The sequence below is a fragment of the Capsicum annuum genome, chromosome 12, assembly GCF_002878395.1.
Source record: "Capsicum annuum cultivar UCD-10X-F1 chromosome 12, UCD10Xv1.1, whole genome shotgun sequence".
Lineage (NCBI taxonomy): Eukaryota > Viridiplantae > Streptophyta > Magnoliopsida > Solanales > Solanaceae > Capsicum > Capsicum annuum.
The window spans coordinates 26,056,037-26,119,821 of NC_061122.1; the positions used below are offsets into that span (position 1 = coordinate 26,056,037).

The 63,785-nt window shown below is 33.2% G+C and overlaps 1 protein-coding gene across 1 annotated transcript; it reads left to right on the forward strand.

The window, feature by feature from the left end:
* Positions 1-31,505: 31,505 nt before the first annotated feature.
* On the forward strand, positions 31,506-58,527 carry LOC107850572 (ubiquitin C-terminal hydrolase 12). The gene is made up of 32 exons (XM_016695185.2): positions 31,506-31,702; positions 32,622-32,688; positions 32,917-33,064; positions 33,145-33,302; positions 42,184-42,449; positions 42,523-42,741; positions 42,851-42,959; positions 43,049-43,164; positions 43,698-43,796; positions 44,828-44,937; positions 46,608-46,682; positions 46,981-47,059; positions 47,164-47,310; positions 47,395-47,475; positions 47,564-47,683; positions 48,856-48,978; positions 50,981-51,058; positions 51,188-51,276; positions 51,990-52,098; positions 52,192-52,260; positions 52,382-52,492; positions 52,755-52,810; positions 52,888-53,065; positions 53,192-53,293; positions 53,398-53,469; positions 54,073-54,138; positions 54,513-54,578; positions 56,713-56,799; positions 56,920-57,036; positions 57,174-57,248; positions 57,350-57,439; positions 57,885-58,527. The coding sequence occupies exons 1-32, from the start codon at positions 31,673-31,675 to the stop codon at positions 57,924-57,926; spliced, it is 3,354 nt and encodes a 1,117-aa protein (XP_016550671.1). The 5' UTR covers positions 31,506-31,672; the 3' UTR covers positions 57,927-58,527.
* Positions 58,528-63,785: the final 5,258 nt, after the last annotated feature.

Sequence of the window (63,785 nt, forward strand, 5' to 3'; positions counted from 1 at the left end):
TTCAGTTATGTTCAAGTCATTCAGTCAGTATTGTTTATGCATATGAACCCATGCTTTCAGCCTACTCACTTAGCATACCAGTATATTCAAAGTACCGATGTATACTTTTCTCTTGCGCTATGATGTTTTATATCATAGATTCAGATGCACGACCTCCTGACCGCACTTAGCAGCCCAATCTATCAGCAGCAGAATTAGTGGCGAGTCCTCATAGTTCGAGGATAGATTTATCATTTCAGTTATATCAGTACTTGATTTACTTCAGTAACCAGAGTTAGTTGGGGACTTATCCCATCAACTCCTTATTTCAGATAGTTAAAGGCTTTCAGACTAGAGTATTTCAGACAAATGTTCAGTTTCAGCATTGTTATTCTATATTTATTTCAGATTTGAACTTTATGGTAGATTTTTGCCTAATTTCTACATAATTACATTATTTAGTTATTGCAGAAGGTACCAGTCAGGAATTAGCTTGTGGTCCTTCGAGGTCACTAGCACCGTGTAGCGTCTGGGGTACAGACTCGGGGCATTATAAAAGTTCACAGATTTATGCCTAAGATACCTTTATATGGGTAATATGTTGAGTTTGAATCTCAATACACCATATTGATGATATATGATGGCTAAGGCAAAATAATATGCATTTGGTGAAAAGTCATGACACTTGTCCCATTAAATATGCTCCATTGCATAAATTAAATATGGTAGAAATATATGATAAGTCTGAAAGATGACAATTTGCTCCATTCTTGAAGTGAATGTGGTAGCAATATATGATATACTTCAAAAGACATGTATGCCTCGATGTGCTCCTGAAGTAGCAATATCATGAAAGAGGTTATAAGCTATCAGAATTCGATACACTTAAGGCACAATTATATTCCATTCTTGGGGAATGAGAAGTTTATTAATGCAAACGTGTACTTGATTTTGATGGTATCATAACTCACCTCTGAATGAGGCAGAATAACTGAGAAGAGTTATTTTAAAATCTACTTCTAAAGTAGTAAAGCTAAAATTTATTTATGTAATAGTAAATCTGAAATTTACTAAAGAAAAAAGTTCATGTCATAGTAAACTTGGAGTTTATTAGAATAAAAGTTCAATTGATATGAATGATTGTGACATCTCGAAGATGTGCATATTGAGTATTAGACTTGTCTTGAAGAACTAGAAGATTCTTTAAGAATTATTTATGTCACTTGTTCTCATGATAAGTTGGTTGGACCAACTACTATTGTTTATGTCGCTTGTTCTCATGATAAGTTGGTTGGACCAGCTACTATTGTTTATGTCATTTGTTCTCATGATAGGTTGGTTGGACTAACTACAATTGGAATTAGATCCCTTATAATTTGAAAAATATAAAAGGTGAATAAGGGTCCGTTTACCTATCATGTGATATGTTGAAAAGATACATCAATGAGATGATCACATGTACATTCGCCATCAACCTGCGGTTGACATTCATAAAGTTGCTTGATCAATAAAATTAAATTAAGAGCATAACTTTCAGACTATGTGATCAAGAAAATTCATCTTGATGATGATGGTTTGACATTGAATGCCTTCTATAAATAGCTAAACAATTACTAATGAGAACAAAGCTTCGTGTGTTTGTCTAAAATATGATATGTTGCATACAATAGCACTTGTATGCATAAAACCAATAAATTATAATTATTTCTTTCCTCTCAATTGATTCAAGGTCAGGAACCAACTATTCTATCTAATAGTTTTGATGTGCAGTATACGATTAATAAATATACTATGATGCACAAAGATGGATTCCCTAAAGAAGATGGAGGATGTATATTAGTTTTCCTAATATAAGGGGGAGATTATAAGAGGCTATGAAATGTGTTAGGAATTATCACCAGATCCTCATTCAAAAGATAATTCAAGTCAAATACCGAAAGCATCTCATATTAAGCTGGAAGTGCTCCTATTTTGTGTTCCTAAAGGATAAAGTCTATGTATGCGTGAAGCGTGGTAGACCAATCAGTTCCAAATAAAATAATCGTTGAAAAGGATAAGGAGTAAATAATCATAATAAGAAGGGCAATATGCTCTTGAAGAGCCTACGACATAACACTTCATAAAACCTTATGAGAGATTTAGGTACCTAAAAATAATAAAGTAGTGAGATCTCAAAATGTTATGTCGCATTATGAACCGATACAAAATGATATATCATATCTTTGATACGATATTAGCGCAATATTATAAAAGATTACGAGGATCTAAATTCTACGTTTATTTAAGCATTCTGACATAAAAATATTTATCAAGTGACATGAAATGATGCATCTTGGTAAGCATAACACTTATTTGATTTGCAATCTAGACACTTGAAGATGTCACACTTGACATGTTGGATATTGTCACTTGACAAAAATCCATATGAAAATCCCTAAAAGATTTAAAATGCCTGAAGCATATAAAGTTTCTAAAAAACTTTTTATTATCCTCATAAGAGATTATTTTGATGATTTGAGTATCATTGGAACTCTTGGAGAGTTTTCAAAAGCAATAAGATTATTTGCTGAAATGCGAAACATACCAAATTGAATTGGTCTTGAAGTACCATATCTTAGTCCAATTGATGTACTAATGTATCTTGCAAATACTACAAGGCCTGATATAACCTTTGCAGTTAATTTGTTAGCAAGATATAGTTCTGCTCCTATTAGGAGACATCAAAATGGGATCAAACACATGATCTTATATTATTCTAAAGATTGTAGTCTCGATCTTATTGATTATGCTGATGTTGGGTATTTAATTAACTTGCATAAATCTCGATCCCAAACAAGCTATGTGTTCATATGTGGTGATACTGTCATATCTTGGAGATATACAAAGCAGTCTATCGTAGCCACTTCATTAAACCATGATGAGATAATAGTTATTCATGAAGCTAGCTGAGAATGTGTATGGTTGAGGTCCATAATACATCTCATTCGAGAAAAATATGGTTTGAAATGTAACAATGTACCCACAATTTTATATAGAGATAATGCAACATGCATAGCACATCTTAATGAAGGATTCATAAAAGGAGATAGAACGAAGCATATTTTGCTAAAGCTTTTCTATACACATGATCTACAAAAGAATGGTGATATTTACGTGTAACGGCTTCGTTCAAGTGATAATGTGATTGATTTATTCACCAAGTCTTTTCCAACTGCAACTTTCAAGAAGATGATGCAAATGATTGGGATGTAAAAGCTCATTGATGTTCTCATCGGGGGGGGGGGGGGGGGGGGGGCAAATACGCGTTGTACTCTTTTTCCCTTTCAAGGTTTTGTCCCACTGGGTTTTCCTTGTAAGATTTTTAATGAGGCAGCCGAAATGTATCATTCGAAATGTGTACTCTTTTTTCTTTACTAGATTTTTTCTTCCACTGAGTTTTTTCTAGTAAGGTTCTAATGAGGCACATTTTCTATCAATTAGACATTCAAAGGGGAGTGTTATGAATGTATATACATTATAGTGATAAGATCTATCAAGATCTAATGAGACCTATCAAGATCTAGTTAATATCTATTAGGATTTGAAGTATCTATCTTTTAATCAGAAACTAGGAATAAATTTTTCCTAAAAATAGAAGAGCTTACTTCATTATATATCATCCTCAAGGATCTCAATAGAATCCTCCATGGGAAATAAAGAAGTTTCCTCTCTTCTCTCTCTATTCTTCTTCTTTGTTTTATATTTTATAACAGGATTAATGTTAGCTGATAAGATGTTAGTCATTTGTTTGTAATAAATTATCTTGAATGTTGTTGCAAAGAGTTTTATTTATTAATATGCATATTTGAGTTGTTTAATTCAAAATTCTAAAATATTTATGATAAAAAGTAGATATTTATTCTTTCTTTTCTTTTATTTAAATTTTGTACCTTTTATTTTTTTTACGGTCTTCACTATTGTTTTAAGTGAAATCAAAATCATAAATTTATTATTAAAATTTTTTGGGGCCTCAAATTTTCGAAGGCGTATAAAAATTATTAATATATATTATTTTGAATACGACAAATCGAATACTCAATAAAAAATAATTTCAACATACAAATCCTGAAATACTTTATCTCAGCATGACCTGTCATCAAGCCAAACGACCCATTGGTGATAAATTTGAAGAAGAAGAAAAACCATACTAGGATTACAAGACAATAACTATTGAAAGATACGTGAAACTGTTGTAAAATTAAGATAAAAGAGTAATAATATCAACAAGAAATATTGAGACCAAGAACAATAAAGAGAGCCCTCTTATTCTTTCACGTATAGGGTTTAAGGCCGGCTTACTTATACTATTTGTAACCGCCAAGCCAGCTAGTGATACCATTCATTGTGGGCCCAGATCCACATGCTTTAAAACACATAAAATCTATTTATTTATATATCCAACATCTTTTTTATGTCTTATCAATATGAGACTTTCATATCCTAAAATGCAGTATCACAATAAGCATGATATTAATCCTTAAAAAGGTAAAGAAAATTATGAAATTGTGGGAAACATAGAGATAATAACTCATAAAGATGGAAATTACACCCCAAAAGTCATGAGCATCCGCAATCAAAACATAATAGTACTAATATTTACAACAAAAACACATTTCCCTTAAGTATGTACTTTATAGATTTGGATATAATAATTCAGTCTTCTTGATTAAGACAAATGTGGGGCAGCAGCCTTGAAAGCTTCTACTGTAAAGGACACTTAAATGAACGAAAAGTGCAGGGAAATTAACGTAATTATAAACGTGCACGGAACCTATAACCATTACAACAACTAGAGTTCTTGTGATATGTTACATATTACTTGTCTTACTATAAATATTTACTCCTATTTCTATTTACTTGTTATTTTTTGTAACTTTCATATTCCTTAAGAAAAATATCATTCTCTTCATTTCTTTTTAATTGCTCAATTTATTTTTTTCTGATTTAAATAATATAAATTTTGATCCACATTTTAAATTGTACTTCTTAATCAATCAAAAGTGAAAAATTATAATTTGTAATACTTTTCATGTAGTTTTTGAATATCTAAATTTTAATTTTTTTTTAAAAAAAATAAATCACTCTAATTTAACTTAACTTTGAAACTTAGTCAAATGACTCATGAAAAATGAGAGGAGCAATTAAAAAGGAATGAAGGGAGTAACTAAAAGGTGATTAAACTAAGTTACTCTTATTTATTATTCATCTTTACTTAATAACTTTTTTGCACTATATTAATATCTCTCCATATTTATGACTAAAGATAAAGAAAAAAATAAATAATTAATTACGTTTAAATTTTCTAAAATAACAAGTACTATGGAACATCTATTTTTAATAAGTACAACAAGTATTTAGGAACATGCGAAGTATCTTAAATTGCTTGTCCATTCACTAAATTAAGATAGAACTAATTATTTTCACTTTACCCCGACAATTAATGTTTCTTGAAAGTGAAAGAAAGTTATTCTTAAATTTTCAAAAAGGTTTCTTAAGGGGTAAATTAATAAAACCATGAGGGAGAATTTTGCAATTAACCATAAAGTTATCTTTCTTATTAATGATTTTTTAAGTAATGTATAAAAAGTAAAGTGGACAACTAATATAATAATATAATATGAGACAAAGGAGTAGTAACGATTTACCTCTCAAATTTCAGATTTAACAAACAACATAATTCACTTAGTATTGATCAAAACAACATTAAGCATTTACAGTCGTCAAGGTTCGCAATTGTAGCTTCCATATGACAGCTTGTTGTTTCGATCAAAATAAGTGTCTTCAGCCAATTATATCTCATAACTTTCACCATTATCAACCTCTCACACCTTCTCATTAAGTGTATCACAGATCCCATTTTCACGTCTAAACCGTTTCAACCCCACTTCATTCACTTGTACAACACTCTCATTTTATCCTGAATATTTTCATTCATGATCTTAACACTCCTAGAATGCCAACACATTCATATCAAAATTCTTATTTCTGCAACTTTCATGTATTTTTTAAACATGAGAGTTTTTAACTAACCAATACTTCACCTCGTACAACATAGCATTCTAACCACTATTCTATACCATTTGTCTTTAAGTTTTGATGGTACTTTCTTATCATATAAGACTCCAGAGGAAATCTCTCTATAGGTGACAAAAAAATTTTAAAATGAGGTGTAGGTGACACAAGTCTTAATAATTGAGTGGAGGTGACAATTACTTAATTATGAATTAAGAAAGTTTGAGAAATTTCAAAATAACCCACAAGTTTTTGAATTTATACTTTGATCTAAATGTTAGTTAATATAATGGGGAAAAAAGGAAAAAAAAAACGTGTTTTTTTCTCTTCTCATCCATTGTTATTTTCTCTCTCTTCGCGATATATGTTACTTATTGTTGCTACTACTTTATTCATCATATTCTGATTCATTATCATCATTTTATACTTTATTATCATCTTCATATTCTTCTTGTTGGCCATTGTTGTTATTGTTGTTACCGCAACTGCTACTTTTGACCAATTTTTTAGGTCAAATTTTATTTCGTACATCACTTTGAACTTTGACATTTACTTGAGATGAGACTTTGGTAAGACAAATTATGTTTTTAGTTGAATTTGTCATCTGTGTAACTGCTAGTGTGTTGTTTTTTCAACAATAGCAAGCACGCGAACATGAATGCAACATAAGAGCAATCTGTTTAAACAGATCCATCATCTGTGACACCAGATAAATATTTTGTTGCAACAGAAGTTTTATGTTGGATTCATGTTTATGGTTCTGGGTGCCCGTAATATGAATCGAATAAATGGGTGTTCTGTTGCAACAGATTAGTTATCTGTTCAAACAAACGATTAATTTATTGCAACAGATTAGTAATCTGTTCAAACAAACAATTAATCTGTTACACCAGATTAGCTATCTGTTCCAATAGATAAGTAATTTATTGCAATAGAATATATATCTGTTGCAAAAGAATATTTATCTGTTGCAATAGATAATTATTCTTTTGCAACGGATGAATAATCCATTTCAAACAACACAACACAGCTCCTCTCACAAACCCAATAGATAACTCATATGTTGATTTCTTGCTATTGATACTGGATTCAAATTATTCATTAATTTGTAGACATGTCATTTGTTGAGAAGAAGAAATAGACAGCATGAAAATTAAATAAGAATTAAAACGTCAAAGTGGATCAAACATAAATTTTTTACTAAACAAAAAAAAATACATAGGTAAAAGAAAAAAAAAATCTTAAGTAGTATTATCATTATTATTATTATTATTTGTACGGCCAGACGGTCAATCTTCAACCGGCAACAGCAACGCCCTCCTCAGCCTACAGATCTCCTGCAAAATCCTTACTCTGACGGCGGCCAACTCCCACTGCAGGTCATGAACCTCCTTCTGCAGATCTCTCATGGCGTCTCGAAAAATAGCTACATCTCGGATCATCCATATCTAGAACACGCATAAATTGACAAAACACGTAAAAACAAAAGTAAAGAAAAGAAAGAATTCAAATGTAACACAATATATATTTACACAAAAAACAATAAAATAACTTACCAGGGAAAAGCTATCAAGTCCTTGAAGAGAAAGTAGTTGTAGGTGTAATAAGAGCAAGGAATAAATAGAATGTAGTAGAATGAACGATATGATTGAGTAAGGAGGGACCTATTTATAGACGATTGAACTTGAATGTGTTAGGCAAGAAGTCGCAACTGTTCACCTCTATTTATTAATGACATTCTTGCTTACTGTGAAAAGTTATGACTTAATTAAATTACGCAATATTGTGATAAGTCATGATTTTTCGGCTTATTATTATTAATAATAATAATTAGTTCTTTCCAGGAACCATTTTTATATTGAGTTGTGACAACAGATTCTATATCTGTTGCATCAGATAACTCATATGTGACAACAAATATATCATCTGTTGCAACAGATAGATAACCTGTTGCATCAGATAATTTATCTGTTGCAACATATAATCTATTTTAAAAAAAATTATCATCATATCATGTCATTAATTCAAATTTTCTGACCTTTTTATTATATCAATTAATAAAACAGATTTAAAGGCGCAACTGTTCACCTCCATTTATTAATGACATTCTTGATTACTGTAAAAAGTTATGACTTAAATAAATTAAGCAATATTGTGATAAGGCATGACTTTTCAGCTTTATTATTATTAACAATTAGTTCTTTCCAGAAACCATTTTTATTGAGTTGTGACAACAGATTCTATATTTGTTGTATCAGATTACTCATCTGTGACAATAGATATATCATCCGTTGCAATAAATAGATAACCTGTTGCATCAGATTATCTATCAGTTGCAACATATAATCTATTTTTTAAAAGTTATCATCATATCATTAATCCAAATTTGGTGACTTATTTATTATACAAATTAATAAAATAGATTTTAAAAAAAATTGTGAAAAGAAATGGCGCCTATTTAATATTAACGTCAATTATTCAAATTAAATAACCATTTTTTGTGGTTTAAATTGTGTTTATAATTTATTTCTTTATTGTTGTCTGTGGAAAGAAATGACTTAATTAAATCAAGCTGGTGAGTTTTTTATTATTGTGACAAGTCATGACTTTTCGGTCTATTATTATTAATTAGTTCTTAAATTTAAATAACCTTTTTCTTAATTTAAAAATCGGAGAAATCTTTTTAATAATCGTTTTTTAATAAAATAATAATCATTTTTATTGAGTTATGGCGGCAAATTGTATATCCGTTGCATCAAATAACACATATGTTGCAACAGATATTGCAACAGATATACCATTTGTTGCAACAAATCGACCATCTATTTTAGAAGCTTTTTTTATTTTTTCTAACAGCTGATTCATCAGTCGCAACAGGTGGAGAATTTGATGAGTCGGCAACATTTTTTATTTGTTTAATGTGTTTAGATAAAAAGTCACAGTCACGACTGTTCACCTTTTTCTTAACAAACAATCATCATATAACTTTTAATCAATCCAATGTTGTGACTTTTTAAAATTAAATAATCCTTCTTTTACGGTTATAAATTGTGTATATCATTTAGTTCCTTATTATTTATTTATGAACTATTTTTTATATTAAATAATAACAATCATGACTTTTCACCACCCTCTCAACAATAATTTTTTTTATTAATAACCGCCTGTTGCAATATATGATCCATCTGTCGCATCACAAATGCTCAATCCCTACCTCCAACTGTCGACATGTTGAGAATAAGGAATAAATAGAATGATAATTAACTATTAAATAAGAAATAAAAATTTAAAGTCGACCAAACAAACATAGATTTTTGAATCCCTTAGGTAGATCCGATATAAAAAGGGAAAATACATATGCTAAAAGAAAGAAAAAAAATATAACCAAATTATTATTAGTACTGTTATTATTATCATTACTATTATAATTATTATTATTATTATTATTATTATTATTATTATTACTATTATTATTGTCAACCGAATAATTTTCATCCGGCAGCAGCAGGGCCCACCTCAGCCTTACTCCGAAGACGGCCAAATGCCTCTGGAGTTCATCAAACTTCCTTTGAAGTTCCCGCAAGGACTCGATATGAATCTTCTTGTACGAATCTGGATCAACCATATTTGTATTATAAGTGTAGTAGAATGAACGAGTAAGTGAGGGTGAGTAGTGAGTAAGGAGACCGGAGGGACCTATTTATAAATGATTGAATTGGAAGAGGTTAGTCAAACAAAAAGTCACGACTGTTTATATCCCTTAAATAAATAAAATTGGGGACTTTTAGAATATGTAAATTAAAAAAATGGACCTAAATACAACATTTTATCTTTTATTGTATTTCAAAAAGAAAAAAAAATTGCTTTAAAATAAATCTAACAGATGGGTAAGCTGTTGCAAAATATATTCCATCATCCAGATAACTTATAACATATTGACATTCTGTTGCAACAGATGGATATATCTGTTTGCTTTTCCAACAGATATGGCGTCTATTGCAACTTGCTAGTCATCTGTTTATTCAATTTAATCCATAGATGTGCTAGGAAGAATAAGGTGTGTGAAGATGGATCCACTATCATATGTGTGGAAGTTAAGTAAGTATTACATATAAGGTTACCGGGACAATACACACAAAGTATAATATTTTTGTGAATACAGTTTTTAACCCAGTAGGCACTATTCATTCAAACAAGATCCTGCATCGTACAGTTAATTTGATGCGTTTGAATTGATAAGGCTGAGGGCCCCATGAAGATAGTGTAGATACCCTTCTATGAATTACTGACGGTTGTTGCTCGTGTTTATGCGTGTCAAGTTTTGAGAAGGGATCAATATTTGGTGTCATTGCAGAGATCCAATAGCGATTGGACTTAACTTTAAGTGTGCATTGGACTCTGAGAACGCCTTTGAAGCCTCGCACTGCATAAAACAAGAACAAAAAACCAATAGAAATTTATATGGCCCAAATTTATATGGAAGGGTTGATCAAGAAGATGATTATACTCCAGAAGAAGCCGAAGGAGAATGTCTGCAAGGGAAAGGGGAGTTTAAAAGACTATATCATCTTAGAGCTAATAGAAGAAGAGACACAGGGTAAAAAGGTAAGTTCCAGAGAATCTGGACGATGAAATTATCTTAAAACATGAGAAATTTGAATCAAGTGCAAATATAAAAGTGTATTCGATAATGTAAATTCGTCTGTTGTCTCTCTGAAAGAAAAATAATGTAGACGGACACTTTGCTACGAAGCTACGACTAGATAGCATGGTCGGGATTGTCACGTGGATAGAAAATAACAGAAGACCAGGAAAGCAGCCTTACGGACATCGAGGGTTGATATGATGTACAGTAAGTCTAGAAAACTTTCACCAACAGCAACTGCAATTAAAGTAAGGAATCTAAGCAAAGACAGCAATTTCTGAATTTTAAATTGCATCCCATACCTTCTTATTTGTGATTTTGATTAGGTCCACTGCTGCTGATCTGATCGGAACCACAAACGAGATTGAATTGAAAACTAAGTATCATTACTTTCTTAGCAATATGGATTAATTGATTGTGTTTTCTTGCCTTAGTATGCTTTCAACATTCCTTGGATAAGATCAGAGGCTTGTTGTAGTGTGCGAATCCCGATAATTTTCAAGCTTACCTCCAGCTTGCCGATTTGGTCTTTAAGTTTGTCATTGTCGTCTTTAAATTTGGTATAGAATTCCTGGTCTCTTGTGAGAACGATCAGGAACACTACCATCAAAGTTGTGGCATTGAAGAAGGCCTTCAGAACATTTTCTTCAAAATCCTTAAAGGATACATGGAGGGTCGCTGTATTTGTTTTAGGTCAAAATATGTTGTTGCACACTCAAGACGTTGTCCCAACCGTTGAACATCTCACTTTAATAAAAAAAATATAGTGTACATCAACACATTTTGACCTAAAAGTGAGTTGTTCAACGGTTGGGACCACATCTTGAGTGTGCATCAACATATTTTGACCTAAAAACATACACAGCTACCCTACATGCATCCTTTAAGGCTTCTGAAGAAAGTGTTTTGAAGGGCTTCTAGAATGCCATAACTTCAAAAATAGTATTTCTAATCGAGCTCACAAAAGATCAGGAACTCTATACCAAATTCAAAGACGACAACGACAAACTTGAAGACCGAATCAGCAAGCCGGAGGCAAGCCTGAAAATTATCGGGATTCGCATACTGCGGCAAACCTGTGATCTTCTCCAAGGAATGTTGAGAACATTCTAAGGCAAGAAAACAAAATCAATTAATCCATATTTCTAAGAAAGTAATGATACTCAGTTTGCCTTTCAATCTCGTTTGTGGTTCTGATCAAGTCAACATCAGTGGACCTAATCGAAACTACAAACAAGAAGGTATGGGATGTAATTTAAAATTCAAAAATTGTTTCCTTCGCTTAGATTCCTTACATTAACTGCAGTTTCTGTTGGCGGAAGTTTTCTAGACTTAAGGTACATCATTTCAACCCTTGAAGCTCGTAAGGCGGCTTTCTTGGTCTTCTGTTATTTTCTATCTAGGTGATAATCCCAACCACGCTACCTAGTCATAGCTCCCTAGCAAATTGACCACCTACACTATTTTTCTCTTAGAGAAATAAGAGACGAATTTTTTATTACCAGATACACTTTTATATTTGTACTTTATATAGATTTCTCGTGTTTTAAGATAATTTCATCAGTCAAATTCGCTAGAAGTTACTTTCTGCCCTATGTATCCTCTTTAATTAGCTCTCAGATGATATACTCTTTCATCAACCACCTATTTTCCTGCGAATGCATTCCTACCGCACCTTCTAGTGTATAATCATTACCCAAAGCAACCCAACCATATAAATTTGGGCGAGGGAAATAACTATATTGGTTTTCCATTCTTGTTGGATGCATTGCTAGGCTTCGAAGGCCTCCTCAGAGTCGAATGTACCCTAAAAGTTAGTCCAATTGCTATTTAATCTCTTTACAATGACACAAAAACTAGATCCCTTCACAATACTTGACAAATAAACATGAGCAACAACCGACATTAAATCTTAATAAGGTATCAGAATCATATTCATGGTCCCTCGACCTTATCAGTTCGGACCTACCAAATTTGACTATAAAATTGCAAATATCTTGTTTGAATGATCTATGACTAATCGGTAAAAATATCATTCACAAAATCAATGTACTCTATGTGTGTTTCACGATAACATTATTAGTAATACATACCTCCCACATATGAAGTGGTTCCATCTGCATGCAGCTTATTTCTTCGAACCCATCTTTACTGCACCCTCTTATTATAGTCAGTCAAAAGTTGATCAACTTTCAATTCCTTATATCTATAAAAAAAAAAAAAGGAAAAAATTAATGTCACAGAAAGAATATTATTCATCTATTACATCAGATGTGGAGTCTGCTGCATCAGATTGGAATCTGTTGCAACAGATGTGGAGTCTGATGCAACAGATGTGGAGTCTGATGCAACAGATATGGAGTCTGTTGCAACAGATTTGGAGTCTATTGGAATACATCAAACTAGCCTTGTTGGAGGTTTTATTTATTTCAACAGTTGCTCCGTCTGTTGTAACATGAACAACAGCATAAACTACAAAGAAACAACAAATAAAAAACAGCAACAACAAAGAAACAACATTTGTTCCAACACCATCAACAATAAAGAAGCAACATCCTTTGTTCCAACACCATCAACAACACCACACCACAAGTTCCAACAACACCAACCCCACCAACAATATCAATAACATCATAAACAACAACGAGAAAAATAAAATACATACAAAAAAATGATACTGCCAACAAGGCTTTTAAACTTCTTCCAACATAATACTCTTTTCGCATATTGTAATAAAAATTCTCAGTTCTTTTATTCAACACTAAAAAAGTCCTTCAATTTTTTTTAAATAAATATGATATGGGTAAATGGTAATTAAATAAAAAATAGATGTAAATAACTTGCAAAGAAGAAGATGAGAATGAAAAAGAAATAGTGAACCATACCTTAATGTCAAAAGGGGATTAAAACAGCAATTTCAGAAAAGTTATGGGGGTGCATCAATACCCCTAGATTGTTTCCAGTCCTCGTACCAATATATAGCCTCCCCTTTGAATCTATACGCTGCTAACTCCACTGTCTCTCTACCCGTTACATGCATAACATCTAAGGCCCTTTGAATTTGATCAATAAAGTCCAGTGGGTCCTCGTTAAGATCTGATCCAATAAAAGTGGGAGGATCCATCTTAAGAAAATCCTGTGTTCGAAGACTAGCCGCCCTATCTGTACCATTAGGACCCGTGATAGGAATGGCTTGCCCTTGAGCTTGCCCAGTACTATACGAGTCAAAAGTTGCACTGCATTTCTAAGATCTTGATCAGCAGCATTAATAGGTGGCTCTGGGGATATAGTTCTCCTCCCCCTTATTTCTTCTGAAGTGGAAGAAGTTTCTGATGCATGATCAATTGGAGCCTCACTTTGATTAGCTGGTAAAGTGGGTGACCTACTAGTCCCCTCTTCGGCAGCCATATCTACTTGCTTATTGGTATTCTTGCTTCTGGTAACCGGCATCATTACTATAATAAGAGAAACAAATGGATTCAGTGGTCAACTATGGCTTCATATACAATATAGGATTTATCGCACGATCTAAGACATGAAGAAAAGAGACAATTCCTAAATGTCCATAGCCTCCTGTTTATAGATGCGGTGCATGACACACCGATAAACAAGACTCTACGTAGACACGGCTTTGTAAACTCACTAGGACGAACTTCTGTGATACCACTTTTGTCACGCCTCAAATCCTATTGGGGCAGACTGGCACCTGTAACCGAGGAGGCCCGAGAGAACCAACTCATAACCTTATACTTCCCATGCATACCTCTATGACAACCCGAAATTCGAACAGCATCATGTCGCATATAAAAGAAAATAATCACCTGTATAAGCTTGAGCACACATATATATGTATATACAATACTTGGCCGCTGGAGCCATCACGTCTACTAACAAAATACCACCTTGACTGTACATTAGGTCTACAAAGCCTCTAGACAATACACAGATTTTAACTAAGGTTGGGACACACCCCGCTATATAACTAACTTCTATACAATACCAAAAGTGACTGGATATGACACAGAAAGCCCTGAAGCAAACTGGAGTTCACCAAAAGCAGCTGGATATCCTAGCTCCTACTTGTGTGGAGTATGAGCTGAGGTACCTATGCCTGCAGCATGAAATGCAGGTCCCCCGTGGGGGACGTCATTATGAAATATGTACTGAGTATGTAAAGCTGTAGATAATCACATATGATATGGGAGCTCACTAGAAATCAGAAACAAGTGAATAAATCGTAATAAGAGTGGACCACACTTACTAGAACTTGTGACAACCTGTACATTGTATTTATTCAATCACTTTACCTTTGTTCTTATCATCTTTGTAATCATTATTGTACTATACTGTGACCATTAGGCTGCCTCCAGTACATATCAACTGGGATCGACCCATGATAGGCTTATGCCCCTGGGATACTACCCACAAACACATAAATAGGGATCGACTCATGATAGGCTTATGCCCCTGGGATACCACCCGATAAGAGAGAACTTCCATCACTTAGTTCAATTAATCTTTGAGATTGTTATTTCGGTCGCCACCGCATTTTTGATACTTTGAAACAATGATACATCAATAAGAGACATATAAATAGATCATCAATGCAATAACAATGAAGTAAGAACTCATTGGCACATCAATGAAGTATTTTGGAGTCATAAATGTCATAACAATGAAGTAGGAACTTATTGGTATATCAATGAAACGTTTTGGAGTCATTAATAGCACATGGATCTTGTTTGAGTAACCGGATACCTTCTGACATTCATTAGTGCAATAAACATGTAAGATTTGGAAAATAAGTAAGTATTGGAATGTCTTGACATCTTGTAGGGTGGAAACAAGTTCATTGGTAACGTAGGACATCACACAAAACCATTATGGATCACATGTTATTGAATAACTTTGGAAACTTTCTTAATAGAACAATTGTTCACTTTCATGCCAAATATATGGTATAGAGTATGCTTTACATACCTGACTGTCAACCTTCAATACTAGTCCCAAATAGACTTCCCGTCTTTTCGGATTACTTATCTACAATGAACATATATAGCAATCTAGTATTAGCAACCAAACGTCACAATTCAATTATTTGAATTCACCAAACTAGTGGTTAAGTAGTAAGCCTTAATTACACCATAAAGGGTGTCACCTTAACCCTCTTATACTCCAATTACATTCACATGCCATGCATATTCATACAACATCCTCCAATATTAAGTTTGGATTCATTTATCCTTCCAATCAATCAATTAAACCAAATTGAGCCATAGACATAAATAATCATCAATTCAATAGTATATCACCATATCCACCTTTCATAACTCAATTACCATATCCACCTTCCACAATTCGATACAACCAAACCATGCAAAATAGTCCATAACCCTATTTCCATCACCTTTCAATAACATCTAATACATATAATCCTCTATCGCACATATACATATGGAAAAGAAAAAAGGAAAACAACATTCATACCTTAGAATTCACCTCTTGATTATGCAATCCTGTTTGCACAAATAATAGGTGCCGTTCGAAGCTCTCGAGATGACAAAAGCAGTTATCGGATTACGTTGAAATTTCTACGGTTGAATCAAAAGTAATTTAAAGGTCAAATTTGGCTAGGGTTTGTTCTTTCTCAATGATTGATGATGAAAATGAGTTTTTGAACTCATAGACATGTATATATACACATATTCCCGTCCATAATATAGACATGTATATATACACATATTCCCGTCCATAAATGATGAAATCATTTAAAATAATCATTAATTAAAACAAAAGCTTGATTAGAATTGGACTTACTGTTTCCTTCAGGAGATTGAAAAGATTAAGAAATTTTACATTTTTATCAGTTTTGATCGACAACCATCTCAGGATTCTTGGACAGAAAATTTCTTCCTGGTAGTTCACTTGTTGTCTCAAATAAGGAATGGCTACAAATGCCCAAGCCTATAACATAACGCCAATACATCAAAAGAATTATTGAATAAAAAATGATGAATCATATATGATAAAAGAAATATTTACCGTGAAGGCCCATGGAAAGCCATATAAGTTGACTGACTTTGGCGTTAACGGAGTCAACAAATATTGGCCAGTCATTTTGAAGCTTTCATAACCCCAAGGATAGCTGTTAAATGTCTCAAGATCCTCGGAGAGATTTATTAAATTGTTGTTAAATACCTCAAGATCCTCGGAGAGATTTATTAAATTGAGGCTTATATTGTTGTTAACGTCTCTCGCCCAAAGAATATTATGTACAAACCAAATCAAGCACAATGATTACTTGTGCTTCTTTGAGAGTCCTTTACCTTTCAACACATCTATCAAATTTTTGGTTTTGAAGCTTGGACCAACAATGGACACCAGGTCTTCACGATTACTCGACTTGCTTTTACCTTTTTTGAGTGTGCAGGGTGCTTTTTTGGGTCAGAGTAGGTATAACTTGAGAAGGAGAAGGAGGATAACATTTTAGTGCAGTAACGATGACAAAATCCTTTCAACCAAAACAAACAGGCATGCCACAGTAATTTATCCACACCTCATCCATCTTGTCTTTGTTTTTATATATAAATCTACGCTTGAGAAGATTGTATATCATTTTCATCTAGAAACGAGCATTGTTGTTCTCCGGTAAATCAAGATATTGCCTAAAGCAGCTTTCCCTAAAATAAGCATCCAATTTTTATTCTTAAAGTATTTTCCTGAAGGCGTCGAAAGATTTTCCCATGACTGACTTAACCATGAAATCACTCGTTAAACCTGTGGCACCATCGCACTGCATTCTCACAGGATAACGATCAATCTGAAAGGTTTGACCAACTCTTCGGTGGAAAGGCTATTAGCATTTGGATCATCTCTTTTGAGACATTCCTCCTCCCCGTGTTCATTAGTTTCTGCTCCTGATTGAGATAACGCTTATAAAGCAAGCTCATAGAGTGGTGGATGTAGCTGAACTGCTGCACTCGTTCCTTTAATTGGACTTGATTCGGTTTTTTTTTCTTTTGGGAGCCATATTATCTTAAATTAACAGGAACATAAAATAGATTATAATTGATTAATGCATCATTAAAAAGGATAACACTAAATCTAACTTGCACAATGGTAGAATAATTATACCAGGTATGTTATCTGTTGCAACATATAACCAACATGTTGCAACGGATGAGTAAACCATTAAAAACAATAAAAATAGATCTCTAATCTGTTATACCAGGTATTGTATCTGATGCAACATATAACCAACCTGTTGTAAGGATGAGTATATGTTGGAAACAGTAAAAACAGATCACTAATCTGTTGCACCAGATATTTTATCTAATGCAATATATAATAGACCCGTTGTAATGGATGAGTAAACCCTTGAAAACCATAAAAACATATCACTAATCTATTGCACCAGGTAGTTTATCTGTTACAACATATAACCAACCTGTTGCAAGGATGAGTATACATTGAAAACAGTAAAAATAGATCACTAATCTGTTGCACCAGGTAGTTTATCTGTTGTAATGTATAACCAATCCAGATGCAACGAATGAGTAAACCTTGGAAACCATAAAAATAGATCACTAATCTGTTGCACCAGGTAGTTTATCTGTTGTAACATATAATCGACCTGTTACAATGGTGAGTAATCTATTGGAAATAATAAAAACAGATTTGTAATTTATTGCACCAGGTATGTTATCTGTTGTAACATATAACCTACCTGTTGCAACGGATGAGTAAATCGTTGGAAACTATAAAAATAGATCACTAATCTGTTGCACCAGGTATTTTATCTTATGTAACATATAACCAATCGTTGCAACGGATAAGTAAACCATTGGAAACCATAAAAATAGATTACTAATCTGCTGCACTAGGTAGTTTATCTGTTGCAACATATAACCAACGTGTTGCAACGGATGAGTAATCCGTTGGAAACAATAAAAACAGATCACTAATCTGTTGCACCAAGTATATTATCTATTGCAACATATAACCAACCTGCTACAACGGATGAGTAAATCGTTGGAAATAATAAAAATAGATCACTGATCTGTTGAAACATATCACCCATCTATTGCAAAATGAGTTATCTGTTGGATCAATATTGTTTAGATTTCTTTCAAATAGAAGAGTCGTCTGTCGCAACAGATGAATGATCTGTTAGATTATTCATCTGTTGCATCAGGTTTTCATAGTTGCATCAGATTTTAATCTGTTGCATCAGATGTTTTCATCTGTTACATCAGATGTTTTCATCTGTCGCATCAGATATTTCATCTGTTGCAACATCATTTTTACCAAGACAAATAATAAATCAGCCCAACAACACCAACACATCACACACACAGAACATCAATTGTGACAAAAAATCACCAACAAATCTGAATCAACATTAAGACAACAAGAAGAAGAAATGCCAGAAATTAGGATTTTATTTAGTCCACATTTCTATACTAGAAGAGTAGTTAGCTCAAGTTCCTCTGCTTTTTCATAATTTTTTACCTGTAAAAAAAGAAATGGGACGACTAAGAACTCGAAGTTGTTGTCGCCGGAGAAGTCTTCACGTCAATTGACGATTGAAAGTCGAAAGGGAACTCGCCTGACTATTTTTCGTCGGAGGTTGAAGTCGCCGGGGATTGAAGGGAGAATTTTGCAGAACTGTTGGTTGGGAGAGAGTTGAGAGAAGCTGTCTCGAGAGAGACTGGTTGATTTGGATTGAAGAGAGATATGGGTTGATTTGTATTATTGAAAAGATTAAAATATTTTGAAAATATTAATCAAGTCCATAATTAACTTAATCAAGTTTTCTAATGATGTTTGACCCTTTAAATTGATCAATGTCACTAATCCTTCATTCAACACTTAAAAGTCTTTCCTTCAATTTTCTCAGGAGTCTCACCAATCAATTTTATGTTATTTGTGAATAACTTACATCATGACACCGGTTATACGACATCAATTTATTAGTCACCAAAACAATTAGTCACTGTAATTTACAATAAAAAAAAAACACTTCTAGAAGTAATCAATTTTAAATCTTGGCCAAGAAGTATAATTAGTTGATTGATAATTTAACCTAGTTAACTTTTGGGAGAATATGACATGACTTGTCCTGAAAACAAAACGCATTTAGTCACTTTAACACGGACAACAATTATTCCTTAAATAGTACAAATTCCCAACAACACCAAAGTAAAAAAGTCAAAAAGAGAATAAAATCTGAAAAATATAATATCCAAAATCTTCTTAAATTACTACTTCCATTGTTTTTTGTACTTGCCGAGATACTAAAAAATAATTACTCCATTTTATTAACTTGTTTATTTTAATAAATTAAGAGAGAGCTAATTATCATTTTAATTATAATTTTATTATTAATTAACCATTTCCGAAATGTATTAAAGTACTTATAGTCAAAAGAAATTTTATAAGACATTATTAATATTTAATAAGGATAACTTTGTAACTAAATACTTAATTAATTCTTTTATGGATGCGCAGAATACAAACCAACAAAATAAAATGCCGGTCAACACTATCATTTGTGTTGTCGTACAACTTTTTGAGTAATTACTCGACTCTATAGCAAATGCACTGTTTATAATTCTAAATAAAAATATTATAAGAAAATGCTACAAAATAGTATGTTATATAATATGGATGTTATGAGACATGTATATGTGAGAAATATTAGCTATAATAGTTAATAGTTAAGTTGGATTTGAAAATCAAAACATTCCTGGTTCAATTTGAATTTGAATGCGTACGGCGTACCTTAATAGTTGGTCAACTTGCTAACTTGAAGTAAAGTGTCGCAAGTTTAGAGGCTAAATTAGGTGTCTATAAATAGTCATCATTTGTACATTTTATGGATATATCCAAGTAGTAACAAATGTACTATTAAATTCTCTAAAGTTTTCCCATTTCTTCAAGTTTGATATTGATAATTTATCTTTATTTTACAACGATATTTTTTCAAAATTAAACACTTTTCAACTTTATACGGTAGAAATCATTCATGATCAAACATATTCCTGAATTTAACTCCAAAAATAAAAACTTTTTACTATGGTCAAACATCATTCCTGAATTCAACTTCAAAAAATAAAAACTTTTTACTATGATTAAATATGATTCCTGAATTCAAATCTGAAAAATAAAATAATTATGACCAAACGATCACTAACTACTTCAATATTATCAAAAGTTATTGTTCAAGCTAATATATTTATACTAAATTTAATTGTGAGTTAAAGCGTATCAATATAGGAACCGTACCTCATCTATGGATGTGTTTGGTACGAAGGAAAATATTTTTCCCAGAAAATGTTTTTATGAAAAAGAAGTTGACTTTTTACTTATTTTCTTATGTTTGGTTGGTGAGTGAAAAATATTTTATAGTGTTTGGTCAATGAATGAAAAATACTTTTAAGAAAATATATTTAGTGTTTAGCTAAAGAGTAGAAATTACTTTTTATAAAAATAACTTTTGACTTCGAAAAATACCTCTTTTTAAAGTGTGTTCAATATGAAGGAGGAAAATAATTTCTTAGAAAATAAGTTGTTTCTTACTTTTATTCTTGTGTTTGTTGTGCAGGTAGAAAAAAATCTTCTAAAAGTATATGTATATATTTAATAAAAAACAATGAAAACGAATAGAGTAAAAAGGGTGGTGCAAAAAAAAAATTTTCAAACTTTTGATTTTTGGGGGGGGGGGGGGGGTGGGTGGGGGGGGGGGGGGGGGGTAGAGGAGGAGTCAGAATAGGTGGTAGGGGCGAGGCAAGAAAAAGATTGAGTTTTTCTTTTAAATTTAAAAAAAAAAAATTGTAGAGGGGTCGGGGGTGGGGGTGGGGGCGACGACTAGTAAGGGGTGGGGGTCAGGGTATGGTGTGAAGGTGGGGTCAGAAAAAATTTGATTTCTTTTAGAAATAAATTTTTAAAATTTATCTTTTTCTGGGAAGAAGTGGGGCTGGTAGGGGTGGGGTTGGGTAAAAAAGTTTTATTTTTTTTTTCAAAAAAATTGAATATATTTTTTCGAGGGGGAATGGTAGGTGGGAGGGAGGTTGGGGTAGGAGATGAGGTAAGAAAAAAATTTAAAATATTTTTAAAAAACTAAATATATATTTTTTTGGATTGGAGGTGGTGGGGGTGGTAAGGGATTAGGTGTCGGGGTAGCGGTGAGTGATTTTGGAAGTTGTATGAATATTTCAACTTGAGAGTGAGATTGAAAGAAAGTTTTGAAAAATATTTTTCTTACTTTTTGAATGAAAGTCATTTTCCTTAGATTTGAGAAAAATAAGTTAATTTAAAAAATATTTTTCAAAATGTTTAAACCAACCAAATATAACAAAATTGAAAAACATTTTCTACAAAAGAGTTTCCTTCCTACCAAACAAACTCTATGTAAAAAGGGATTGTGTCTGCACCAAAATTATATTACAAATGTATTTTATTATTACTTGTCTGGCCGTGCCTTCTTTTATTAAATTAAACTTAAATGACCTGTATATGGTAGCAAATCACAATGTACTTGGTTTAATAATTTTCACATTTGTTAATGTTGGAAGTAAAGCACAAATTACGTTGCAAATATTTATAAGGTAAGTAAATCCCAAATTACGGATAAGTTAAAGGAAATTGATTTTCTAAGTCATTTATAATTTTCTTCAACTTTATGGTCTTTTTATAAAATTACTTAAAATCATGTTACAAATATATTTTAGTTTAACTTGCCTTAACCCTTTTCCTCAAAACTAAAATGACCTATGCATGGTAGCGACACTGTAATAAGCTTAATAATCAATATATATATATATACTGATGTGGCGCTCTCTAAGGTCTAGAGTCATATATATCTTTTTTTGTCTTTTTCTTAATTTTATAAAGCTAAAAATTTCACTATAAAATTTTATAAAATATTAAAGATAGACATATTTAATTGATTTGTTATCCATGCTATTAATTAAATTGATTGCATAATTCATCAAACAGTCAAGGTTTAATTTATTAATCAGTGAAGAAAAAGACAAAACACCGTTTAACTTATCAATGTTATTAATTAAATTAATTGCACAATTCATCCAAGCAATCAAAGTTTAATTTATTAATCAATGAAGAAAAAGACAAAACTGTTATAAATGTATTTACATTATAGTGAATGTCTGTCAAGATCTAATAAGATCTATCAAGATCTAGTTGGTATCTATCAAGATTTGAAGTATCAGTCTTTTAGTCAGAAACTAGGAGTATTTTTCCCTATAAATAGAGGGGTTTTGTTCCTTGTATTCTGGACAATCTTATGATTTCTCATCTCTCAAGAGAAGAAATAAGAATTACTCTCTCTATTCTTCTTTTTGTTTTTTATTATTTTATAACACGTTATCAGCACAAGACTCTTCCAAATAAGATGAGATTATAAATCTAAAGTTAATTTCAAAGTTAGTAATTTCTTATGCTATCTGTCTTTTGCTACTAATAATATAATTATTGTTGGATCTGAGGAAAAATCATTGGTTTGGAACCATTTATATTTTAAATTCATTCCCCAAAAACAATATTATCAAAAGGGATGATAATATGTTGGGTTCAAGTCTCATTGATTTATGCCTAAGACACCTTTATATGGGTAAGACTTTGAGTTTGAATCTCAATGCACCATATTGATAATATTATGATGGCTAAGGCAAAATAATGTGTTTTTGATGAAAAGTCATGAAACTTGTTCATTGAATATTCTCCATTCCAAGAAGTGAATGTGGTAGCAATATATGATAAGTCTGAAAGACCACAATTTGCTCTATTCTTGAAGTGAATGTGGTAGCAATATAGAGAAATTCTCTCTATCATATTTATGCCTCTATTTGCTCCTGAAGTAGCAATATCATGAAAGAGGTTATAAGATATCATAATTTGATAGGCTTAAGACACAATTATATTCCATTCCTGGGGAATGAGAAGCTTTTAATGCAAAGGTGCACTTGATTGTGATGGTATCACAACTCACCTCCAAATGAAGCAGAATAACTGAGAAGAGTTATTTCGAAATCTACTTCTAAAGTAGTAAATTTAAAATTTATTCATGTAATAGTAAATCTGAAATTTACTAATGAAAAAAGTACATGTCATGGTAAACTTGGAGTTTACTAGAATAAAAGTTCATAAATTGATATGAACGATTGTGACATCTCGAAGATGTGCATATTGAGTATTAGACATGTATTGAAGAACTAGAAAATTCTTCGAGAATTGTTTATGTCACTTGTTCTCATGATAAGTTGGTTGGACCAACTAATGTTGGGATTAAATTCCTTAGATCTAAAAAGTATAAAAGGTGAATATAAGCCCGTTTACCTATCATGTGATCTATTAAGATGCGTCAATAAGATGATCACTATGTACATTTATTGTCAATTACCTGCAGTTTGACATTCATAAAGTTGCTTGCTCAATAAAATGGAGTTAAGAATATAATTTTCAGATTGTGGAATCAAGACAATTCATTTTATGAGGATGGTTTGGCATTGAATGCCTTCGATAAATAGCTAAACCATTGTTAATGAAAACAAAACTTCATGTGTTGGTCTAAAATATGATATGTTGCGCACAATAACACTTGTATGCATTGGACCAACAAATTATGATTATTTCTTTTCTTCCAATTGGTTCAAGGTCAGGAACCAATTATTCCATCTAATAATTTTAATGTGCAATATACGATTACTGAATATACCATGATGAACAAAGATGTATTCCTCAAATAAAATGAAGGATGTATGTTAGTTTTGCTAACATAAGGGGGAGATTATAAACGACGATGAAATATGTTAGGAATTATCATCAGATCCTCATTCAAAAGATAATTCAAGTCAAATGTCGAAAGCATCTCATATTTAAGCTGCAAGTGCTCCTATTTTATGTCTCAAAAGGACAAAGTCTATGCATACGTGAAGCATGATAAATTAATCGGTTCCATATAAAATAATCCTCGAAAAGGATAAGGAACAAATAATCATAATAAGGAGGCAATGTGCTCTTGAAGAGCCTATGACATAACACTTCATGAAACCTTATGAAAGGTTCAAGTACCTGGAAATAATGAAGTGATGAGATCTCAAAATGTTATGTCACATTGTGAACCGATACAAAATGATATATCATCGATGATATTTTTGGTAAAATATTGATGCACTATTGTGAAAGACTACGAGGATCTGAATTCTACGTTAATTTAAGCATGCTAACGTAGAAATATTATCAAGTGACATGAAAGGATGCATTTTGGTAAACGTAAAACTTATTTGATTTGTAGTTCAGACACTTGAAGATGTCACTCATGAAATATTGAATATTGTCACTTGACAAAACTTATGTGAAAAACTTTTAAGGATTTAAATTGCTTGAAGCATATAAAAGTTTCTGGAAACTTATTTATAATCCTTATATTGTATAAGCTTATAGCTTGAAAATCATTGGAACTCTTGGAGAGTTTTCAAAGCAATAGATTATTTGCTGAAATTCGAAATATATCGAATTGGATTGGTTATGAAGTACCATATCTTAGTGCAATTGATCCACTCATGTACCTTGCAAATATTACAAGGCCTATAGCCTTTTCGGTTAATATGTTAGCAAGGTATATTTCTACTCCTACTAGGAGACATCGAAATGAGATAAAGATACAGAACTTATTTTATTCTAAAGATTGCATTCCCGATCTTATTGGTCATGCTGATTTTGGGTACTTATCTGACCTACATAAAGCTCGGTCTCAAATAGGCTATGTGTTTATATGTGATGGTATTGCAATATCTTAGAAATATACAAAGCAGTCTAGCGTAGCAACTTCGGCGAATCATGCTGAAATAATAGCTATTCATGAAGCAAGCCAAGAATGTGTATGGTTGAGGTTCATGATACATCTCATTAGAGAAAAATATGGTGTGAAATATGACAATCTACCCACAATTTTATACGGAGATAATGCATCATGCATAACACATCTTAATGGAGGATTCATAAAAGGAGATAGAACGAAACACACTTTATCAAAGCTTTTATACATACATGAGCTACAAAATAATAATGATATCAACGTGCAACATATTCGTTCAAGTGACAATGTGACTGATTTCTTCACCAAATCTCCTCCAATTGCAACTTTCAAGAAAATGGTGCACAAGATCGGGATACAAAGGCTCAAGGATGTTCTCATTAGGAGGAGTTAATATGCGTTGTACTCTTTTTTCCTTTCAAGGTTTTTTCCCATTGGATTTTCCTTGTAAGGTTTTTAATGAGGCAGCTTATATGCGTATTGTTAGAGATGTGTACTCTTTTTCCTTCACCAGATTTTTTGTCCCACTGAATTTTTTCTAGTAAGATTTTAACAAGGCACATTATCTATCTAGACATTCAAGGGAAAGTGTTATAAATGTATTTACATTATAGTGAATGTCTATCAAGATCTAATAAGATCTATCAAGATCAAGTTGGTATCTATCAGAATTTGAAGTATCTGTCTTCTAGTCAGAAACTAGGAGTATTTTTCCCTATAAATAGATGAGTTTTGTTCCTTGTATTCTGGACAATCTTATGATCTCTCGTCCCTCAAGAGAAGAAAGAAGAATTACTCTCTCTATTTTCTCTACTGTTCTTCTTATTTTTTATTATTTTATAACAAAAACACCGTTTAACCTTGAAAACCAACCTTTTCACAGACTAATTCATCTTATTTTTAGGCATTTTTTCATTTAATTCTTTCAGTTGGTACATAATTCTCCATTAATTAATTAAATCATAGAATTTTAAAGGTTTCTATTTCCCATTACAACATAATTCTCCAATAATATAGAATTTGAAATGTTTCTATAACATTAAAATAACACAACTATATAAACAAACACATAACATAAATTCACCATCTCACTTTTTCATGTATCAAATATGAGCTTTATACAATATGAATTTGTACAAATAAAATAGAATGAGACTTCTGCTAAGCTTTATGCTTTGATACCAAATGATACAAAATCAACCAACAAATGACAAAAAACAACCCACTACACAACACAAAATAGTCCACTTACGAGATGATCAAACAACACCAAAAACGAAAACAAGAAGACAAGCACAAATACACGATTTACAATATATTAAAAAGATAGATAGATAGACAAATGAAGGTATAAATCCTAAGAACCCTAAAATATATCAAATCTAAGGACCCTTAACACCTACACACGACAATCACCTAACTCCTACGTAGATACAAGATGGACGTTACCTCCTCTAGCACCAATGTTTCAAGCCAAGTTGCAACTCAAATGATTCCACACTTGAATTAGCCCTCATTTTGATTTTGTGGCTTTTCCAAACCCTACTACTAAGGTGTTACACTCTCAAAGAGAGAACTTTCAATGTTCCACATATTCATCATTCATAAACTAATAAAAATAAGACTAAAGGAGCCTACTTATAACCTATTATAACATAAAATGTCCAAAATGCCCTTAATGAGGGTGGGGTGGCCATGGAGTATAATTTTGACATGTGAAATCTCTAAAACACCCTTAATGAAGGTTCTCTTCAATGCTCCAAGGCCGTGGCTCTTCAAGCAGCCCCCAAGCCACTTTCCACATATGATTTTACCTTATGGAATGCTCGAAATGGCCTTGCGTTTAAATTTTATTGATATCTGAGGATGCAAAAAAAAAGGTGCACAAGAAGCAAAGGTGGGAAAAAGTTGATGAAGGAAATGAAAGTAGAAGAAGAAACGAGAAGAAGAAATAAGAAGACGCAAAAGCACGGGAAGAAATAACAAGACAGATTATGGTCCATATCAATTGTGGCTCACTTTGTTACTAATTTTTTAAGGAAGATTTCAAATTTACTTATTTTGTTCTATATATGGTCATCTTAAATTTATAGGAATAATGACAGATTATACAAATAGTAAAAAAATAAATAAAAATAAAAAAGTATGAAATAAAGGAAAAAAATTAAAAAAGAATGTTGAGATTTGAATTTGATTGTATCGCTTCCCTTTTCGACCTTTTTTTTTTCATTTTAGTTTATTTCATATTATTATAATAATATTAATTATTATAATTATTATTTATAATAATAATAATAATAATAATAATAATAATAATAAGTATTTAAAAAAAAAGTTGGAAAAAGAAGAGGTGAGTGGCACCTTCTATGATCAACATTAATATTTTTCCTTTTTGTCAATTTTTCAATTTTTTATCTCAATCTTTCAGAGTAAAAATTAAATAAATTCTTAGGAAAAGCTGAATTCAACGCAAACAAAAAAATATACTTATGAAAGTTAATAATAATTAATAACTTTTTTAATACCCCTTTGTATTCTATTACGTTAATGTCTACCACTTTTTCTCCCCTTAATTAATCTAATGGTTATTCTTTATCGAATATTCCTTAAATTTCTCTCTTTTCTTTCGTTGTACATATCAATAAGTTCTCATTTACCTTAATTTTTCATATTTTTTTAAAATATTTTTTAGCTTTCCATTTAAAATGATTTTTTTTTTTTGCAATTAATTGATGCACTTAATGTACTCATTCAATTATAATTATTTACTATAAATTAATTTTCAAAATATTATAGCATATATTCTGTTGACTATATGTTTAAATGAGAAGCGATGTTTTTTTTTTGTGTGTATATTTTGGACTTTTGAAATTTATAAAGTAAAATTTAATGAGACTTTTAATGTTTTTATAATTACTGGAGATATAAATAAGGTAAGGAGGTAAAATTTTTTTTTTTTTTAATCACCATAAAATAATAATTGAGGCATTTAAATATTGATTAATACACTTCATTGGAATAAAGTTGGAGGTATTAATATTATATATGATATTTCGACTTTATTTTCAAGTGAGTAAAGGTGAAAATTATATTTATTAAGGTTATGAAGACTTTTCACTTTTAATAATATAGTTTTGGCAATTCTAAGGATATTTAAAAATGAGAAATTAAATTAGGAAATTAAGGATAGAGGGAGTATGAGATATGGTAATGGACTTTGTATGTCATTTACAATTTCTTTTAATTTTATGGTTTTTTTACAAAGAGTCTTTATTTTTACATATAAAAATTTGAAAAGATTATTTTCTTCTGTCTACTTTTATGTGTCAACAACTCTTATTTGGAAGTTAGATTTAATAAAGTAGATGATTAACTAAAAGAAGATAAAAATGCAGACAACAAAGAAAAATCACATTGCAAATAATTACAGGGCAAGTAAATCCCGAAAACACTTAGTTTTGTAAGTCATTTATAATATTTTTTACAAAAAAATCTTCATTTTTACACATATAAAATCTAAAAAAGACCATTTTCTTCAATTTAAGTTATTATAAGTGATTACTCTCATCTAAGCTAAATCTGACAAAGTAAATGATTAACCATGACAAGATAAAATGCACACAACAAAATAAATCACATAGCAGATATTTATAAAGTGATTTTTTTTTTTTAACTATATATAAGAGGGAGTTGGAGTATGTTTGTTGAGCTGTTTCAACTGTGATTTTACTATATCATTCTTAATTAATTATTATAAGTCATTTATGTATTAAAAAAATACGAGGGAGTCGGAGTGTTGAAGCAGGCACGAGGTTGACATGTCTGCTTCAACTGTGATTTTATTATATCATCCCTAGTTTATTATTATAATTCATTTATGTATTAAAAAATTAATAATATTTAATAAAAAATAAAACATACATTTATGACGTGTCTGCTTCAACTGTTTCAACCATAATTTTACTATATCATCCCTAATTAATTATTATATCCCTATCTGAACATTCTAGTCATTTACATATTAGAAAATTAATAATATTTAATTAAAAAAAATAAAATAGACATTTATGACATATTCGCTTCAGCTGTTCAACCATAATTTTACCATATCACCCTTAATTAATTCTTAGTCATCTAAGTATTAAAAAAATTAATAATATTTAATAAAAAAGTGTAAAATAGACATAAAATGAAAATTAACTTAACGACTTATATGCGACCCTCTTAAATTTTTTTCATAGGTATTTTTTTAAAGTAATTCTCTTATATAATAAGTGACAATGAAATAACTGAAGCAGGCTGCTCATGGTCGACATGCCTGCTTCAACTGCTTTAGCTGTAATTTTACTATATCACCCTAATTAATTATTATAAGTTATTTATGTATTAGAAAAGAATAATATTTAATAAATAAAGTAAAATAGATTAATAATGACATGACTGATTTAGTTGCTTCAATCGTGATTTTACTATATTATTCCATAATTAATTATTATAAGTCATCTAAGTATTACAAAATTAATAATATTTAATAAAAAAAATAGATATAAAATAATAAATTAACACTAAATCTTTAAATTAACTTGCCGTCTTATATGAAACCGCTTAAATTTTTTTGACAGATATTTTTTATAATAGTTTTACGATGTCACTTTTAATTAATAAAGTACAAGAAAAATTATTATAAATTACGATAATTTAAAATTTAAATTATTTTAAAAATATAATTGACTATCAATGCACAAAATTTTAAATAGGGAGTATAAAATATATTATTTAAAAATTACATAAAAAAGTATTAAAAATTACAATAGTTAACAACTTAAAATATCTAAAAAAATATGATTAATTATCTAAATTTTATTTGTGACATATAAATTGAGATAAAAAAATAATTTATACTAGCACGGACCCTTGGTATCTAGTCTCAAAAGACAAATAAGTAATAGAGAGCTAGTTTTGTAGTCATTTACAATTCTTTTTACTTTCTTCGTTCCCTTTTCATTGTTGTAATTCATTTTGAGAGCCAAACAAAATAATGAATTTTCATTAATATTTTAAAAATATAACTTAAAATACTTTTTTCTATAGGTTTTCAATATCCAAATTCTAATGTTAAAATATTATATTAATTTAATTTAATTTAACTTTAAAAATTAATTAAGTTAACTCTAAAAAATAAACACGATAACTATTTTGGAACGAAAAAAGCATGCACTTTTTTATAAGAAAATCTGCATTTTTACAATAAGAGATTTGAAAACGTAATTTATTGCCAAAATCTTATTTAAAACTTGGAAGTTAACTCCCCCCCAACAAAAGAAAGTAAAAAAATAATAAAAATATCCTTTAAAAATTAATTAAATTAACTTTCTAAAACTGAAATACATGACAACTATTTTGAAATGAAGACAGTAAATTTTTTTTTAATAAAAACTCTTCTTTTTTGATGTAAGAGATTCGGATTTTTTTTCTTGTAAAATATCGCATTTTAAAAACTTGGAAGTTAAATTCCAAAAGAAAAAGTAACAATAATAATAAAATATCTTTTAAAAATTAATCTAGTTGACTCTCGAAAATTGAAATATCACAACTATTTCAAAACGAAAATTGTATCGTGTAATCTTTTTATGAAAGTCTTTATATTTACCATAGGAGATCCAAGACAATTATTATATACTCAAAAATCTCATTTATAACTTGGAAGTTAAATCCAAAATAAAATAATAAAATATTTTTTAAAATTTAGTCAAGTTAATTCTCAAAAAATTTAAATATGCTAACTATTGTGAAACGAAGACAATATAACCTTTTTTTATAAATAATTTACCTTTTTACGATAACAAAAAAAAAGTTATTTTCGTCCCAAAAATCTGATTTAAAACTTGAAAACTTGAAAAAACAATACTACACCCCCTCCCCCACAGTAAAATTCCGAAACCACCCTTTATCAAATTTAAAACCCCTATCATTTTTTTTTTCTTGTTTTTTCATACTAAAAATTTCTCTTGTAGCCCAAGGACTCCCAACTAAAGAGAAAGTCCTTGGAGATCGCTTCGCTTGATCGTTTCTATCTTTTGCATTCTTCTTGTTTCCTTGAATTCTTCATCACCGACAATCCACCGATTTTACGGTCCAGCGTTTGCCGTTTTCCGGCAATGACTGTTGTCACTCCTTCACCTGTTAATGTACAACTTTTTTTACACCGCAAAATTCACTTTTGATTTTTTTTTTTTTTGAAGTTTGAAAACGAGGTTGATTTTTTCGATAGTTGTTGTATTGCATAAGGGTGATTTTTTTTTTCTTTTTTGGTTAAATAGTGGTGGCGGAGTTAAGTATTTAACGTGGCAATGGTGAAATTTACGGATTAGGTTAATCGAATCCAATGCCTTACTTTTTTTGTTTTTATTTAATGTGGCAATGGTGAAATGCTACGGATTAGGTTAATCGGCAGAGATCGAATATCTTAATTTAGTTGCTTTCTTCTTTTTCTTTTTTTTTTTTTTTTTTTTGCGTTTTTTTGATGTTTGGAAGGGAACTTTGTATAGTTATTGGATTAGATAAGGGGTGAATTTACTAAAAAGAGGTAGAAGAAACTCGGAGTGAAGTCTTATGTAAAAGTTTTGATTTGAATGAGGTAATGGTGAAGTTGTAGGGATCAGGTTAATTGGAAGTTTAAGGTGATGATCGACTTTTTTTTTTTTTTTTGAACTTTGAAAAGGAGCTTCGCATAGGATTTTGGTTTATTTTTCCTTATAGCTATTGCATTGGATAAGCGTTATTTTTTTTAATTGAAAAGCATGGGGAGTGAAGTTTGGGATTAGGTTAATCCGAAGTGTAAGGTGACTTTAGATCGAATATCTTACATTAGTTTTTTTTTATTTGAACTTTGAAAAGGAGCTTCATATAGATCTTTTTGATAGTTATTGGATTGATGTGCGATGAATTTTTTACTAAAAAGTGATAGCGGAGACTAGGAGTGAAGTTTTATGCAAAAGTTTTGATTTAAATGCCGCAGTGGAGAAATTCTTGGGCTTAGGTTAATCGGAAGTGTAAGGTAACTTTGGATCGACTATCTGACTTTAGTTGCTTTTGCTTTTGTTGCAGCCAGAAGATGAGGAGATGCTTGTTCCTAATTCAGATTTTCCTGTTGAAGGTCCTCAACCAATGGAAGGTAATCTTTTTATCTTGTTGTATACACTGATATGTTGCTTTAGTTGCTTTTTTTTTTTCCATGCTGCTAACATAAGTAGCATATTTCTGAATGTGTAGTTGTGGCTTGTGGTTTTAGAGATTTTGTTTCGAATGTCTATTTGTAACCTTGTGGATTTATAAATTTTGTTTTAAATGTTTGTTTGTGTAAATATTTTGTTTTGAAGCTGTACTTTTTATTTGTCGGTAGTTGCGACTGCGGATACAGCTAGTACGGTGGAGGGGCCACAAGTGGATGATCCACCATCTGCTCGGTTTTCGTGGACTATAGAGAACTTTTCGAGGTTGAATGTGAAAAAGCTATACTCTGAGGTTTTCCATGTGGGAGGATATAAATGGTAGTATTTTGTGTTCTTTTGATGGATTGTTTTAATATGTAGGCGATTTGTTGTCGTAAATGGTGCATTACGTATGGCAGGAGGATATTGATATTCCCTAAAGGGAATAATGCGGACCACTTGTCAATGTATTTGGATGTTGCAGATTCACAGTCATTGCCTTACGGATGGAGTAGATACGCTCATTTTAGCTTAGCTGTGCTCAACCAAGTTCATAACAAGTATACAGTGAGAAAAGGTCAGAATTTTTGTTTATTGATCAAGTGACATGAATAAAAAACTTTTGATCGAATAAGAGACATGAATTTGTGAAAATATTAACTGCTGAGAAAAGATTGACTGTTGGTTGAATAAATGATGTGTTTGAGCCTTTTGAGACATTGCTCGTTGATTCGAGAGAGATTGTGAAATAATAGATTCTATGGGTTTTACTTAATTTAGGCGGTGTCACGTGAATAACTATTAGCTTTAAAGAACTGAGTGTAATGAATGTTCACACAATATGCAGTTATTCTTTTTTTTTTTTTTTAATCAGGTAAATATATTTTCCTTCATAAACATGACCAAATTGGCATTTCACAAGGGGTATGCCAAAAGGTAAAGCATCTAGGAAAAGATATGATTGTCCACAAACTCCACCCAATCATCTATACAACAAGGTACTCTTTGTGTGCAACAAAACAAAATAAGGGAATAGAGGTCCTCCTCAACGGGAGAAACTCCTCTTCACTCCTTCAAAGCTTTCCTATTTCTCTCTCCAAACAACCCACATTAACACAAGTGGAACCACATTTCAAACCCTTTGTCTTCCCATCCTTCTCCCACTCGTCCAGTTAAACATATACTCTTTCCCGGTTTTGGCATTCCCCAAGAAGTGTCAAACCATCTAAACATATCCCACCATAACCTCGTGGTTAGTCCGTAATGTAGAAGACGATGATCCACGTTCTCACCCGCCCTTTACACATGTAACACCAATTGACCCAGACAACCTTCCGCTTTCTAAGATTTTTCGCTGGCAATGATCATCCTTCTAATGGCTAGCCAAGTGAAAAAACACACATTTTTGGCACCTTTGGTATCCTATTGCATTACAAGGGAAAACATGTTCCTCCCTAGCCAAAAGTTTTCATAGAAGGACTTCACAAGGAACCCTTCATTATTTCTTAGGCTGCTGCATCAAGCATTAGGTTTATCAATTGGACCGACTTGCATATGAAGTAAGGCCATCAATCTTTGAAACTTAGACACTTTCCTATCTTCTCTTCTAAATTCCAAATCCACAAAAGACTCCATCTTGTGTCCCCTAATATGTTGTATCGTTGACTCTCTTTGGCAAGATTTTCTGTACAACCTCTGAAATTTATCTTCCAATAATATTTCCCCTAAAGTTTACTCCTTCCGTCACTGTCCTTGAATGAGGTATTTTCCCAAAAATAATTCCATTCCTTCATGATATTGCTCCATAGACCACAACCAAAAGGGCAAAGTGATATCTCTATTTCGCCAACCCCCTCCCATAATCCCATATTTATCATCTATCACACCCCTCCACTAAGCTTGTTCCTTCACCCCGAACCTCCAAAACCATTTGCCCAATAAAGATTATTAAAACCTTTAAATCTTTAACTCCAAGTCTTGCCCATTTTTTAAGGAGATGTGACAGTCTCCACCCCATCAAGTGAAATTTCCTTTTCCCATGGAAAATTTCTCTGAATTTTTTTCAGCTTTTCAGTAACCGAAGTTGGAGCATGAAGCAAAGACATGAAGTAAGTGTGGATGCTTGATAGTATGCTCTTACTGATCACTTCTTTTCCGCCTTTGGACAAGTATTTTCTGCCACCTTGCTAGTCTCTTCTTAACCCTCTGAAGAACCGAATTCCAGACCATATGATCCTTGTTCAAGGCACCTGATGGTACTCCAAGATATGTAATCAGAAGAGCCACAACCCTGCAATTTAATACTTGAGAAAGCACTCCAATGTCATTCACCTCCCTAACCGGAATATTCTCACACTTCCTTAAATTAATCTTAAGGTCTGACACCCCCTGAAACCAAGTGAGAACTTGGCCTAAATAATACCAATTAAGCATGAACTACATCACAAAAAATCAAGGTATCATCCGGAAACAACAATGAGGCATCGATACTGGCCCTCCCCGCAACATCGAAGCCCTTCAACTAACCCCCTAATACAGCTCTATCCATCATCCTATTCATAGCTTCCTTAACTACGATAAATAACATTGAAATAAAGGTCCCTTGTCTCAAACCCCTCAAACTCGCAAATAATCTGCACGAATTTCCATTCATCAACATAGAAAATCTCACCGAAGAGATGCAAAAGTAGATCCATTTCTTTCACTTCTCCCCAAATCCCCTTGAAAGCATTATGGAAGGTTGATTCATCAATTATTTCAATATCTGGGACATTTGTACTAGCATGCATAAAGCAGGTGAATTAGGATTGGTATAATGTTTAGCTATCTCAATTAGAAGTTGATAAATTCCATAAAGTGGGTGAATTAGGACTTCTACGACAACAACAACAAATCCAGTGTATTTCCACACAGTGGGGTCTGGGGAGGATAAGATGTACACAGTCCATACCGCTACCTCCGGAGAAGTAGAAAGGCTATTTCCGATAGACCCCCGGCTCAAGACAATGAATAATAAACAAGATCATAATAAAAGCATGCAACAAGATGTAACAACATAAATAAGACACACACAGAGTAATAACCTACCCCAACGAACCAAAGGCACCCCCCACCTCAACGCTCCCGTAATTACTAATTACTAACTTCCCACATGCACTATCCTTCTATCCTAATTCGCGTCCTTCAAACCTTCCTATCTAGGGTCATGTCCTTAGAAAGTTGTAACTGCTCTATGTCACGTCTAATTACCACTCTCCAATATTTCTTCGGCCTACTACTACTCCGCCTGAAACCATCCAAAGCTAGCCTCTCACACCTACGAACTAGGGCATCGGTGCCCCTCTTCATCACGTGCCCGAACCATCTCAACCAAACTTCCCGCATCTTGTCCTCTACCGAAGCCACCCCAACCTTCTCTCGGACAGTCTCATTCCTAACCCTATCGCCCCTAGTAAGCCCACACATCCAACGCAACATCCACATTTCCGCCATCTTCAATTTTTGATTATGGGAGTTCTTGACTGGCCAATACTCCGCTCCAAACAGCATGACTGGACGGACTGCTACTCTGTAGAATTTGCCTTAAGTTTAGGCAGCAACTTTTTATCACACAACACTCCCGAGGTGAGCCTCCACTTCATCTATCCTGCCCTAATACATTGGGAGATATCCTCATCAATCTCACCATTCCCCTGAATCATCGACCCGAGGTACTTAAAACTATTCCTCCTACAAACAACCTTGGAACCCAACCTTACTATCACCTCGTCCGCCTGTCTCAAGTCATTAAACTTGCATTCCATATACTCAGTCTTGCTCCTATTCAACCTAAACCCTTTGGACTCAAGGGTTTGTCTCCAAACCTCCAATTTATCATTCACACCTCCCACCAATGCACCTCTCCTTGAATATGCTGCGTCAACACATCCATCACCAAAGCAAACAAAAACGGGCTAAGAGTCGATCCCTGATGCAACTTTGTTAAGACAGGGAAATGCTCTGAATCTTCTCCCGCCGTCCTCACCTGAGTCTTCGCTCCGTCAGACATGTCCTTAATCGATCTGATTTACGCTATCGGGACCCCTCTCATCTCCAAGCATTTCCAGAGAACTTCCCTAGGGACTTTGTCGTATGCCTTCTCCAAGTCGATACACACCATGTGAAGTTACTTCTTCCTTTCCCTATACTGCTCCACCCGTCTCCGCACCAGGTGAATTGCCTCCGTCGTTGAGCGACCAGGCATAAATCCAAACTGATTCTCCAAAATAGACACTATCCTCCTCAACCTCCGCTCGACTACTAATTAGGACTTCTATCATTACTAATTGTGCCAGCTGGCACAAGAAAGGGTTGAGCGAAGAACAGAGAAGACTCTGGGACATTGTAGGAGCCTGCATTTGGTGGACGTTATAAGAGAGAAACCAAAAAGTTTTGAGGGTAAGCCGAGTGTACCAGATCAAGCTTAACTTTATATTTTGCTTACTTTTTGATGTAGAATGGAAAATGTATATGAGGCTGAAACTTTGACAGACTTTAGTAGTTCCATTCAATATTAATGGAACTCCTCTTTCAATTTGGATGTACATATTTCAGCATCATGTTAGGGCTGTCCTTTGGAATGAAATTTTCAGTGCTGACCAAAAGAATATAATTCGAAATGCACTTGCAACCGTCACAAGTGAAGGGAAAGAGAGGTTGCATGAGCTGTCATGTTGGTATAGGCATGTGTGAATGCTAATTGTAAGTGTGCTTTATCTTATTGGTGGCAGACATAGCAGCAAGTTCACCTTTATCACCGTAATCTTCACTTCTAGTAATTCTACGAAAGGCCTATTTATTATTGGACCACTGAACTTTGTAGCGATGTCATTGATGAAAGGTTGACTCATTACTTCTTGCAGTATTTATTCATTAGTCCACCCGTGTTTGGCATTTTAAGATCTTGACTTGATTTTCTTAATCAGTCTTTTAATAGAGTTCCCAAATATATTTATCTTGTGGTGTACAAAGAAGATACTCCTTATTTATGTGCGATCTTATTAATTTTTTTTTCCACTTGGCATTGTTCGTGCTGCAATATCTTATTGGATGTTTTGGACAATGCTCTGCATAGCTCAACGAATCGTTGTTCCTTCATATAGCTTTATAGTTAGCAAGATTATGCATGTAGCACCTTCTTGGTGCAAGTACTAAAATTATATTACCCTAAAAAATAGAATTACAAAGAGAATAAGATAAGCAAGGATTTGAGTCTTTTCACTAGTACAAAAAGCTCTGTTTCTTTCTTCTTATGTTTAGAGGTAAGTCTTGCATTAAATAATTATAGTCCATCACTCATAATGTATCACTCCACCTCCTGTAACTAAAGATAATTATGGCCCAGAATATTTCTGTCATTTAGTCTACCAGAAATGGCCAAACTTCCTTGTTTGTACCAGTTTTAGTCCAAATTGTGTGCCAGTATACTTTTTTATCTTTCTCCGCCCCCTCTCTCTTCTTCTCACACATGATTGCTTCTTGCTTATCTCTTCTCTCTCTATCTCCGCACTCTCTCTCTATGTTAAAATTTCTACCACAAGCTCCAAATAATACTAGGGTCAAACCCCAAATTTTGATTTTTGCTAACATCAACAAAATTAAGGATGACCCATTTCGAATTTCTTCAAGTTCTTTTAAGGTCTCCAATGGTGCTTTTATATCCTTCAGCAAGTTACTGCAAAATCTATGAAGAAGCATAATCTAACACTTCTGTTGGTATTGAAAAGGGAAAAATGCTTCCAAACTGTTTGTAAATTGGAACGGAGGGTGTTTATCCTAAAACCCTATGCATTAGGGTGTGAAAAATTATGCTCAATAGGAATTGGAATCTCGAGATCTCGGGCAAAAAAGTCATGCATCAGGACATGAAAATTATGTTCAACCCAATGCATGTTTCTTTTTAAGTTTATCAAATTTTGATGATTATATACCGTTACATATGCCCTCTGTTTCAATTTGTTCTTGTTACCTTTTTTTGTTTGAAAAAAAATGCTTCTTTCCTTTTTTTGCAACTCTTTTATTCAAACTTTCCACATATTGTGCTTAAGATAAATTGCTTAGACTCTTCATTTTTGGTGCCGCTTCCTTGTCGACATGATGTGGGATCCAGTACCAAATTTAGTCAACCTATTTGACTAAAATCTATAGAGAAATTCTGGGCAAACACAATGATCTAAGTAATCAAAACAAAATCTAAGGTGAAGTTGAAGAAAAAGGAACAACTTGTAAACTTAAATTTCTATATTGGTACTTTTTCCTTTTATCTCCTTCGGGGTTTCTCCTCAAAATACCTTGTAAATTTTCTACTCATAATTTAGGCATACAACTCTATTTTTAGATATTTGAATTATTTTTTAGTTGACTCTCCCACCCGTATTCGTACTTGGATCCATACCTTCGAATCTTAAAATTTAGATCATGACGGGGCTGACCTCATTGGGTATGTTTTTGTTGTTGAAGAGTCTTACCCCTAGATCCTTATCCATATTAGACACCCGCACTCTAGTTCGAGCAACTTAATGCTTAAGACCACAAGATGAAAAAATATTTTGGTATATTCGACGTATCTTTAGCTTAAGACCATAAAATTCAAGTGTCTTTTTTGCTTAAACTTCGTGCCAAGTCAAAATCATTTGTTGGAACGGAGGGAGTAGTATATGGTTATACAGATCATTCAAACATTGTATATGTATGTATGTATAATCAATGTATATTTATGTATAACAATATATATTTAAGAAATAGAAGAGAAGAATATTGTTGAATCGTTTTATCTACATTATTACAATGAGAGCTTATTTATAGACATTACATGCCAATCCTTTTTTTAGTAGGACACTACATTACATTATATTCGGCGTATCTTTAGCTTAAGATCATAAGGTTCAAAAGTCTTTTTTGCTTAAACTTCGTGCCAAGTCAAAATCAGTCAAACAAATTGTAACAGAGGGAGTAGTATATGTTTATATAGATCATTTAAACATTTTATATGTATGTTTGTTTGTATAATCGATGTATATTTATGTATAACAATATATATTTAAGAAATAGAAGAGAAAAACATTGTTGAATCATTTTATCTACATTATTACAATGAGAGCCTATTTATACACACTACATTCCAATCCTTTTTCAAGTAGGAACCCTACATTATAATCCTTTCTCTAGCAGGATTCAATATACTATTCCTTCTTCTACTCATATTCTAACACTCCCCCTCAAGCTGGTGCATAAAGTCATATGTACCAAACTTGTCATGGATGTAATAATTACGAGATCAGTAAGGGACTTGGTGAAGATACTTGTAAGAAAACTGATAAGGACTGTTCGGGGTGTTTGGGCGATCACCGTTGAAAAGGAACAAATTGAAAAAGTAGTAAAACAAATTGAAAAAGTAGTTAACTTTGCTGGAAAGTCGATCTATCACTGGAATGTTGTCGGAAGCTGGTATAAAATACATGGGTCATCTCGAAATCAAGAGATGAGTAGATCTTGAATAAGAAAGTCACTGAAAAACTGGTTGGAACATGCTCACGCGCCAGATTATTAGATTTGATTGCTGAAAAGTGGTCGTAATTTGGGAAAAAAATTATATGGGTAGGATTGGAATGCTGACATGACCTTACTGTGAAACAAAAATTATATGGGTAGGGCTGGAATGATAACACGACCCTACTGCAAAAGAGAAATTGTATGGTTAGGGTTGGAATGACGATATGACCTAGTAAAAAAGAGAAATTATATGGGTAGGGTTGGAATGATGACACAGTTCTATTGAAAAAAGAAGTTATATGGGTAGGGTCCGAATGCTGGCACGATCCTACACAAATCAGATTTGAGGAGTCACCAAAAAGATGCACGAAACTGCAAAAATCAGATCTGAGGAGTCATCGAAAAGACGCATATGCTATGCAACCCAGATATGAGAAAGTAGTCCGAAAAGATGCATGGTCCTACGCAAATTAAATATGAGAAATAGTTAGGAGAGATGCACGGTGTCACTGAAAATCTACACGGTGCTATGCAAATCAGATATGAGAAAGTAGTCGGCGGAAAGTAGCATGGTGGTTCAATCTTTTGCTAGCATGATCATTGGCTAGGCGGGCGGCATTTATGGGTTATAGCCGCCCGCATGCAGCGGAAGCTCTTTAATTCTCTTCCAAGATCGTAGAGGGCTCTGATACCATGTGAGAAATATAAGAGAATAATATTATTGAATCGCTGTAACTACATTATTACAATGAGATCCTATTTATAGACACTAAATTCTAATCCTTTTCCAAGTAGGACACTACATTACAATTCTTTTCCAAATAGGATTCTGTATACTATTCCTTCTCGTACTCATATCCTAACCGTATATAAGGTGTTAAATAGAGTAAAGAACAACAAATACAACATTTGAAGTACGTGGGAATAGGTGTGTTCAGCCTTGAAAATGCAAAAGTAAAATGAGAAATTAGATGGTACTAACACTGAAGGAGGCCACTTCTTTTTCAACAATTTTGGCTATTCCTGATGTAAAACTATTTTTGGGCTATGATAACTGTAAACTGACCTGAACATTTGCGTAAACCCCCTTTAATTAGCTCTACAACACTTGTTATTGAAGTTAATATAGACTTGTAGCAATAAAATATTAACAAAATGATTATTTTCTGTAGTTTACCTATTTTCTCATTTTCTGCCTGATATACGTTCTTGCGCAGACAGATTTAAATGATTATCTGGGTTTTCATTCATTTCAGGAAAGCAGATTAAAAATTCCCTTGGCTTTTTTTTTTTTTTTTTTGATAAGTAAATATCCCCTTATGCTTGAAACTAGCACTTCGTTTGGACGACTGCAGGAATGATGTAGATGGTCATGCTATTTTTTTGGGGAAGTACCTATAATCTGACTGGAAATATTCTTGACTATATTTTAAACCTATGATGTTTGCTGAAGTTGAGTGTGGAGTTGCTATAAAGGTTTGTCGAGCTTCAAAATGAATCATTAAAGCTCTAATTAGGGATTTTGAAGCAGTTTATTAGAGAAAAGTAGATGATGCCACATTGACATACCTTTGCATCGGAAAGATAGAATGAAAGCATGATGGGGTACATGGAAGGATAATCTTAGTTTTTACTGGCATCTTATCCTGAGAGTATCTTTAATCTCTATTTTCATTTTCAGATAAGCTAGTGAGTCCGAGCATTCCCCAATTTATGGTTCTTTAGCTTTTTATTCCTTACGGAGGCTGTTTTTGGTGTTCTTTCCCTTTGATGGTTCTAATTTTTGCCAAATATTTTTATGATTTGATAAGTAGACTGCTGACAATTTAGTTGATGTTATGATTCTTAATGGCAGACATTTGCTGTACATATTGGCACCTTCTTGGTGCAATTTATGAAACTTACTTCCAAAGTGATTTTTATGGCAGATACTCAGCACCAGTTTAATGCAAGAGAGAGTGACTGGGGTTTCACATCCTTCATGCCTCTTAGTGAATTATATGATCCTAGCAGAGGTTATCTTATGGATGGTACAGTCGTAGTTGAAGCTGATGTTTCTGTTCGTAGGGTCACTGATTACTGGTCCCATGACTCTAAGAAGGAGACTGGTTTTGTTGGCCTTAAGAATCAGGGAGCCACTTGTTATATGAACTCTCTCCTCCAAACATTGTACCATATACCTTATTTTAAAAAGGTTAGCTGATAAAAGCATGAGTAATTTCTTCGTTATTATTTTCCCGGAGGTGACTAATTCACATGTGTTTCAGGCTGTGTATCATATGCCAACCACTGAGAATGATAATCCATCTGGGAGTATCCCCCTAGCTTTGCAGAGTTTGTTCTATAAGCTACAGTACAGCGACACTAGTGTAGCAACAAAAGAGTTGACGAAGTCCTTTGGATGGGACTCATATGAATCTTTCATGCAGCATGATGTACAAGAACTTAACAGGGTTCTTTGTGAAAAGCTTGAAGATAAAATGAAGGTAATTTTTATTTGTGTAACATGTGAACCAAAAACAAATAGTACTGTAGATGTATGCTTATTTAGATTTGAGACTATTTTTGTGGATTATTTGCGTTTCTTTGGCTCAGGGAACCGTTGTAGAGGGCACAATACAACAACTGTTCGAGGGGCATCATATGAATTATATTGAATGTATCAACGTGGACTACAGATCAAACAGAAAAGAATCTTTTTATGGTATATGTGTAAACAATATCTGATTTTTCTTGTAAAACATGGAATACCTCAGTATCAGTTTAACTTGCAATCTTGTCTCTTTTTGACAGACTTGCAGCTTGACGTCAAAGGGTGTCGCGATGTTTATACTTCTTTTGACAAGTATGTTGAAGAAGAACGCCTTGAGGGTGACAATAAATACCATGCAGAAAAATATGGTTTACAGGTACAATCCTCTGATTTTTGGATAATGGTGTGCAGAGTTGGTTAGATATTAAATTTTTGCCTTTCCTTTGAGCCTCAAAAGGAAGGATATAACTGGTACTTGAAGTGAAATGTGTTTGGAGAGACAAAAAGATACCAATTACTGTTGCTCACAAAATAATAAAAATCAAGGAGGTGAAATGTGGAAAACGCACCTAATAAGTGTTTTGTGTTTCTTACTTCTTACTCCCCCCCCCAAACCAATCAAATAAATGAATCTTGTTCTACATTTGAGGGCAGCATTAGCTGTATTGCTCTAAGTCGCCTTTTATAAAGAGTCTCACCTCCAATACAGATTCAAGTCCACAATGCAGCATTTCTTTACCTTCTTGTGTTCTTCCCAAAAAAAGAAAAAGAAAAGAAGAGACATATGATGAGGCTGTAGTTGGTTGGTTATTAGAATAATGGTTCTTTTTTTGAATTTTTTTTTTTTTTTTAAAGGATAAGGATATGTGTTAGTTTTGTTGCTACTTAACTGAACTTTCATTTCTTCAGGATGCTCGGAAAGGTGTCCTTTTCATTGACTTCCCCCCTGTTCTTCAGCTTCAGTTAAAACGTTTTGAATATGATTTTGCACGGGATACTATGGTCAAGGTATTTATTATAACTCTCATGTGGTCAATGTATAAAATAAATTCCTCATGCCTATGAAAAAGAGAGTATAGAACTGATTTCTCACATGATTGTATGGGCATACCAAGTGGAGTAAATGCTTTATTTTATTATGCTGAGTTTAGTTTTTCCTAAATCTATATGCAAGCCAGTTATGGTAGAAAACATATGATTTCTTCTTGTGGTAATGGTGTTGTCCGGTCCAACATGCATGAAACTTGAATAATTCACTGAGTACGTGCTACTTCCCACTGGTAGAATGCTACTTCCCACCAGTAGAAACACCGAGTAACTCTGCTTAACAAGATATAGACAGATGAGAATAAATCAGTTAGCTTTTCTTTTTTCCTGACTGTACTGGGATTTGAATACTGATCGCTCCGATTGTGCATCCCAGCTTCATTGTTGGCTAGGAGACACCCTTGGGTGCTTAGAAAACGTCTGAAATTTGTCATGTTTTTTTCAGTAATTCTACCTTATGTGGTTCTTCCCATTTCATTGCTTCCTTAATCATTATCAACCCAGAACTGTCAGTCGATGACTAAAGAAGGTGTACATGACTAAATTAATTATTTCTTAATGCCAATATCTCCAAATGGGCTGAAAAAGTGACGGAAATGAATGTGGGAGTCTCCCTTGTCAGTCCTAAACTAAGTCTTTACTCTTTAACTTTTCAGCATATTCTGTTAAGAAAGAAACTAGAGAAGACGTGCACTCATAAGAAACCCTAGTTGTAAATAAAAAAAGAAAAAGTTAAAATGGGAGCTGAAAGTAGTGTAGGACAATATCAGGAGCCTTGTTTTTTACTAGATCGACACTTCTATTGCTATCTGGTCTTTTACTTTATCTTTGGTTGATACTGTTTTTGAGGGTAAGGAAATCAACTCATCTCGGATCACTTCTTTAATAGCTTTACGAGGATCTGACTTGTATCTTTCTCCCAGCTGTAATCGAAACAATATGTTTTCCTTGTGATGATAATTGCTGATTCCTTTTTTGAATTGATTAAATAGATAAATGACAGATATGAGTTTCCTTTACAACTCGATCTTGATAGAGAAAATGGAAAATATTTATCTCCTGATGCAGATCGAAGCGTTCGCAATCTCTATACTCTTCATAGGTATAATCTCTTTTCTTTGATGAAGCATATTGATTTTCTTTTTTCTTAATGCTCTTCTTCTTTCCATTTGGGGATGTGATCTTACTTCTGGCATGTGGTTGCATTAAGAGAATTCCTTCATTATCTCACATTCTTCATGTTGACAAATTTCTCTTTTGGTTAATTTACTTACTTTATGCTTGTGATTAGTTGAGCGGGTCAGATCTACCCATTTTTGTATACAGATTTTGAATTATCAAATCATAAGAGCCACATTGTATCATTCTGTTTGCTTCTACCTTTTCTGCCTCCGGTTGTGCATAATTCTGTGTTGTTTTCCTTGGCCAATCAACTTTTACTTGACAATGTGGCTCATTTAAGCTATATGTGCTACAGGCTCTTAAGTTTCTGAGACTAATAAATTGCTTCTAAGTTCTAACAACGTGATTTCCCATGATTGAGTGGTGCAAAATCAGCCATCTGCAGAGAAATAAAATCTCTTCTTAATCCCTTTGTCAACTTGGGTGTATATTATTTCTCCTTTGTGAACTTTCCTATTTGAAAAAATCTAACAATTCTAATGATATTAATCGGAAAGACTCGTACTGCATCATTCCATCACTTTGGGCTTCTCTCAAAACATTTTACAGGATAGTATAGTTTCTTGGGTAAACATGTAAATTAGGAAATAGAGTCCTTCCACAATGAATCAAGGTTTTCGCAACCCCTAAGCAATTTTTGAGTTTTGGTTCAATGGTTCATGAGGTATGGCCTCTGCTCATTGTGCATCTTCTGTTTCTAAGGTAATTTACTGTAATTGTTTTTTTCTTTCAATAGTCATCATGCAAAGTAAGGCTGCGCGTACATTAAACCCTTGTAGTACGGCTCTTCCTTGGACCCTGCGCATAGCGGGAGCCTTAGTGCACTGGGCTTCCCTTTGGTCATCATGCAAGGGATATGTTGGACATGGACATGGCTTGCTTTTGCCTGAATGATAGTAGGATTTAAAACCTGGCATTGGATTTATGTTGTATACTCTACCTCAAATTTTAACCTTATTTTGCTGCCTGCAAACTTTATGATAGAACTATGAACGCTTCTACCTCATTAAAGTTCATCGTTATTTGAACAGATCATTTATATACTTCCTAGTACACCTTGATTCTTAATGGTGCTTAATTTTGAATGCCATCCTGCTACTATATTATGCTACCCACTGAAAGCTTAGTAGCACTATTGCTCAGAGGTGTATCTGTACCCTCTGTGCTCCTAATTACACAGCTGGAGTTCTTAAGAGTCCTATCCATGTGAGGACGCCGATTTTAAATATTATTTCACTATTTTTGTTTACTTAGAGCAGTGGGGATTCAGTTAAGTACCTAGATAATTGGATGATACTGTCTAAATAGACAGTAGCACCCTCCTTTTCATCTCCCCCACTTCCTCTCTCCCTTTCCTTTGCTGTCAATTAGCTGCTTTTGCAATTGTGGTGCTGTTATCATCTGTCCCTTTTCTATTCCGTGTTGTAGTTGATATATTCTGCTGTGAAAACATATATATGGGTTTGTTTATGCAGTTTAGACTCTAGACTATGATATTTTGATTTTTTCTTTGTATACTTGGCATAGATTTCTGAATAACAGTAAGACGAGGTAATGAGTGTTATTTGATCCTTTTATTTTTGTTTTCAGTGTTTTGGTGCACAGTGGTGGGGTCCATGGGGGACACTATTATGCTTATATCAGGCCAACACTCTCTGATCAATGGTATGTATTGTGTTGCTGTCAGTAGACATGTTTGTTTATCCTTCAGTTCTTGATTTTTCTGTGCGTTTTAGTGGTCTCTCACTTACTCTGTGTCATCAGAATGAAAAATTGATCATCTTTAAGGCAATATAAGTTATTATATTTTCCTTTTTTTCTTTTAGAAATAAAAAGATGCATGATAGATTTTGGGCATCAGTTGCCGTTCAAGCATCATTTATAGCTATTTCACTTCCTTGTCTTTCTGGTTTCTGCTGCCTGTCTTGATTTTTAAGATTCACTATTTGCTTATTACTTTTAGGTTTAAATTTGATGATGAGCGTGTGACAAAAGAAGATCCAAAGAGGGCTTTGGAAGAGCAGTATGGTGGTGAGGAGGAGGTATATTTGGAATTCTTGCTGTCCTTTAAGTTATATGCATGTTCATTGTTTTCCTGTATTATATATAGCCAATATTCATTCTCATTCTCCACTTCTTGCAACAGTTGCCTCATGCAAACCCGGGGTTCAACAATTCACCGTTCAAATTTACAAAATATTCAAATGCATATATGCTTGTTTATATACGTGAAAGTGACAAAGACAAGATTATCTGCAATGTGGACGAAAAGGACATTGCAGAGCATCTCAGGGTGTGTGTGCTACATAACTCTGTCCATTTACTTTATGATAATATGGTTGAGTCGTGTCATCTTCTGTCTAACATTATATTGCAGGTAAGGCTAAAGAAAGAGCAAGATGAGAAGGAGCAAAAGAGAAAGGAAAAAGCAGAGGCTCACCTTTATACTATCATCAAGGTTTCCCTTAAAACCTACTCTCTATCCCTTCCTCTTGAGTCTTTGAAATTTGTAAACCTTGCTGAAAACACTCTTGTTATATACTTAGGTTGCTCGCGATGAAGACCTTGACGAACAAATTGGAAAGGAGATCTATTTTGATCTTGTGGATCATGACAAAGTCCGTAGTTTCCGTATCCAGAAACAGATGGCATTTACACAATTCAAGGTATTATTTTGCAATTTATTTTTGTACGTATTTACTAACAAAAGATATTTTTGTACAGATTTTGAAATTTTACAGTCTTTGCTGTTTTGGTTGCTCTTCTGAAGCATAATATGTAGATACTGCATGAATGTGCTTCAGAATTACGAACATAAATAGAAATATCTCCTCTGGAACAACTTCAAAGCTGGCAAAAGTTCGCACCCAAGGGTGTGCCCTAGTGGTCAATGAATAGGGTGTGAACATGAGGTCTCAGGTTCAAATCCCAACAGAGACAAAACACTAGGTGATTTCTACCCAGCTGTCCCGGCCTTGGTGGACAGAGTTACCTGGTACCAGATGCTGGTGGGAGGTGGCAGGTATCCCGTGAATTAGTCGAGGTGCACGAAAGCTGGCCCGGATACCACAGTTGTCCAAAAATAGGGTTAAAGTTCTGATTTTGAGTCGCACAGATACTCTTAATAAAAAATTCTGATGTGCGTGGCTCAAGAAAAAAGTTGGGCCCCGGTAAAAGAATTAGGTCCACACGCAAAGGGGCGTGTTTTCTTGCATAAAACAATAGGATAAAAGTGTCCCATCTCAAACAATATAGGCTTTTAGATGATGTGACAACATAATTCTACAAAAAACATATAGACTCTTGGAACGCATGTACTAACAATAGAGGTTTATGTGTCACTTTTATGTTAGGATGTTGATATTTTACTAAGCTTGAGTTAAAAGAAAAACTTCAGATTCTGATTGCAAATTTAGGTGAATGATTCTTGAAATAATGGAATCTCATAGCTGGAATATGATGGTTCAGCTTTTTGAATGTTGTATGCTATGTCAAACCGTTATAGCCTTTATTTGTGTATTTAGAGCCTGTTTGGCTTGGCTTGTTTAAGTGCTTTTAAGTCAAAATAACTTTAAGCACTTTAGAAATGTTCGGGTAAAATTAAAAAGTGCTTTTAAGCAACCTTTTTTTACGCTTAAAAGGCAAAAATAAGCCAAAAGCCATAAGCCCATCCAAACACCCGCTTAGTCAATCCTTGTTCCTCTTATGTTTGTTATTATTTAATGGTAAGTCTTTTTTCAGGAGGAGGTTGCTAAGCTATAAGCCCATCCAAACACCCGCGTAGTCAATCCTTATTCCTCTTATGTTTGTTATTATTTAATGGTAAGTCTTTTTTCAGGAGGAGGTTGCTAAGGTATTGGGTGTACCCGTGCAATTTCAGCGATACTGGCTTTGGGCAAAACGACAAAACCACACATATCGGCCTAATCGGCCATTGACACCTCAAGAGGAACTTCAGTCTGTAAGTTGTCTGACTGTTTACCTTTCTGCTGTGTTCTGTGGAGCTGAATTGAGAATGGACTGCAGTTGTATCCGGATTCTAAAAAGTGGTCTCTGTTTTCAAGTAGTGAGCAAGTGCCCTAGTTAAACCACACTAGCTTTCCTATCACTTTTACTATTCTTCTTGGATCGACATACTGATCAAAAGATTCCGGGATAAGTATTATATTTACTCTCCATGCTATCTATCAGTACAATTTGTTCGACATTTCGTAGAAATGAAAATTTGGTTTAAAAAAAAAGATTTTTGCTTAGAAGCAGACTAAGAGAAATAATGAATCAATGCTTTCATATGCAGTTGCAGCAAATCATTCATGAGAATGTCCAGTAATTACTCAAGGAAAGAACATCATGCTAAGATGAAAGATCAAGCATGAATTTAACGTGATTTGTTATCTGTATCTATTGCATTGTACTAGGTGTAAATGGCTAGGAAAACAACAATTAGGGATAACTGTTTTCTGCCATGCACCTTTTCTTTTAAATACCATTTATACATAATAATGCAAGTCATTTTTTTTATGCTTCCGTCTTTTTCTGTGAAATGCATAATTCCTTCAGTGGGAGACTTCTTATCTTCTTTGTGCATATTAATATTTTTGTACTCGTATCTTGCACTGCTTTGATTTGTAACACAAAAAGTAGTATGCTTCCTCGAGTCGGTGAGTAACAGATGTATTCTCGTGGTGATCATATATCTGCTATCCTAAAATTGATTATGAGCTTCTCTCCCGGTCCTTGTCTTGCTCTGCAAAAGAGTGTCTAAACCGAATTTACTGCTGTGTAACTGGATTCTCTCTGCTATTTTTGTTCACTGCTGATTTCTCCTTCCTCCCCCATCCTTCCCCTCTCATTAAAACGGGACGTAAAAACATGATTTTTTCGGTGTTCAGTGTTTGGCTTCTTACATTAGAGTTTGCCTTTTAGTATGTTTGATTTGTGTGATGAGATTGGTTGAAGACACGTTATGATGAGTCATATCTCATCCTGTCTTTCGATGTGAACAAAATGAGTTATCCTTTCTCTTTCAAAAAATAAGATGACTCATCCTATTTGGATGTGGAAAGATGCCATGGTTTGTGTTTGTATTTCTCATATCGGTTAATGGTATTGGCCTCTCTCTTTTACATGGTCTTGAGCGATGAGCTGGCTTTTGGACTTAAGTTAGTTCCAAGTTCCAGTTTCTTTACATGCTATTGGTGCCATCCTTATGTTTGGCTTACTCAATGTTGGGTTCGTTTATGTCGTCCACTCTCCAATTCTCTAACCCCGAGCAGCATTCTCTTGGAGTGTGTCGGAGTGCCTACATGAGGGTGTGTACTCTCATTTCTAGAAATAGTCTTGGACAATCCTCCTCTCATGAGCTAGTTTGTTGTTAAGTTAGGCCTAAGGTTCATTATTTGAGAATTGGTGTGATGAGGATTAGGAGGCATCAGGATGAGTCACCATCGCATCCTGTCTTTGGATGTAAGATGAGGAGGCATTAAAATGAGTTAATGACTCGTCCTCTTTTTACTTTTAGTATTAATAAGGTGACTAGTCCTCCTGCATCCTAATGCTCCTTTTATCCCAATGTAAAAGGCTTAGTCTTGTGTAGCGGAGGTATTAATCATCCCTGGATGATAGATTTATTTGTACAGGACCCATCCCACCTTATCAAGTCGACGAATATTGTTGTTTAGCAACTGATGCATTTATTTTAATCACTTAGTTCAGTGGTGTATTTTTTCCTATGAATGGTACTTTTTGTCTGTCATTTGCTCAGCCGAGGTTTTTTTTAGAAACAACTTCTCTACCTTCTCAAAGGTGGGGGTAAGGTCTGCCTACACTCTACCCTCCCCCAGACCCCACTTGTGGGAACACACGGAATTATTATTCTTATTGTTAGTATTTTTTGTCTGTTGAATTACCAAGATTGGTGCTTGATTGACTTGGTGCTAATGATCTTGCTCAATGTATTTCAGGTTGGACAATTGAGAGAAGTCTCTAATAAAGCAAATAATGCTGAGCTAAAACTTTATTTGGAAGTTGAAGTTGGCCTGGTAATGGAATACTGCTTACTCATTTTCCTGTTTAGGGTTCGCACTTGGAATTTTCATTAGGCCAGGTGCTGCACCTTTGTGTATATCAAGTTTTATGTTTTTCCCTTTTTGCGTTGTGTATTATTGTAGGATTTGCAACCTTGTCCTCCAACTGAAAGGACCAAAGAAGATATTCTTCTATTTTTCAAACTGTATGACCCTCTGAAAGAGGAGATAAGGTACTTCTTGCCTCTGTATAAGTTGAAATATGTGTATTAAAAGAGTAGTTGTTTCTATGCTTGTCTAATTTGTGATCTCTAAATATCATTTCTAATTGGAAAGTGCATCATTGGTTATCAAAAAAAAAATAAAAAATGAAAAGTGCATCTTCCTGTCGTTCTAGGAGCCTGCAGACATGGTAGATATATGAAATGTGGCAACAACAATTTGTCAAGTCCGATCAAGAAACCTGCGGGCAAAGTTCTTATGCAGCAGGTCCCCATTTAGCTAAGATCCTTGATGACTGATTCATAAATCACAAATGCTTTAGTCTCGTGTTAAGTGTTCGCATGGCGGCTAAGGCTCTAACAACTTGATGTCAGACTGTTCAACATGGTGGACATCTAACTCCTGTAACACATATATTTAGTTAACCTGAGATTACTGTGGGAAAAAGACTACAGCTTCATTGCAGTGCATGCAATTTCTTGTACTTGATATGGACATGAAATAGATTTTGTTAGAGGTCTTATAGTCATGAAACATAGTAGTTAATTGCTGAAACCTCGATCTGTAAATCCTATGTCGTAGGGAACAATTCAAATTTTTGACGTATTTGATATCCTGAAACTTGTGATATCAGCATCCACGTATTTTTGGTGTCTATATATAAGTGGCCATGCAGTGATGGATCTTGGTTTATTCTTTACTTGGTTTTTCTTCTTGTTATCAGGTATGTTGGGCGGCTCTTTGTAAAAGGCAGTGGCAAGCCACTGGAGATAGTGACCAAGCTAAATGAGTTGGCTGGCTTTTCACCTGATGAAGAGATTGAACTCTTTGAGGTACATTTTTTTCTTATCTACCAGTTTGTTAACCCGCACTAGTAATATAGATGACTTTTCAGGTTGTGCTTTAATATCATGTTTTATTGACAGGAAATAAAATTTGAACCCAATGTGATGTGTGAACCTATTGACTGGAAGCTAACATTTTGTAGCAGTCAGGTACGTTCTATCTCTTGCCGTTCGTATACGCTATGCATTCGCCGGCGTGGCCAACTGCTTTCAGTTCTGTTTTTCATTTCTTCCGCTGGATTTGTTGTATGATACTCCTCTGCTTTTGCAGCTTGAAGATGGGGACATTATTTGCTTTCAAAAGCACCTTCAAAGCCAAACTAGTGAACAATATCGATTTCCTGATGTTCCTTCATTTTTAAAGTATGTGCACAATCGCCAGGTATGTGTTGCACCTTGTTATATCATATTGCCTCTTGGAGCTAGATTGGTAGTTATCTCTCTGAAATGGAATTGTTTCCCTTTGGTGAAGTACCTTTGGTTGTACACCTGCCTTTACTCCATCATACTCTCTTTATTGCAGTTTATGTGACACTGTTTCATTTGTATTAAGTTTCAAAAGAGCTCAAAAGAGTGTTCCTTGATTGTCTTGCAAATATGTTGTCTTTATCATGGTTTTGAGTTTTCCATGTGATCGCTCCCAGGTTGTTCGTTTCCGCTCGTTGGACAAACCCAAGGAGGAGGATTTTAGTCTTGAGTTGTATGTATCTGTTTCAGTAAGTTAATGAGAATCTTTTTCCTGTATTGGTTAACTCATTGACGATAAATAAACTCTAGGTCAAAGCAGAACAACTATGATGAAGTAGTTCAAAGTTTGGCTCGCCGTCTCGGCTTGGATGACCCATCAAAAATAAGTCTTACATCACATAACTGCTACTCACAGCAGCCAAAACCTCAGCCAATAAAGTATCGAGGAGTGGACCGTCTTACGGAAATGCTTGTTCACTATAATCAGGTAATTATAGGAACAGTGTCTACTATGGTTAGGGCTAATTGGAACTTTTCTATGTGAGTAAAATTTTGTGGCTCTTAATTATTTACCGTCAACTACATTTTCTTACCATCCCTCCTCTTTGGATAGACTTCAGACATTTTGTATTATGAAGTCCTTGATATTCCATTACCAGAGCTACAGTGCTTAAAAACTCTCAAAGTCGCCTTTTATAATGCTGCAAAAGCTGAGGTAAGTGCAACACATCCTTTATACATTTTATGCAGAGTGCCCTTTGATAAGGGTTTATACAGTCTCCTTACTCTTATATAAAATCTCGGGCTGTTCCTTTTCAGGTGAATATCCATACTATTAGATTGCCGAAACAAAGTACTGTAGATGATGTCCTTAATCATCTGAAAACCAAGGTACTTTTGAATTTTATATTGCTATAAAATGTGATGCCAAAATTTCGATTCCTTCTTACGATTGTTTTTACCCCCCTAAATTGTCAAACCTGAAAGTAGAAACTAGGAAGAGAAGTAGGAAAAGCATTTCACCTCTTGCCACAGCCATACTATGTCATAAGGGGGTGTTAGGACCCCCGCAAGTTAAAATGTTTGTTTAAAAATAGTGTCATAGTTGGAGGGGGTAATTATGTATTCTCTCGTGAATTTAGAGAGAACTACCTGACGTCCACATTGAGATATGTCATCTAATAACCTATTATAGTGGAATGTTTTCTTGTTCGTTAATTTAGAGAGAACTACGTGATGTCCACATTGAGATATGTCATCTTATAACCTATTTTCATGGAAGGTTCTCTGGTTCGTTAAGTTAGAGAGAATTATCTGATGTCCACATTGAGATATGTCATCTAATAACCTATTTTAATGGAAGGTTCACTGGACACCACGCTTATCCAAAAAAAAAAAAAGGTTTCTCTTATAAGTACACTGCTAGAAATTCGTTTCTTTAAGATCTATTTCTGTTGGATGTTTTTGCTGATCTTGTCTGATGTTATGGAATAGGTTGAGTTGTCACATCCAGATGCTGAACTGAGGTTGCTGGAAGTTTTCTATCACAAGATATTTAAGGTACCATTTTTGTTGCATAACTTCTGCTGTAGTTTTGTATCTTCTGAAAATGCTTCAATGTACAAATAGAATTGCTATTTGGAGTGTTACACGATTATCCTTTCTTTGTTTTCTAAATGATTTTTCAATCGTATAAAGTGCTGAATGGTAGAGTTGTGCATGTCTGTCTGCCCGTGCATGACATACACTACATATATACACAGATATAAACACACAGGACAACACACATTAACACAAACTGAGTTTGATGCATTACAATTTCAAAAAAAAAAAACAGTTTGATGCATTCTGAAGTAGCTAAGAATTCATGAAAAGACTTGCAGTATGGCGCTTCTTGGTAGCATTTGTAACATTCCTCCACATTTATTTTGCAGATTTTTCCTCCTACTGAAAGGATTGAGAACATAAATGATCAGTACTGGACCTTGCGTGCAGAAGAGGTACGCCGAATGTTCTGTTGGTAATTCCTTTATTTTATGCAGACGAGCAGGTACAGATTTTGCTGGGGATATGCAGTTAAGGTTGTGCATCTATATGAATGGTTTGCTGTAATCTTTATGATTGTCTCATTTCTTATCGACTAGACCATCCGGTATAACAACTACAGCATTATACCTGGTATGATCAAGAAACAACAGTAGTAATACAATTTGAAGAATAAGATAGTACGTAATAAGAAAATAATAATGATACTGATAAGTATAAGTGTAGATAAGATGCTCTAAGCTAGAATTGTGCTCTCCCACAAGAAATATAAAACTGCCCAACTACCTAATAATCCTTTATCCTAATCCTCGACCTTCATACTTTCCTATGTAGGTTCATGTCGTCAGTGAGCTGAAGATGAGTATGTCATGTCAAATCACCTCACCCAATTCTTTTTCGGTCTATCTCTACCTCTCCTTGGACCTATCACTGTCAACCTCTCACACCTCCTCACTAGGGCATCTGTGCTTCTCTTAACATGTCTGAACTATCTCAGCCTCGCTTCCCGCATATTGTCCACCACTAAAGCCACTGCCACTTCTTCCCATATATTTTGATTTCAAATCTTATATCTTCTGGTGTGCCCACGCATCCATCTAAGCATCCTCATCTCCGCTACACTCACCTTTTGAACGTGTGAATTCTTGGCTAGCCAATACTCTGCCCCATACAACATAGTTGGGCTAAAAACTAATCTATAGAACTTACCTTTAGGTCTTAGTGACACCTTCTTATCACAGAGTACACCGGATGCGAGCCTTTGTTTTACCCACCCCGTTCCAATATGATTTGTAACATCCTTCTCTCTTCCAGTCTCCTAGGATATTGACCCGAGATATTAGAAGCTTCTTTTTCATCCACCTCATGAGACGTGTCATTGAACTTGCACTTCATGTAACAGTCTTAGTTCTGTTCAACTTGAAACCTTTTTACTCTATGGTAAATGGTTTGTCTTCGGGTCTTCGGTCTATCAGTAAACTCCACCTTAGAATTCGTTGATATACTGTAAATTCTGTTTTGTTTGCTATAGTAAATGCAAAAACACACCTGCCTTAATTTTCGTTCTTATAGCTGGATATTCTTTTCCTATTTTGGGTATAGAAAAATATATCGAATTTGGTTTGGGGAATATAAAATGTAAGGTTATTGCTCTTAGATGCCTTGAATATTTCATAAACCCAAGGTAAATATCAAATTCAAAGTCCTGGGCCGAAATTTGCAGTTCGGTGGCCTCCAAAAAACTGCACACAAATCTCAGAATGGTTCTTGCTGTCACTGTCAGTGATATCTGCAGATTTATCTCCTGTTGTTTTTCACTTTTTCTTATGTGACATTTGCCTGAAAAATATGTGAACATTATGAACAGAATTTTGCAAATAATACTGGTTGTGCGGCAATGTGCTAGTGAAGTAGCTTGTATTCAACTGCACAGCAGTTTTTCTGGATATTCATCAACTGAAAATTAGAGCTAGTCCCTTGATAGTCATTAATCGGCAGGCGTGGCCTGGGAAGATAATAAATTGATTAAAGGAAGCAGGGGTGGTTAGGTGGTTGAAGTCAGAATTCTTTGTGGCTGGAGAAGCCAAAGGTCCTTCTGATGCACTTAAACTTTTGAGTTTTATGACACGAATGACGAGATCTTTCATGTTAGTTGTTGCTGTCATATTTTGCCAGTGAAGTATGTATTGGTGGATTACTGCCTTTCTTTCCGTTAATGTTGTGGTGGTACTACACCTGCAGTGTTGAGTATTTGCAGTCCAGCTGGTCCAATGGGTTTTGCTTAGGTTATTGGTGTTGTCCTGTTTATTTCTCCTTATATACACTTATGAACTTGACCGACCAAGTAAATCAGGGAAGACAAAGGTCTAAAATCTGCATCAACAAAGAGATAAACATTTGTCCGGAGATAAATCAACTTAAGTTTTTAGCCTTCAGTTAAAAAGGGCAAGCCGGTGCACTAAAGCTCCCGTTATGCGCAGGGTACGGGGATGGGCCCCACCACAGTTTATAGCCTTCAGTTTGTGTTGTAATATTCTAGGGCATCTCTTAGATGTTTATCTAATAATGGCCAACTTTTCTCCATCACAGATCCCTGAAGAGGAGAAAAACCTGGGTCCTCATGATCGTTTGATTCATGTTTACCATTTTATGAAGGACACAACTCAAAATCAAGCAGTAAGTACACCTGCCAAAATTGAAAAATGCCTATATCTATATATATAGCTATGGTTGCACTCAGCATAAATGGTGGAAGTTCTTTCCTCAATTAATTCTCTTGATTCCATCCCTTTGCAGCATGTACAAAACTTTGGTGAGCCATTTTTTCTGGTTATTCATGAGGGTGAGACGCTGAGTGAAGTTAAAGTGCGGATTCAGAAAAAATTGCAGGTTCCAGATGAGGAGTTTTCAAAGGTATTCAAGCTTCCTTGCTTTGCATCCTTGTTTCTATACCAAGTAATCTTGGAAAATTTCTAGGTTCAGTTTTAATGTAGAAGGTTCAAGTGTGTTATTTTATTTAGTTGGTTACACGTTCTACTTTCACTATGCAGTGGAAGTTTGCATTTTTGTCTGTGAGCCGACCTGACTACCTCGAGGATTCAGATGTTGTGTCCATTCGCTTTCAGGTATTGCCCCTTTTCCTTCCATATCCATCCCCACCCCAAAACCCCCTCCTCTATAGTCCTTGTGTGATGTTTCGTTATTCTGTTTCCTAACTGGCTTCTAGAGGAGAGATGTTTACGGTGCTTGGGAGCAGTATCTTGGATTAGAGCATACTGACAATGGTCCTAAAAGGTCATATGCTCCCGCCAACCAGGTATGCTACTTCTTCTGTTAAGCTGATGATGAGGGGCATAGAAGACGACCATCCTAGTGAACAAGTCTTTAGTGATTGAAATGAAAAAATATTACAGCTAAGGAAATACTTACTCTAGCTTTCAACATACTGATGGACCTGAATATTATTGTATCCCTTAAATATATATTAACAGTATAAGAGTACTTCATGGCTGACTATTCTTGGTTGCTTAAAATTGGTTTCTTGCAATCTTTTTCCTGTGGGCTCAGTGACTCTTGTATTGAAATATATCACAGTGATACTTAAACCTATTCAGAATTCAGGAACATATCGTTTGGCTTACCTTTCAAATTACAAGTCAAGAACATATCATTATTTATCAAGCCATCCCAAAGTCAGTTTAATAATGTAGTATTATTAATTCTATTAGTTGGTGTATAACTGTCTCATATTGGTACTGCAGAATCGACCCGCTTTTGACAAGCCTGTTCGGATCTACAACTAGTCTTCTAAATGACTGATCAATACCTTTCACGGGGCATGTAAAAGTCTCGCGAAGAAGCAGCACTAGGATCATCAGAAGATAACAGACTGACAGTTAATGCAGCAGTGATATCTCGTTGGTAATACAACTTTTGTTCTCGGAATGTGGTTGAACATAGGAAGCTTACATTCTATTTGGGCAAGCGACACCATATCTAATTTAAGCTGGTTTAGGTGGCAGAAAGCGTAGATTCAATTGTAATATAAGGCGATGCACATGATTTTGGGTGGGGATGTATAGAGGGTATAGATGTTCATGTTGACGTTTTCCAACTTTGTCGTAGTTACTGTTCCTCCATTTTGACATTTTCAGTTCTCCCATAATTAGATGTCTATGTAGAAGAACGGCAGGCTGGGATATTCCATAGTGACATTGTTGTAGTAACAGTTGAAAGGGATATATCACAGTTTTTAGTGTCTTTGTTTGCAAAATGTCCTACTCATAGGTGGTTAGAGATGGAAAACATGTAAGATGTTCAATTTAATTAGGTCAATGCAAAAAGGCCAGAATAGATGTACTTCTATTTTTCTATTTAAGTTTTAATGGAATAGAGTTAATCGGATTTTCTTTTTTGATTTTCCTTTTGGACTTGACTAATCTGGATTCACAACGGATTTGCAGTGGGTAGGGTGCATTTGGGGGTAGCGTTTCCTATCAAGATTTTTTCCATATTCGAGGCTCATAATCGAGACCTCTGATTAGCATCACCATTCACTTTAATATCACACCAAATAAATAGCTATACAGTGTGCCCCCAGGTAGATAGAAAAAAAAACTCACGACTGATGAAGCGAGCAAAGTAGAAGAGTTAAAAAAGGTAGGTACGTGCCTTTGACTGTACTTTTTTGTCCTCACCATATTAGGGGTTTTATATATATATATATATATATATATAATGGTATTATTTAATATTTTGTTGGTAGCAATTTTGGGATAATTTATAACTAATACATTTCTTTTGGATACATGGAATAAATATGAGTAAAGATAAAAAGACCCTCAAGTTCTTCTAATTTTTTTTTATATCCTTTCCAAATATTTTATTTATTTTCTTGATTTTCATGTTTCATATTTAATATAATATATAATGAATAAATTTCAATAATTGGTGTAAAAATGTCTGCAACAAAATCAAGAATTAGCCATTCCATTTTCACTGCAATTTCTCGACCCTCAAGTTCTTCTAAATTTATTGTATCCTTTCCAAATATTTTATTTATTTTCTTGATTTTCGTGTTTTATATTTAATATAATATATAATGAATAAATTTCAATAATTGGCGTAAAAATGTCTGCAGCAAAATCAAGAATTAGACATTCCATTTTCACTGCAATTTCTCATATATGGGTAGTTATTTTCACTGTGATAACTAAAAATTAAAATATAATTTTTAATATAATAAATAAATAAAATAAATATAAAAGTATCTGGCAAAGATCCGACTTCTAAGAAGCAGGGATAATTTGCAATTTTCACAAATCCATAGCCATTTTCACTTAAATCTCAATAAATCAATAGTTATTTTCACTCCATTCCATTTTCATGTGCAGTAACATAATATTGTAACTCATGTAACTTATTAGTTTATATTATTAATAATAACTTATTAAACAGTATATAAGTATAAATAACTGCAACAATTTATTAATATGACAATTCCCTTCAAATAATTTATGTGAGAATACATTTTTAAGATTGAATAATAAAACTTTGAAAAGAAAGTATACAAAGCTGTAGAACGTGGAGAGTATTTTTATAAACAAATAATATCTTTTAGAAATATAATAATGTGTGTTACTTTTAATACTCAAATTGAACACTAAACAAAAAATTAACTTAGCATAACTAATTTTAGCACCATCAATCTCCCACAATTAATTTCAACATTACTAATACACCCTATTCAATGTTATTCTTATACAATCTACAAAATGATCCTAATTAGTGATATCAACACAAATCAAGTACCCATCAACCATAAAAAGTAGGAAAACTATATCCATAAGTCCACTTAACATTAAAGTATAAATAACATAAATATCAACCCTTTTAAAAGTAATTATACTTTTTTCCACTTTTTAAATTACTTTACTTTCTCTCCCTGTTAATATACATAACATAGCCGACATGTATATAGCATTCTGTGTATATGTTGTTTTTGTAATATGTTTAGGGAGTTGAAATTTTTTGTAATATTGAAAACATAAGTTGTGTATTTGTGTAATTTTTAGAACATTGAATTAATTACAAAAAGTGAAAATTATCCTGGGTATATTTTTAAGAAAATTTATTGCAGATTATAACTCTACCTTTTTATAATTATAAAATTAAGTATTTAATTACAAGTTATAGCAGTTTTGATAAAACATTATTAAAAATATTTTTTAATTATTGCTTCAATTTTTCCCAAAAAACTGTATAAAATATTTCTTAAAATATGGACAAAAAATTACTACCCCTGAAAACGTTTTCCACTTCTTGAGGAAAATGAAATACTGAGATTATTTTTCTCTTTTTCTTTTTAGTCTTATCTGTAGATAATATTTGAAAGAGTTGAAAAAAAGAAGATAATATCTTAAAAGAATATATATTCTTTTCAAGTTCAATTTAGAAATAATCATGAACAATTTTTCTTTGAACATATCAAATAGTAAATATTTAAGTTAAATAACAAACATAAAATCAAGAAACATATGAAAAGTAATATAGAAAATATACAATTGAAAAGTTTTGACAGAATTTTTGTAAAATTTAAAACAACCAAAAAAACAATAAACTTACTTTCCTTCCAACTAGTGATTATGGTTTCACCACAAAAAAGAAAGCAATAAACAAATATAGTTGATTTTTTTTTTTTTTTTAAAATTAAGATTAAAAAAAATATAGAATATAACAAACATATAAAATGCATACATAATATAAACATTTCAACATTTTTTTCAACACATCAGAAAACAAAAACTTAAGATTAAGAATATATAGAATTCAAAAAACATATCAAATCTATGTGCAAATATACGTTTTAAAATGTTTTTAAAAAATAGTTTTACATTTTGCTATAACTAGAATATATATATAAAACGAATCCATACATCATTAAAAGTCATAGAGTTCAACGTTATTTTTTTGTGTGGTTTACTCATATTTATACAAAATCAACTTGTTGTTTTACATAAATCCCTAAATCTTTAAGTGAATCTCGATTATTTTATTAATTATGTTTTATCTCGATTTTTTAAAATATGATATATATGTTATATGGTGATACATATAAAAAAGTGATACATTTAAAACTAACAAAATATTTATTTAAGAAAATAATATATTCTCTTTTATCATTGAATTCTCTTATTTAAGGAAAGATATCTAATTTTTCTCTCTTTTTGTTAAATTTAATTTAGGTATCTTAGTTATGTTTCTCTTTTTTCGTCTTTAATTATGAAAGATATGTTTTTTTGGTCTTTTTTTTTTCTTTTTATCGTCTTTAATTTTAATTTTCTTTTTTAGATTTAATTTTAATTATGTTTCAATTCTGCTTTTAGTCTTTTTTTTTAAAAAAAAATATTATTAATTTTGTTTCCTACACTAATTACATCACTACCTTTCATTAATAACATATGAATCACCCATAATACCATATATATCACCCATTAATATCATATAAATCACCCAATAATTGAAATAAATAATTGTATCTACCATATGCATCACCATAATATCATATATATGAATCACCCAATAATTGAAATAAATAATTGTATCTACCATATGAATCACCAAAATACCATATATATGAATCACTCAATAATTGAAATAAATAATTGTATTTACCATATGAATCCTCATAATACCATTTATATCACCCATTAATATCATATGAATCACCCAATAATTGAAATAACTAATTGTATCTACCATATGAATCACCATATACAATATGTATCACCCGTTAAAAAAAATGATACAAAATTATCTATCGTATGAATCACCATAATACCCATATAATGATATCATATTTATCATTCATATGAATCACCATTAAAAAAATAAATATGTATGAATAACTAAATAAATTTATATATGTATCAATAGATTTTTTTTTTAATTTTTTTTTGTAAAAATGGGAGAGATTTTAGGAGAGGAAAAAAAATGTTGCATGCATTAATGGAGGAGAAAAATTAGGAAGGAAGATGATTTAAGCATTAATGGAAGAGAAAAAATTAGGAAGGAAGATGATTTAATTATTGATAATTAGGGAGATATTTTAGGGAAGAAAATCTTAAATGAGTTAACGGTGGAGTAAAAATAGGATGTGGGGTTTTCTTGATACGTATCAAGAGTAAAGTTAAAAAATGAGATTTTATGTAAATTTTAAAAAAGTAAGGGATATTAGGTAATATAGTCTCTTAAGTATGAGATTTGTGTAATTTATTCAAAACAAAATTACATGTGACGTCTTATTTTACTCAATGTTGAATTATGATTGAATGAAAACTCATTTTCTATACTGACAATGCTTAATTGATGCTTTATTGATATCAACCAATGTCAATTTCAAATTAAATTGGTAATCATTTTTATGTTTTTATAAACGTTGAAATCCACAATTAACGAATAATTGCTACCATCTTTCATACCAAAGAAAGGATAAATTATGTTACTTACTTTTCAAGATTTATATTTAATAAATAAATAAATCAAGTCCATTAATGTAGAAAATCTAGTTTTGCAATAATAGAAGTACGAAAGAAAATTATAATGAGAAGATGAAATCTTTAATTACGTACAAAGGATTTGAGGAAAGACATCTTCCCCTGCTCCCCCCCCCCCCGAACTTGTCCTCTCAACTCACTTTAACACTTAAACTTAACTTCTGTTTATTTACCCTCCTTAACATCTTTAAATTGTGTTATTTTTACCCCTCAAAACTGAATACTACTCTCACAACGAAGAGTGTGTTACACTCGCCTACATATCAATGCCACGTCACTGCCACGTCATTGCCACGTAAGAAGTTCAATTTTTATAAAAAAAAATTAATCCCTCACACATTATTTTATATATATATATAAAATGCACCCCCACCCCCATTTTCTTTCTTCTTCACTCCCCCCACCCACCCCGGCCCCTACCCTGCAACGCAGCCCCCCTCCCCTCCCATTTTCCTTCTTCTTCACAACTCTCTCACCCACCCCGCCCCTACCTTGCAACACAGCTCTCCCCCTCCCCATTTTCTATCTTCTTCAAACCACCCTACTTCTCCCCTCTCCTTCATTTTTTATCTTCTTCAAACTAAAAACATATTGCCTACAACCATTGTTGTTGTCCATTAAGCAAAAAAAAAAGTACCAATTATTCCTTCATAAAACCACCAATTCAAGAAACAACAATGCAATAGCATTACCACGTCCCAATTCAAAACTCTTCATTCCGACACATTCCAGCAAAACTCATCGGAAAATGATTAAAATAAACCCACAAAAGAATACACCCACACCATTAACACCACCACCACCATTAACACCACCGCTAATAACTTTTCTTTAATTTCAATTTTATTTCAAATTTTTGAATTTATGAAGATAACTATTACTTTTAGAAATTTAATTTCAATTCATTTCTAATGATCTTAAGTGAGTTTAAAAATGGAGAAATTGAAGGTGGGGCAAAAAATTTGGTAATTGAACGAGAAGAAATTGGGGGTTTGGAGGGGAGGGGTGGGGCTGGTGGTGGTAAAATTGGTGGTTGAAGGAGGAGGGGGCGGGTGGTGGCGGGTTTGGAGAGAAAAGATTATGGTGGGCGTGGGGGCAGAAGAAGAA

Excerpts from the sequence above, each read along its gene's own strand:
- LOC107850572 (XM_016695185.2), top strand. The coding sequence starts at position 31,673 with ATGACTGTTGTCACTCCTTCACCTGTTAAT. Across the intron at positions 42,960-43,048 it reads CAGAAAAGAATCTTTTTATG|ACTTGCAGCTTGACGTCAAA; the intron begins GTATATGTGTAA and ends TCTTTTTGACAG. Across the intron at positions 48,979-50,980 it reads CTCAAGAGGAACTTCAGTCT|GTTGGACAATTGAGAGAAGT; the intron begins GTAAGTTGTCTG and ends AATGTATTTCAG.